The sequence below is a fragment of the Tachypleus tridentatus genome, chromosome 3 (genome assembly GCF_004210375.1).
Source record: "Tachypleus tridentatus isolate NWPU-2018 chromosome 3, ASM421037v1, whole genome shotgun sequence".
Classification (NCBI taxonomy): Eukaryota; Metazoa; Arthropoda; class Merostomata; order Xiphosura; family Limulidae; genus Tachypleus; species Tachypleus tridentatus.
Window position 1 is genome coordinate 70,906,877 of NC_134827.1, and position 53,385 is coordinate 70,960,261.

Here is a 53,385-nt window from a genome sequence, read left to right on the forward strand (position 1 = left end):
TTACCAGCAGAGAAGAAAAGTTGGGTAAGCAAACTGAATATTTTAAGATGTTTTTCACACCGACTTGCAACATAGATGTAGAGAAAATGGAGAAAGAGAGATAAATCCAGATACAAAACAAAACTTAATCTCCATGTACAAAACAATATTGTACAATACGACAGAATGGGAAGATGACTCTATGTGTACTTCAAACAAACAAGAAAAGTGACGAAAGACTCTTAATACACAGTTTGTTAACGCCATATTGTTTCTTCTTACTGTAAAATATACTAGAATGTCAAAAAATCCAGAATGAAAATGTTAAGTTAATTTTATAACAGTAAAGTTAACTCTCATTTAAACTCTGTGAAATCCAAAAGTTTTCAGTATAAAACAACCCTTGCAAACATTTCCTTATCCCATAAAGTAAGTTCTACCCCGTTTGCTTGCAGGGAACATAAATGAAAACAGGCAGTAGCTGAACAAGCACTTTTATAAAAGAAATTAGAGTAAACCTTAATGCCTTGTGAGAATTATGGGAGTTCTCATTATGTCATGTAAAAGAGACTGATTTGTTATGCAAGTATCTAATTTAAAAATCTTTTGAGTTTTCATGGAAAGTTAAAGATAGCTGAAAGAAACTCGTACAAACTCTAAATTTTCTGGTGCAGAAATGAACTTAAATATCCGGTTAGTCTTGACTTCTTAGAATAGTGAAGCCTAAATTCTAGATTAATTACCTCAGTTGACTACACACAGAGGTTATCTGATTTGACAACAGGAATATTTCTGCTTGCTAAAGAGTTTCTTTGCTATTTCTATAAGAGAATAAAAGAAGTAGTGGCCCAGCATGGCCAGGTGGGTAAAGGTGTTCGACTCGTAATATGAGGGTCGCAGGTCCGAATCCCGGTCGCACCAAACATGCTTTCCCTTTCAGTCGTGGGGACGTTATAATATATCAGTCAATTCCACTTTTCTTTGGTAAAAGAGTAGCCCAAGAGTTGGCGGTGGGCGGTGATGACTAGCTGCCTTCCCTGCAGTCTTACAGTGCTAAACTAGGGACGGCTAGCGCAGATAGTCCTCGAGTAGCTTTGCACGAAATTAAAAAAATAAACAAACAAGGAGTAACTTTTCCCTTCACGCAAAATATTGCTTGTAATTCATTTAAGCTCCTCACTGTGTTAGAAAAGAGAAGTATGAAAACCAGTATACTTTTAAGAAATTCTACTTTTTAAATAAGGAATGAAATTTCTATAGTACGCACATCCCTCATACTTAATGGCATACTTAATGAAAAAACAAAGAAACGTGGGTTAACTTGGGGCACCAGAATTATCCAGAACGAGATTCGCAACAATTCACACCCCCAGTTTGGTGTACCATCTGGTAATATATTATTCTACAAACACGAAAATCAGTTCCAAATGCCATCTGTGACTGAAGCAAAGGTATGTAGCACAACATACAGGGTGATTTCATGATATATCTATTCAACTATCAGATATCTGAAGCAGCTGAAGAATTAAGTAGGTTTGTTTGTTTTTGGAATTTCGCACAAAGCTACTTGAGGGCTATCTGTGCTAGCCGTCCATAATTTAGTAGTGTAAGACTAGAGGGAAGACAGCTAGTCATCACCACCCACCGCCAACTCTTGGGCTACTCTTTTACCAACGAATAGTGGGATTGACCGTCACATTATACACCCCCACGGCTGGGAGGGCGAGCATGTTTAGTGCGACGCGGGCGCGAACCCGCGACCCTCGGATTACGAGTCGCACGCCTTACGCGCTTGGCCATGCCAGGCCAAATTAAGTAGGTATTCATGCTATTCCACACAGAGATATTCTGCTCAAGATAATAGACGGTACAGTATTTAGAAATTTCTGTGCAATCAGACTTTTAAAATATGCACTACATAAATTAATAAAGTGTTTATCAATGGAAACTATCCTACAAGGCTATTGTCAAGATGCATAGCATGACTGGTTGTGTGAAAAACTTTAATGACGTGGTGAGGCCTCAAAATATTTTTAATATAGCATACACAACTTTTGGGTGAGATCTGTTAGTTATTCGCATTTTTAAGTATGATGAGTTTGACAGTAATATTCAATAAATAAGGATTTGAGTAACATTAAAGTTAACGAAAAATTTTGTAATGTAATAAGCATTTAAAGAGACAATAAAAATATCACAGGCTTCTAAACTTCCCACCACATTCTTTCAGTTTACTTTGCTTGAGCTAGTTCCTGCCACATTTTCATCAAAAAATATAAATTACTTCCCACACCACTATATGAATCGATATAAATAGTTTATATATAAGTTACTCTCTCCAATAGTGTCTAAACTTTGCCCGTTGCTATTTTAAAAGCAAAGGTGTGTTAAAGATTGTTCTTATCACGTGCTGTCCTTATCACATGTGCTTTCCTTTATTTAGGTATTTAACTTCATAGTACTTTCCCATATGTTGAATTTAGGACATTCCTTACAGTTATATTTATACATTACTTTTGTATAAGTGTCATGATTTTGTAGTCTTTAGATATATACCAGATTTACATAGGTGTCATTTTATTTTAAACTGACCTAGTTTCAAAATCTTTTTTTTTAGTTAGATAATCCAGCAGTACGTGATAAAGGGCAAAATGTAATGTATTGACTTTATAGTGCATTTACTTTACTGAATAAATGTTGTTTTGATTGTGTGAGCCCCCAAATCAAAACTGGAATACTTGTTGCATATCCTATGAGCATCATTTAAGAAAGAATATACTATACAAATCTATAACTTTTATGGCCGAATTCGTGATTGAAGTATACTTTAATATAAATTGTTTTGTGGTTTGTATGTTAAGATTGTCAGCAGTTTTGCATGTGTCAGCTTTATGTTCTCGCTGTGGTTAGTTATCTTACATCTTAGGCTAGCTCTTCTGTCTACTTTTGGCTATTTTCTTCCTGCTAAGGAACAAGTGTCTTTTTTCTGTTTGTAACACCCGATCCCTGAATATATGTTATTTTATTTATCCCTGTAAATCACAATGATTTTTTTTTTAAATTCGTGAGCTCCTCATGTTCTAACTTCATGTTGTTCCTCATCTTTCTTGTTCTACTCGTCTTTGTGGCTCTTTTACTATGGCTTTAGGTCATGTTCCATTTATATTTCTTGAATCCCAATCTCTCATGTCTTTGATATCCGCTTTGGATGCTCTCCTTTTTGGCCTTTTTTCTTTCGAGCGATCTGCTCATCTTCGTCTTTTTTTACTCTACTCTTTAGTTTTATCTCTACATTTCACGTCCTCAGTGCAATTCTTCATTGCAATCCCGATGTATTTGATGAGGACATCTACTTTTTCATTGTTTGCTAGTTTGGTATGAACCTCTTTCTATACTGTCTCTGCTTTAAATCATTCTCCTTGTTTTATGGATCTCTTCTGTCACTTTACTTTTATTGTGGGTGCCTAGATCAGTTTCTCTTATATCTGTGACCTTTATCTTGCCCCTTTACTCACATAACAGGTGTTTTGGAGTATTCCAGGCTCCTTGAAAACCTGAGCTAATGCTGCTCTTCTGTAGTTTTAACATTTTTATTTGATTTCCTAACTCATTGTTCTACAAGAAGCACTGTCTGATATCCATAATCGGGAGTTGCATTGGGCTAATCGCTCTTACCTTCCTCATATAATCCTTTTTGTTTGCTTCCATTGTTCACTCGACTGGCCACTTGGACCATCTTAACGGAATTTAGCATTTCTTACTCCTTTTCCTTTAGGAGGCATTTTACCTGAATTGGCTGGTAGAACCTTCTATTCTGTTTTACCTCTCACTCAGTAGTTTGTCTGTTAGGAAGTTTTATCATTTTTGGGGGAGGGGGACTGAAAATCTTCTTTGTGTCATCATGCCATGGTAATCTTTCTGTTCAAAGTACTTCTCTGTCTTTTTCTACTTATGCAATAGGTTATTTTGGTTTTGGAGACTCTTGTTTCTTGAATAGCCCTTATACCTATTGGTATCCATATACTTCAATTGGCTCTGGAGATCCCCTTTTCCACTCTTGAGTCTCTTACATTTCTCTCAGTCACGGTAGCTCGATTTCTCCATCACATTTTGAGGCATTCCAATCATTCACAGCCTAACTTGCATCTTTACAATAATGCCTCTGTTTCTGGTTGGGAACATTTCTCGATACCTCCACTGTCTCTCCAGAGAAGCATTATCTGCATGTCATATTTTGCAACGCAAACGAGGCTCATTAAACTTCCAAACGTCTTTAGTAACAGTTGTTAGGACATATCATGTCCATCTACACAAATAATTTCAGAGTAATTTCTTAAGTAAACTATCAGAAAAGCACACACTCTCTCTCTCTGAACATATGCTTTCTCAATCTGGAAATTTTTATTGGTCCCATGATCGCCACATCTCCCTTGCAACACACCATGTCTGAGATATTTTGAATCTGGTAATGAATCACTTCTGTTGACTATACAGGACTTTTTCCATGGAGCAACTCTTGTACCATTTGTTCTTCCAATGTATTTCTTCTCATTTTGGCTTCACTCTGTTCAATTCTTTTGTAACTCCCCTCAATTTGAAGATTACTCTCTTTGGGTCATTAACCCCAGACTCAATCTCTCTGAGCCTGGATTGGTTCAATTTCTTTCTCTATTTCTATCCTACTTCAATTGTCATAGATCTATTTAAAGTTTTGTATTCATTTTACAATCCCTCTAACAGGCAAAGACCTTTTTGTAGTTATTTAAACTCTTAAATGCCACCGTTTAGTCATTAGCCTTATGTTTTTATTTTATTTCTCTTAAGACATGTTTTTTACTTCTTTGTAATTGTATTTGTTCAGATATTTACGATTTAAATGCCTTCTGTTCCCTATCTTATGGAGTAGTTGATGTTGTTTCCAGACTGTTCCTTTTTGGCAAAGACTTTGTTTTTTTGAAGGGAAATCTGATGTTTTATCTTATCTCATTTTCCTCTGTTAACTCGTTATATAATGGTACACATTCTAATTGTCGTTTGTATTCTGTATGGGCTGTTCATTTCTATCTTCTTCGCACTGCCTCTTTCCATAGAAACTGCCATTGCCTATATTTATTTTGGTAGACCTTTTCCTATCGGTACTTGTCATTTTTCACTTTCTCTTATTGGGTGTACCATCTATCCATCTTGCATATTCTTTAGTTAAGTCTGAGTGTATATACGCTTGCATTTTGTTTCCAGCCATTAAGAAAATCTTATGAGCTGGCACATGAACTATACCAAAAACATTCATCTACTAGTTTTATGTATCTCTGTTTTATTCTCCCTTCCATAGCATTCACTAGTCCACCTTAAGGTTCTCATTTGGTGAGCTTAGTCTGTTGAGTTTTCTATTATATCCTTGTCATTCGTACATGTATACCATTATTTTGTATTCATTCTAACACATTACATAATTATCACAAAAAGAAGCAAAGAAAAAAGAAATTCTCGAAACCAAGAATATACAATATTTCTTATTCGAAAACGCTAGCGTGTTTTCGAACATTATTGACCGCTGGAGAAACGTGCCTTAAACTATATATACCAACTCGGCAAGAGCTAATTATTACTGCTCAGCTACAGTCAGTATATTATAAGCCTCAGAAGCTGTATTAACGTTTATTAATTGAAAAAAAAACTTCATAATTTTACCAGAAACGTTAATGTATACAGATTTCGAACATGGTAAACAGCTAATCTTCAGTGAATTAACGTTGGGCGTTAGTATTTCTATGAGAACATTAAATATCGTCATCGGTAAAAAGCCAGTGACGTAAGGCGAACCAAGCTAGCTGGCTTAAACGAGGTGTAACAGTGTTAACTCAGAATTAATTTGTTCGTCGTGGACCTGCATAGTAGATAAAATGCGTGTAAGTTTGTAAAACTGCTGTGCATAAATTATTATTTGTAATAACCGTTATTAAAAAATTGTGTTGTTTTTTGTCTATTAAAGTATATTCGTGTTAAGAAAGAAAATAGTGTGCATCAAGTTTGTTGGCAAATATCATAAATTTAATACTTAGCCATAGTTAATTAACTTCTAAATTACAATAAAAATTTACGGCTGTTTGAAATCATGCTACGTAACGTGTGTAACAATAAATCGAAGACCTATCTGAGATAAATTATAATACGCAATATTATATATTTGGACTAAGTAACTGAGTCAAACAAAGTTGAAATTCGATTAGAAAAAAAATCAATGTTATCTTTAAAGTGAAATTCACATTTAAACCTGGTTGACATATTTCAAGCACGTATTTAAAACGTGTTGTTTGTTTGTTTGTTTTGAATTTCGCTCAAAGCTTCACGAGTACTATCTGCGATAGCCGTCCCTAATTTAGTAGTGTAAGACTAGAGGGAAAGCAGCTAGTCATCACCACCCACCGCCAACTCTTAAGCTCCTCTTTTACCAATGAATAGTTGGATTGACCTTCACATTATAACGCCCCCACGACTGAAAGGGTGAGCAAGTGTGGTGTGACGGGGATTCTAACGCAGGACCCTCTTATTACGAGTCGAGTGCTTTAACTGTTTGGCCATGCCGGGCGTCATTGGTTTCTAAGTCGTTATTATTATACATTTACGAATATAATAATAATAATAATACTTGTATATTATATAGAATAGTATTATCTCACACTGTGCTTTGTGGAAGTTTTAATTTTCACGTTTATAAAGCGTTTTGTTTTTATTCCTATTCTCAAAGTTCAGTTTAAACAAAATATGTAATATGTCCTTATCGGTGGTCATCATTTTAAAAAGAAGAGAATATGGAAATTTTCTTTTACTGCTTTTCTGAAGATAACACTATTAAACAAAAATAATGGTCAGTGAGAAATAATAAGCCAACGCATCCAGCACACAATATATATATACTCTCATTCACAAATCTATGTACGTTGCTTATGGAAGCCATATAATAAACAACTAGCAAGAAGAAGAACAACTACTGTCTGAGTTGAGACTTAATTTTTCTCGCTTTGTCATCACAGTTGGAAACAAAGACGTAACTATTGTTTAAACAAACAAGGATAATTTTAAAACATTTATATCTTTAAAAGAGAATATTTATTTAACAACATAGACGAATAAACAACGGCAGTAAAAAGAACCATCTTATTCGACGTATTGGAGACAAAATTTCCCCTATTGTTTTGATCAAAATTGTTTTGTTTTTTTTGGTTCTTTAAGCAGCGACTACATTTTTGCAACTTTTTCAAATTTTATTTTTAAATATAAGATAGCTGTAGATTTTTCTTTTTTATGAGTAAAAACTGTATGATAATATTAAAATAATAGGATTTTTAAAACATTCTTTAAAGCCATATGAATCTGGTGTGATCCAAAAATGGCATATCACACCGAAGTAGCTAGCATGTTCTTTTAAATTTGCTGATAATTAATTCTGGTGTTTCGTTATCCTGAATGAGTAATTAGGTTGAAGGCGCCAAAAAAATTACTGTAAACGGATTGTGGATCAACATACCAATAACTCTACCCGTGCCACTGATGTTTTACTCCACATCATCTAATGCAAAATCAGGTTACTCGAAAGTAATGTAACTATATAAAACTAGTTCTAACTTTAATTGCTACTCCCGACGATGGCGGCGTCGAATGCCATTGAAACATAGTCTTTTTTTGTGGCTGTACTATGTTTTAATAAATCTTACTTATTGTGCAACTTGATAAGCAATTGTATATATTTTCAATACCTTTTTAAAAACGAAAATTTCATTTTGAACTATAAAGAAGCAAAACTGTTGTTTTACGTAAAGAAAAGGAAATTAAAAATGTATATTGCACCAAAACTTAGTATTTTAAGGATGAATGAAGCTCAGAGAACATTAACTATTGCAACTGGTTAACTAAAGAAAGTGATGCAAATAACAAACAACAACAACAAACAAACAAAAAGAGACGCCGAGCTATCTTATCAAATATGAAGACCCTTGGACTCGGACTAATTCTGAGGTCCCATACATGTCTACAAACTACTATGTACGGCGTATTTTATTATTAGTGACAATATGGTTCATATCTGCGTTTGTTTATAAGGTCCTTTACAGATGAATGTAATATTATTTAAAGAACATTAGCATCTGATTAATACAAAAATCGACTTGTAATAATGGGGTTGCGGGTTTGAATCCCTGCCATACCAAACATGCTCGCCCTGTCAGCCTTGGGGTTGTTATAATATTACGGTCACTCCTACTATTCATTGGTTAAAAGAGTAGCTCGAGAGTTGGCAGTGGATGGTAATGACTAACTGTCTTCTCTCTAGTCTTACACTGTTAAATTAGGGACGGCAAGCGCAGATAACCCTCGCGTAGCTTTGAGCGAAATTAGAAAAACCAAAACAAACAAACATTCAAAAATTCTTAGAAACAACTGTCAGCAATACAACTCTTCGAAGACAGTTGGAAGAAAATATTTTATTGAAATGTTACAATCACAAAAGCCTAATATTTTTGTGTAAATGTTCAGTTTCACCAAAGATCCCAAACGCTGGAAAAACAAATGGTTTAATATGCGATAGATTGACAAAATAGAATTTGAGTTTGTTTGGAAACTAAAAGTGTGCGGTAAAAGTGTGCGGTAAAGAAGTGAAACATGATGGTGAACCATGTTTTTCTTTTGTAATTACCGGAATTATTGTCAAAACTTATTGTTTTAGGAAGAAGAAACAGTAACACAACATTCTGGTTTGTCAGATTAGAGTGAATTTTACAACTTTTTACAAAATCTTCAAACTTTTACTTCATACTACCGACCCAGCGGTAAAAACTCCATTAACGAGAGATAGGAGATTATTATAAAAATGTTCAAGTTAAACAAAAAAAAATATTTGAATGTTATAAATTTAACAGACCAGCTAATTATAAACATTATAATGTAAGCCAAATTGGCCACGCCCAGCATCGCTGTAATAGAAATGTAAAGATGACGATAGTTTATCAGAAGCACTGTAAAATGCTACTACATTTAGTATTATGAAGAATAAAAGTGGAATAGGGGAGCTAGTTTGATCAAATACGACAATATCACCACCGTTTCTTGTAACATTTGACTTTGTATTAGTATTTCATGCTTAAACTTTCAACCGGTACAGTATACATGATTTAGTTTACATGTTCAAGACCAAGCAAAACAAGATGTCAGATTACATTTTATTATAATAATGATGACTCAAAATGTCCCCCGCTAGTATAGCGGTAAGTCTACGGATTTACACACCAAAATTAAAGGTTCGATTTCCCTCAGTGGATTCTGCAGATAGCCCGATGTGGCTTTGCTATAAGAAAAACATAAATACAAGACTCAACTTGTATAAATAGTCTTATTTTATAACCGTTTACAGAAAAGATTCTGAACTGGTTTTAAAACAGATGTGTTGAAACTTATTAAAAACACATTTCACTGAGCTACAATATGAGATCAGTTCAAGAGACTTTTGAAATGGCACGTAGGTATCGATGCACGTGTTCATAGGTGTAGTTATGTGGTTTCCTTTAGCTAAGTTCAGAGGTTTCCAAAAAACCTGATGACTAAGTTGTAAGTAGCCGAAGCCGTTTAATTTCTTGATCTTGTATTATAATTATATTTTAATCTTACTAAACAAGACAGGCATAACTTTAACGGTACATTTTGTTACCTGTGGACTTAGAAGTGTGTCTGTATAGTCAGTCTGTCAATCGGAAACTGTATCATCAACATGACTGTCATTGAAGTAAGTAAAGGATGTGTCATATTTCGGTCTTTTTAACGATAATAGACTGAGAAAGTTAACTTTCTTCAAAGTACACTTGCATATTTTTTGACATTGATTATGAGAACAAAATCGGTTGTAAAAAACTTCAGAAAATGGCATTAATTAATGATACTAAAATTAATTAAAACAAAAAATGTAACATTTTTAAAATTAATTTTAAACTGTGTGCTTTTTGTTATTGGTTTAGTTTAAAAATCTAAATCCTTGAAAATTTAACTTTACGAAAAGGAGACGACCTTTCTAGCTTCTTGTAGCAATCTGATTATCTTCAAAACATTGTTTTGTAAGTTGTAATATGAACCTTTATATCGTACGTTAAATAACTAAACATAGAATAGTTGATAAAGAAGTAATGACTGAAACCATGAAAGGCCCAAAGTCGTAGATCAGTTAAATGTTATCATGGACAAAAACCATTCATGAAGATTACTCCAACGGCAGCAATTTTTTGACTTAGAGACAATCGTTTTCTGGTGGTTGAACAAAACTAAGTTGTTAATTATTAGGTTTTCGTCAACGTTTTGGTCCTCTACTCATTATGAAATTTGGGTTTTACCAAAGTAGTTTCAAATTTAAACTTATTTTCGTTTCTTTGTCCGAAACCCAATTTATCAATTTTAACAATTTTTTCTTCATGTAAATCTCAACGTTATCAAACGTACTCTGTACATAAAACAAAGTAAACCTATTTTCATCAGCGTAGTTGTATAATGTAGACTTGTTTATACATAATGCGAGGGTCGCGGGTTCGAATCCCCGCCACATCAAACATGCTCACCCTTTCAGCAGTGGGGGCGTTATAATGTATCGGTCAATCCCATTATTCGTTGGTAAAAAGAGTAGCCCAAGGGTTGACGGTAGGTGGCGATGACTACCTGCCTTCCCTCTACTCTTACATTGCTAAATTAGGGACGGCTAGCGCAGGTGGCTCTCGTGTAGCTTTTTGCAAAATTAAAACCCAACCAACCAACCATCTTGTTTATAAAATATTAAAGTCCTTTTGAAATGTATTAAGTAGGAGAAGACTTAAAATAGATATCTGTATATACCTCTCAAGGGCTTGACGTCTTGTTTTTACTAAATAAATAACTAGAAAAATTCCTTAAGGAGTTGTTTATTGGGTCGTATACTAGAAGCGTATTCAGTTGAAGAATTTTATGCGTGTAGGCGAAGGCTTTGAACAAGTTTCTAAGCATATAACAATATCATACTTGACACCTCTGCATTATAATATTAAGCAACTAAAAAGGGAGAAAATATTTTCAAAATTCCCTTTAAGTGAATATTCAGAATTCTTTCAAATATTTTAGAAGTAATCGTTAGTACCTAGGTTATCCTATAACTTATTTTATTAACTAATAAATGATTTAAGAAATTTATGCACTGCAGGTTTAAAATGCCCTAACATTTTGGCGAAAATGTCATCAACCGTAACGGTCTCCGTTTACCAATCTGACGGTGTACTATTCTCAAGTAAAACTGAATAACAGAAGGTTCGAAACAGAAAGATATATTGCTAAGTAATTCTGAATTATTTGAACCTGGTCGAGTTTGTGAACGGGAAAGAGCGGGAAGCATTGAAACAATCCCCAATTCGAAGCCAGTGGTCTATAGTAAATTCAAGTACGAAATTTTTTCTAGACTGATAAAACAGAGCATTATATATACGAAATAGTAGTGTCAAATTCCCTGAAGCTTCTTTCGCCACCTATCTCATTAAAACATAAGGAAGACTATAGTACTGAACATAATATGACCTTCAATGGGAAAATTGGCTGTCCACTTTCACATATAATATATGCAAGTTTGGATAAATATTTCCTACGTGAAGGTGAAAGTGATATCTTATGTGAAAAACACGGAATAATAAGAAGCAAGAGTGAAATGAACTCTCTTCTAAAGTAAATGAATTGATTTCTATATTAACACAAGGGAGGTATCAAACACGTTGTATATCTACATACCGTAACAGAGCATAGAATTATAAGAAAGAAAAGATTACTCCAACGGCAGCAATTTTTTGACTTAGAGACAATCGTTTTCTGGTGGTTGAACAAAACTAAAATTATTTTTACTATATGCCAAGTGTATAGCTATTTATTATGTACTCTTCTATTAGCTGAGACAAAATCTGATCAACCGAACTGCACACATTAGTATTTTGTAAATACTGGAAGCTAATTAAATGAACTTATATTTTGCACAAAAATGCAAAAATTGCTTAACATGTATAAGGAAATAACCTCTAAGTGGTGAAAATCTCCGTGGTAGATCTACCTGGAAGTTGGTCTGTTAAATATATGTTTAAAAAAATAGTTATATTGAAAGCATTTAATAGTTCTATGCTACCGAGCGATGATTTCTGATTTTTTTTAATATTCAATATTTGGTTTGTAGGAATCCACAGAGAAGGAAGATTTAACGCAGCTGAAGGAAGAATTAAATGGACTCGTGGATAAGATAAAGGTACAAGCTAATTTACTATATGAAGTGTATAGGCGTCCGCAGGAAGGGGCAAGAGAGGACATTTACGTTTAAAAAGATTGCACGTACTTACGATGTAAGCTTAACATCGTACTTAAACTAAATACTTTCTGTTATTTTCATTAAAACCGTACATTTTTGTTTGCATTTAAGCTCGCTCAACATACATTATTTTAGTAAATTGACTTACGCTGTAAAAGCTGATTCTATACAGCCATGTTTTAACATAAAATAACGTGTGTTTTTTAACAACACGGGACATATTGGCACATCATGGCTGTTTCATGTTCTAAGCTCAACTAAAACTATTAATAAGTAAGTTTCAAAATATCTTAAGGCCAGTCCTTGTTATTCATATACTTATCAAGCTTTCTCTTAAACTCGTTTAAATTTAGTGCTTTCACAATATCCGATGACAGAAAATACCAAAGACAAACCACCCTTTTAGAAAAATAAAACTGTCTTAGTTGAAGATGACTTCTTCATTGCCAAAAGTTATATTTGTGTTCCCTGAACTCAATGTTGTCACTGTTAAGCATAAAAAAGATGATGCGTTTATCACTGTTAACTCCTTTTATGATGTTAAACACCTCAATCACAACAAGCCCAAGACCGAACACAATATTCCAAATGTAGGCCAACCAGTGACCTATACAATGAAATTATAACCTCTTTAGACTTGCATTCAATATTTCTGTAGATACAGCCTAAATTCCTATTTGCCCTACCACTAACAACAGCATACTGCTTGGATGGCTTTAGAGACTAACCGACTATTACACCAAGATCCTTTTTCTTCATAAAACTCTTAAGGTTATTCCCATCGAAATCACACTTGTTACTCGTATTGTGATAAATCACATGTACCACTCTGCATTTATTATAACTAAAATCTATCTGTTACTTATTTGTTCAACTCAATAAATGATCTAAGTCATTTTTCAAAGCAGCAGCATCCTCTTCACAGATAGCAACACCCCAAGACCTTCATATCATCTGTAAATTTAAGTAATTTTTGAATATTCCTTCATCTATGTCATTGATGTCAATCAAAAGGCGTTAAGGGCCTAAGACTGATTCCTGAGGTACTCCACTCGTGAAATTAATCATATATGATTGAAATTAATTTCTAACAGCCCTATGATATTTTCCAACCAGCCACACTTTTATCCTATTTGCTAACCATAATGATTTTTACAAGCCTTTCATGTGACACCCTGTCAAATACATTATAAAAACACAGACACATCAAATCTACTCCCTTACACTCATCTGCATAAGCAGTAATCTTTTTAAAGCATATCAAAAGATTTGTAAGTAAAGATTTTCCATTAGTAAAACCATTTTGACTATCAAATAAAATTATAAACTTTGTTAAATTATTTTGCAAAGCATCTTTTACCAGACTTTTCAAAACGTTTCCTACAACTCATGTAGGATTAATAGATCTATAATTATTAGGACAGTTTTTATCAACTCCCTTGAAAAGATGAGTCACATAAGCTAATTTTCATTTCTTTGGTATCTGCCCACTATTCAAGGAATAACAAAGATAGTAGTGAGTTGCTCACATACCTAATCTTTAACCTCCATCAAAACCATTGGGGAAATGTCTGGCCAAGGAGCCTTATAATGGTTTAATCTTCATAATTTATTTATGAACTTAAAATTAATTCAATTTTATTGTCCAGTTTTATCGCCGGCTATGAATTTTTTCAAGATAAGAAATACCGCTTAAACCTTTTTAAGTAAAAACTGAAGAAAAAGCCGAATTTGAAACCTAGCCATCTCATGATTATCAGATACAAGCCTTCATTTATCATCCCTCAAAGGTCCTATCCTGCTCTAACATTTTGTTTACCCTTAATGTATTTTAAAAAAAAGTCCTTACTCTTAGTCTTTACACATTTTCAGCCAACCTTTTCTCACATATTCTGTTTCATGTCCTAATTTTCTGTTTCACATTTTCTATAAGGACTATGTTTACTTTGAATATTTAAAACTTTTACACATCTGATCAGTATCTCCAAAAATTCAGCTACCCACTTCACAACAGATAATTCTTGTCATATCCCTTCCTAATCTGCTTTTTGAAATTTTAATTAATGTATCATTATTCCTTAGCTTCATAAGCAGCAAAATGCCAAACCTAATAGAGAAAAGGTCACTTGTACCCATATGTTCCCAGTTTGTTTTATCTCGATCATTTTTCTATTTGAAGTTAACAATAAATCTAAAACAGCATTGTTTCTAGTAAGTTCCTTGACTAATTGGTAATGAAAGCCATTTTGAACAGTTTTCAAAATCATTTCTCTCTCATGGTTTGATTTGAGCATTTCCAATCTGTATGCCTGAAATCAAATTCACCCACAACTATGACTTGATTAACAGCTGAAATCGTAATCTCGTTGTTAAGTTTCTCATTTGTTCCACCAGTATCATTTGATGGTCCCATTAAAAGCCTTTTACCTTGATATCCTCTAACAGAAACCTAAATGGATTCAACCTTTTGCTATAATTATAGCAAAATTATAGGATATCTTTGATATCCTCAACTTCAACAGGATGTAACTCATATTTTACATATAAAACCACTTCACTCCCTTCTTTACTACTCTATTCCTATTAGGTAATCTAACTAAAATAACTTACATATAACCATGTTTCAGTTATTTCCATTTTATCAAAATCCTCCTTTCCTACCAGTGCCTTAGTATCTTCTATTTTATTTCTTATATTTCTATAGCATTACAGTAGTAACAATTAAGCCTATTCTTATACCTACTTCTATACTCATTTCCTAAGGAAAACTTTTCTCTGTTTCTTATTTATCCTGCACTTACTTTTTCTTGGCCTTCACTTTTGTCTAGTTCTAGTTTAAAACATCTAATACAGTTGAGTTAATTTATACCCTTGAAAATATTTCTGTGGGTGCCAATGTACATAGAACTAAAACTTTAATGGTCTCAAACATTCTTAAAGCTTAGTTACAACCAACCAATTTAAATTTATTATAGCACAGTACTTTGTTAGTTATGAGTATTGGGAGCGAGATAAGCTTATGGTATAGTCTTTGCTTCTGCCTTCCTCATCCTAACGTATTAACTTTCTTCAATTTATTCTGCGTATATATATTAAGTCTCTTATAAATCATCTAAACATGAAAATAAGAGTCCTGTTTAGGACAAATCATCTGATATATAGCAGCATTGAATTTAGTTCTTCGCTCTCTTCTTCGTAAAAAGTCGACATACCATCAGCTGTGAAACAATAAGTGTGAAATGTAATTTGAATATTGTATGTGTTGATTTTTCTATCATTTTCTTTCAATGTTAATGACATCAGTTAAAGCATGGTGGCTTTAAGTACTTATGTAATTTCAGTTACATGTCTAATCTAGAAGAAAGTTCAATTATATCTGTTCTCAAATACTTACAAAAATTTGTAAATGTTGCTATTCTATAAGAATTTTTAAACACAGTTATTATGTAGCAAAATTATTTAATACAAAGTTTATTAACTGGATGTTAAAATTAAAGATAGCCAAACATATGTTATATATGTATAGTAAGTTTGTATGTTACAAAAGTTTCCTTTACAGGATGTAGCAATAAAATGTAAAAAAAAAATATATAACAAATGTTGTAAACTGTATGTTATATCATCATATTGTTCAAAACATTATAAAAACATTAGATGTGACAAAATTTCACAGCAGTAGATTAAATTGATAGCAACACTATCTAGCTCTAGGCACAGCAAAAATACGCATATCGTGCAAGTTAAGTGCACTGATTTTTAGATATTACGATAACATCATTTCAAAATATATTTTGGTTTTGAAAAACATAACACGAGAAAATTTAAATAAAACTAAATTGTCTGTTATGAACTAGATTGCTACCATTCGTTGTATAATTAAATCTCATATATTTAACATTTTGAAAAATTGTTAAGCTGATTTTTGTAAAGTATGGCTACAAGCTAAGTTGGAGTTAACATAATTTGTATGAATTCTAATCTAGTAAATTGATAAACTATGATGCTTATCGTGTATTAATGTACCTGAAGTTTTGTATGTACGTACAGTATAATGTTTCAGTGAAAAGATAATTAATGTAATGAAAATTCTTTGTTCAATGTCATACTAATATTGGTTTAATGATAAAGTTATCATGCTCATAAATTAGAGATCCCAGTGAAAACCATAATTTGAAAAAAATAATCGGTAGCTGCTAAAGCCTTGAATTTTGAACACTTATTAGCATTACAGTCTTCTGTAGTTTAAAATTTTCTTAATCTAAAATTCGTTACCAGCTGTCCTATTATGTGTTTAATTACTACTAATAAAGGAATTAATTAAAATTCAGTGGCTCGTTACCGTTATAAAACGTTGAAAAACTTAATTCATGTTATAAGGATGTTTACAAAGAGCATGTTTATCGATTTTCACATTTTTTATCATTTCTAGGTAAAGCTATAGTGTTAAGTAAAGCTATAGTGTTAAAATAGTTTATGTTTACTAATTCCTGTCGCGTTTATTATGAAAATGATATACATATCAAGTGTACTCGCAGAAAGTGCGACATACTTTTGTTTTGTGCTCAACTAGAAGACATGTTTAACAGTTTAACCTTGCACGTAAAGTTGTCCAGTTTTAAAGGCTCAGTGTTACCTTAAATCCAATTCGGGAACATTCAGGAACTATATTATTTACTAATCCATTATATTTACTACCAAGCAACTGCTAGCTGCCCCCAGTTATGTGCTGGCTGTGAATTGTTCACAATAAAAGTGTTCATTTCCCATAAAACCTTCTGAATAGAAAACGGAATAAACAGTATAAACCACAAAATAATGTTTCTACTATCAGCACAGATGACATCAGCCCGACCTTACTAATGCTCTTGTGGCTGAATAGGAACAAATCCCCGTAGCCATATTCTAAAATCTAGTGAAAAGTCTTCTCAGAAAAGTGGAGGCTGTTGTAGCAGCAAAGGGGGGGCCAACTCCATATTAATGCCCATGGTATTGGAATGAGATGTTCAACAAGTACGTATGGGTGTGATGGTCGGGTGTCCACACACTTTTGGCCATGTAGTTTATATGTGTTATCTAAAAAATTCGTAGATAGACATTTAAAACATTTTTATTATATGAAGGGATATGTTTTATTTATATGCTTCAGAATTTATAAATTTATAAAGAAAAAATAAATCTTTAATCTATTTTGAAAGGGAAGCTGGAGACATATTTTAAATATCTAGTTATAAGTTTTATAGGGCAGCACAATGAACAGATGGTTAGTTATTCCTATCTAATAATTATTATTATTTGTTTAAAAATAAGTCTGGAATTTTGTTTTTCTTACTGCTTTTACCACCATACTCTTAAATTATTTGCTTTCGTTGGTTTGTTAATTTAAGACACTTAAACCTTAAGACTAGTGCTGTATTTGTTAATATTTGATGCTTATGTTTTGTTTGAAAATAATGGACATAAACTCGGAAATAAGATTATTTTTATACCCACCCAGGAAGCTCAAAAGGCAGGAGCCGACAAAACTCTTTCTGACTTGTGTGGTAATGTCAGCAGCATTCCCAAGGTTCAACTAAGAACCAAAAAACTCCTTAAAGGCCATCTATCGAAGGTGAACTCCATACACTTTAGCGGTGACAGTCGGTAGGTATTTGAAAGTTGTAGTTCATCACATATTACATTATACAGTTTTGCGTTGGAAAGCCTTTACAATATTGCACCAAATGGCTCTTTCTATTACAAAAAGCAAATATAACTGCCTATAATTTTATCAATAATTTAGTGGTGTCTCGAAATATGTTATATGTGAGGTTAATATAAAAACTGACAATAATATCGAATTGTTTTTTTATGTTAAAATATAACGCCTAGCAAAACTGCGGCATTTGTCAGATCCAACACTAATAGGGTTAATTTATGCACAACCTTAATTACTATAAAACTCTAACGTTATAAAGCTGAACTCCAAAAGAAAAAAGGAAATTATGACTTTAACAAAAGTAGCAAAAGGTGGTAAATGACTTTATCAAGTAATATTCTTGCTATTTCATATTGTTAGTGTTGTTCTACGCTTCATTTTTGAGTTCCTGTTTTAGGTTTAAAAACTGGTTTTTAATTTGCTGATCTGCAAATTTGCTAATCTGCTTATTAGCTTTGTGCGAAATTCAAAAACAACAACATTTTTGTCAGTAACTTGCTAAGTTTTACTATAATAGTGTCCTACCTTTGCAAATTATATGTATTAGGACACTTTCCTTTCTGGAACTCCAATATGGTAGCAAAGTGTAACGTGTCTGAGGATTCACGTGTAAATAATCTGAACCATTTTGACAAAATAAACTGGTTCATTTCCACAGTGGATACCCCTTTTCACGTCAATACATTTAGAACAATTTCTGTCGCTGACGAATTAGATTTCTATTTTGGTTTGAAGATTTTAATCGCCAGAGATGATTTTATTCTGATATTTTGTTCGTTGATATAATTACATATTGTAAAGAAACTGTGTGTATGGAGAGAGGTTTAGAATGAATGATAAAATTCTAATAAAAATTAAATCTATCTAAAGAATAATTGAACCAACTGGTTATTTACAACAAAATAAAAAAAAGTTTTATATAAACCAGACATAAGATATGTAATAGTTGTCCTTGATAGAGACAAATGTACAACTAATGTATTCACAGTAATATCTAATGAAACTAGGTTTAGACTGTTTGTTTGTTGTTAAGTGCAAAGCTACCGAATAAACTGTTTGTATTGTGACCACACGGGTGTATAAATTTAGAAAATTAGAACTGTTATAAATACATTTGTTAAAATGAATTGAAAACAATACTATTATCGGTAAAGTAAAGACATTAGGCCATTAGTTTCTTACTGTGATATATTACGGTTTAACAAAAAAATAAAAAAAATCGGAAGGATATTTGTTCCATTACACCAATATTTTCAAATATAAATGCCTATAACAAATTGTCAGGTTTAAAATTATTTTTATAAAATATTTGAAAGAAAATGAGAACACAGTTAGTAGTTTCGAGATCTCTAAACATCCAGCAGACTTAAAACTTGATGAATAAGTTTATTGTGCTATTTTTTACATTGATTCTCTGCACACTAAGATGAACTCACAAGAGACAATTCAGTTACTAGCATATTTTTTTCGAAAGTATGCTATTATGCAAATTCATTTTTTATTGAACTTGTTTCTGTTTGTTTGTTTTATGAATTTCGCGCAAAGCTACTCGAGGGTTATCTGGGATAGCCATCCCTAATTTAGCAGTGTAAGACTAAAGGGAAGGCATCTACTCATCACCACCCATCGTCAACTCTTTTACCAACGAACAGTCACATTATAACACCCCCACGGCTGAAAGGGCAAACATGTTTGGTGTGGTGGCGATTCGAACCCGCGACCCTCGGATTACGAGCCGAACGCCTTATCCACCTGGCCGTGCTGGGCCTACATTATTGAACTTATTGTGTAGCTAACATACATCATTTTTTTAGAAGTTTAATAATAGTATTCATCATCAAATAGGTGGTGCTGCTGTAGACTCAAAATTGGAGCCTAATGTACAAAACCGGTTTTTTATGTCATTTTGAACAACAATTGTTGAGAAACTTTCAGAGAATTAAAAACCTGTCAGATATTAGAGGTATGAGAACGCTATGTTTAATATTTGTTTTGAAATCTGCGCAAGCTACACGAGGAAGATCTGTGCTAGCTATCCTTAATTTAGCAGTGAAAGGCAGCTAGTCATCACCGCAGGCTGTTAACTCTTGGGCTACTCTTTTACAAACGATTAATAGAATTAATCGACACATTAAAACACCCACACGGCTGATAGAGCGAGCATGTTTGGTGGGGAATTGAAACCACAACGAAGAAAAACAAGTGATTTTTTTCTTAGAATATCTAAATAACTAAAATTTTTGTACAGTTTATAGTTATAAAAGAAAACAATTCGAAATTTACTCGTTTTAGATCTAAATATTAATAAATTACAATTATTTAGAAAGAAAAAATGTATAATAAAGTATGCAATGTTATATTTATTTAGTAAAGTTGACACTTTTATACTTATTAAACATAAGGATAATTTGGCAAATATTATAAAATATAAAATTTAAATACTATTTGTGTAAAAAAGTGGTTTTTATCTATTATTGCTTGGAAATGTTTTAAATAAGCCGATATAACAGCCAAACCAGCAAAAATTTAAACAGAAATTAGGACAAAGTGATTAAAGCTTAGTTTGATATGTTTGTTGTGCCCAAACTGTCATTTTGTGTCACTTTCCTATTGGTGGGTAAAGACAATTACATGCCTAAAAATAACGTAAAAAATATTACAGTGTGTACAACAATAAAATCAGTATTATGAATTAGACTTCTTTTACATAAAGATTTACATTGATGTTCTTTACATATTTGTTCTCGTTGGGAGGGAGATTATGTGGGACCGGCCACTTGTCGAAAAGGTCGCTTCTCAACCTTTTCCAATACCATTCATCCTTGTAACTTTTTCGCAACATTTCATTCATCCCAGTTCGAAAAAAAGATAAAATTTACTACACTAAAATGCAACTTTCTTTATTATGACTTAAAAAATATTTTTGTACTATTTGAATTTCTTGTATAATTGATAATACTCATTCACTTCCATCATTCTGATTCTGGGTGAAACAATCACCCAGTTGAAAAGCACTGGCTTAGAGCAATGTATGAAAGAACAATTCAATCTTAGTGTTGATAGTTCTTCAAATTACAGAGTAACTTGATCATCAATTTTATGAAAGTGCTTACGAAAAGCGCGTTGCTACAATATGCATTTAAAACAACAAACAAAATGCCCGAAAGAAACTTTAACGATTAAGATACTCAAACTAAAAGAATAAGAAAGCAGATATTTTATGCTTTATGAGCTGCATTTTTTGTTTTCTTTCTTTTTAGAAATCATACATTGTTTTACTTTTTTTGCAGTCAAATGTAACACAATGACCACAATAACATTTTAAAGGTAGAGCAGAGTAGGATATTTTCCATATGTGAGAACCTATAATTAGGTTTAGGTAAGTCAACTTTAGTGATTCTAAAGTAAATTGATCAACTTTAGTAGTTTTATGGTAAAAAAAAGTCGTGCTCTTTCTGGATTTTCTGGAGTAGAAACTGCCACAACGCGTTGCTTGTTAGACGGGTAAGAGATCTGAGTACAGCGACTTTTAGTCGAAGTGTTAAATTCCGGAACTTTAGCTCCTCGCGTATTAATACGTATATCTACTTATTTTTTCTTACAAACATTTGCGGTTAAGACACATTGGTAATAAAATTTTATTATATATATATATATGTATGTATTTATAAATTGTCCAGAACTAAGATATCAATTAACGACTCCTGAAAGTCCTACATTTATTGTATATATGCCTTTTTTTTTTTCAGGCACCTCGTGTCGGGTTCTTTAGATGGCAAATTAATCATATGGGATAGCTGGACAGGAAACAAGGTATCTATAAAGTATATGTTATGAACATAGCTTCAGAAAAAATAATTAAAGTAGCCCTGAATGGAGAACTTATGCAGTAATGTTCGTCATTGAATTTATGTGTTATTCAAGATACTTGCAATGCTATATAACAAAGACTAAGGTATTTGTGATTTTACACATTTACAATAAACGTTTTAATAAAAAAACAGATGTTTTGAAATGTACTATCTAAAGAGGCCTTATTGCACGTTACCTAAGTAAGTTGTGTGCAGTAATTTAAATGGGTGTGAAATGGGTAACTTATTTAGAATGAACACACACATATGTTTATGTGTGTCTGTGTGTATACGTATATATGTATTGATATTTTGAATTTACAATTATTTGATAGTGCATTACCGCTATAACTAAACTTATGACTGAAATAATAAAAAAATGCCTTGCTAAAGAGAACTATTCATGCAATGAAATTACACATGATATTTAAATGAAATGAAATCGCTTTTGTGTCCTTCATTCAAGTATGAAAACCCGCACACAGAGCTTTCAGCACGGTTTTATATTCTAATATCACAAATCACTAAATGAAAGCTATGACTACAAAAGAAAACATCGTTATCCATAAAGTCTTAGCAAAAAGAATTTGTATATCTTCTGGTATAGTTGTTGCAAACGTATCTGCATAACATCACCATCTTATAGCCAATTTATGCATAAAAGTGTTTTAGAAACATCGAGAGGAACGTGAAAAGTATTTTAACCTTTAACTTAATCTCCACTAGTAAAGGTGTTTTAAATTGTGTTTTTTGTCACAAAGCCATTCAACCTGTATGTATGTCTCATGTTTACTTTGGTTTAAAGTACTAAGAAAAAAAACTTAAAACTTCAGACGTACGCACACAATGTGCTATTAACAGAAACCAACGAATTGGGATTTTCAGCTATTCGTAACATGACATCTTTTAAATTTTTCACCTATATTGCTTATCAGTTTTATTACCTAGCATTCCAAGTTTAATAAAAAATTAATTCTGTCAAAACACAGATACGTGATGCCAGAGTTCATCTGCTTCTATTTCGTGGTCTTCTTCTTTGAACAGAGTTTTAAGAATTTTTGTTTAAAATTTCAAAGAAAAACACCCAAAATTTGGATTTTTATGGAATTTGGTACATATTTAACATATCATTTACCTACGTTTGTACAACATTTCGCGTAAAAATGCTCAAAGTTTGGCTATTACGGTAAAAAGAACTTCGACATCTGAAGTGTAATTTTTGCTCAAAACAAATAGTAAATAAAACAGTTAACATTATTTGCTTGAATTTGTATGGCCTCAGCTTAAAAACGACTGTTATTCGATATTTTATGGAACCTCAGTTGACTCTGCTGTCAAGGCCTACAACAGTAAAGAATATATACACCTTATTACTGCCTCGGTCATGCTGTCTCTTCAACATGTGATAGTTTGCATGTATATATAAGTAACAATATAATATTGCTACTTTAAAGTTATTATTTACATTTTACAGTTTTCCTGCGCGGTGGACATTCAACTAATACGTAGGTTAAAGGCCGTTTGGCGTGATAAATCTATATACGTTAGTGTGTATGAAACCCTTGTATTTACGGCTCACACTGTATGTACATGTATTTTTAGGTTTTGTTAATAATAACAAGGTATGACGATATCCCTATAACTACTTGTATATTCTGTATTTGTTAAAGCGATAATGGGCATTATGCTTAATTACAAATAAATAATAAAAAATACCAAAACAGCCCAACTTTTTTAAAAAAAGTTGCAGCCAAGTAAAAAAAAGAAAAAACAAGGCGACTAAAAGATGTGAAGTCAAATTGCCGACCACGCCAGTGGTGTAATGTTATTGATATTAATGAAACTTTTAATAATAACTGTTCAGATAAATATTGTGTTATAGACTCCTAAGTGAAATGCCCCCCAGTGGCTCAGCAGTATGTCTGCGGACTTGTAACGCTAAAAACCGAGTTTCGATACCCGTGGTGGGCAGAGCACAGGTAGCCCGTTGTGCAGCTTTGTGCTTAATTCAAAACAACAACAACCTAAGTGAAATATAGAGGATGATAATGCAATGCTTACCTGAATTATCACGGTCATCAACAGTATACTGCACTGTCTTCGCTGCTAATTTTAATTTCACATCTTTCAGTCGCCGTCTTTTTTGTTCTTTGCTGCTGCTTGTAGTTCAGGGCCTGGCATGGCCAAGCGCGTAAGGCGTGCGACTGTAATCCGAGGATCGCGGGTTCGCGCCCGCGTCGCGCTAAACATGCTCGCCCTCCAAGCCGTGGAGGTGTATAATGTGACGATCAATCCCACTATTCGTTGGTAAAAGAGTAGCCCAAGAGTTGGCGGTGGGTGGTGATGACTAGCTGCCTTCCCTCTAGTCTTACACTACTAAATTAGGGACGGCTAGCACAGATAGCCCTCAAGTAGCTTTGTGCGAACTTCCAAAACAAACAAATTGTAGTTCAGATGTATACCAGAGGAGTTTTCACACCCATAGGCTGATTGGCTGCGTCGGGCGAGGAGGGAGGAGCAAAAACTATGACGTTATAGTTTCTTGAAGAGGAATTCGAGAGTGCATTGCTAGACCGCCATGATTTTGACGACGGATGTTTTCTGTTGCCAAAGTGTGCGTTGCTAAGAAATGTTATCGACATAGTAGTTTAAGTAGTATTCAACGGTTAGCATGTTACTAGAAGTAATAGTTCCATGACATAACACCAGATATAGCAATCTTGGGGAAGGATGATATTATTCATCGACAGCAGATAGTCCGTTACAATAGGTAACTAAGGTTCTATGTAGTTCATATATGTGGATGGATTTAGTAGGTATATTATGTGTGATTCACAAAGACAGATAGATGGTGTTAGAAGGAGAAGCGTTACTATACTTCCAAAGGATTACATACAGATTTCGACTTGTGTCTATAATTTCACTTTCATAAATGTTAACAAGACATTTTGTATAGTTGATTGTATTTTTAGGATTTAGTGCACATTTAATGTACTGTGGCATAGTTTATGCTTCTGTATTTAATTTGCAAAACACACTTTACAATTATCGTCCCGATAAAAAGATTTACTTAAGTCTAAATCAGTGCTTCTTATGCTGGATAGATGGTTCACCCTGAGGTTAATGAGGGTAAGTGAGAATGATAGAGTGAATAAGTATTATCAATTATACAGCAAATTCAAGAGTAAGTTATTAGTTGTTATTATCTATTCCAGTTGTAATTTGATAAATACATTTATTTCCTCTTTATTTTACATTGTTTTTATTCTATTTGTAGTTTGGTATATCTTTGAGTAGAACTAAAGAATTTTATTTTTAATTTAATACTTTCTGGTATTTTTTCGAAATGGGTGAGTGAATTATTGAGAAAAAATAGGGATGAATGATAATGGAAAAGGTTTAGAAGCACTTCTCTAAATAATATACAATAATTTTATGTTTACCACTATAAGTTGATTTGATTTACATAACTAGTAATGTTTAACTATTATTAATCTTAACATGGTGAAAGATTTTACTGTAAGATGCTGTGAAAGTCACCAAAGGTACATTAAATAAATATCAGCATGTTTTATTACAACTCCATCAGACTGAGAAGGCGTATTGTTATGATTTATCAAGAGCAAGTTTTAGTCACGAGCTTTCCAAGATGACAGTATGATGTGATCAGAAAGTGTGAATTCACATAATGTCATCACGATGGCAAAAATAATCCCATATCATATGCTGGGTTATCTTATTGAAGTATACATTTTATTGGACATGAGCGTCTCCAAACTGCAAGACGAAGGTGAAATTCGAAAACTTCCTGGTTGGATTTTGGTAGGAAAGCTGGTGATTGGAAACTATGTGCATCATTTTGTGGTAGAGTAAAACAGTTAACTTCGCTAGCATTAAATAAAACAGCAAAGTAGTCTGTCTTATTTAATCGCATGTTTCAAGCATGTTGTTTCTTAAAAGGAACGGATGCAACGACTGGCAGCACAATACCTAATAATGAATTTAGAAAAATCCAGTACTCGATGTCCTAGAGCATTTGGATTGAGGCTTGACTTAATGACTGTGACACAGTTATAGTCATTTAGAGAGACGAGCAGGCTACACAGGCAAGGACCGCACGAAAATATGGCTGCATATGTGAACAACTAATATTATTTATTAGGTGCTGATTGATATGTTCATTGAGGATTTACCAAGTAAACCCATGTGGTTACGTGGTTTGAGAAAGTCACATGCCAGAGAAAAATAAAAGCCATCAGAAGTGACAACTAGCACAACTAGTGGACTAGCACATTTTCCTCGACCCATACACATGAATTCACTACCAACCGAGTTACACTATGACAAGTTTCATTGGCTTGAGTAAAGGAATATCTCATACAACTGTAGCATGTTTGATCACTGGTTTAGTATATGCCCATATCTTGTTGTCAGACAGGACATTGGATGCATGCACTTTTCAGGTTAACGTCTCCCACAAATGAGGAATGATCAGTGATGGGTAACAGCTACAACACTACTTGTGTAGAACTTGAACTGGATCAGGTCATCACCTCAAACAAGACAGACAGTTTGCACCTAAGGTAATGGTGACTGTTTAAGAAAACCATGGACTAGATGTCATATGGTATATGGCAATAATGATAAAGAGGCATCACGAGGTTAACTTTTTTCGTGGACACTAGAGCGTCCAAAACCTTAATTGATGCTGTGTATCTGTAGTTCATTGCAAAAAAAAAAAAATCACTTTTATAAATCACTGCAAACTTCATTCTGGGAAATGACGAGATGAATATTTAGCTTTATCTTGGTGATGTTGCATGACAAGTAAAGGTAATTATATCTAATCTGGATTCATACAGTAATATCTTAGGAATTGGCCTAGTACAGATTTATCAGCTACTTTTGCTTGGGCAGCATGCAAACTGCAGTTTTGTAATGAAACTATTCAATGCTGATAATTTTGGACACCAATATAGTGAATATTATGTGCATATAATGCAAAGTATGTTGTATTTAGCCATTATGGGTAAGTGACATTTCGTGGTGTACTATTGAGGCAGTATAGTTCGTTGTCACAACCTGCTGTGTTAATAGAGCCAACAATTAAACACACTATTAAGGAAAACATGGATCACTAGCTCTGATGGTGATGTGTCTAAGTATTACTGGTGTATTAATTTAATAGTTCAGTAGCAATAGCAGAGGTGGAGGGGATGCTAACTGGCTGTAATGCTGGTGTTGTAGCAATAGTGGCACATCTGAGAATAAATGCACAGCTTCCAAAACACTCGAAGTTTCTATATTAGGATTGTGCAAACAATGTGAACCAAGCATAGAAACATGAATTCAAGAAGTTTGCTGATGAGTTTGTAAGACCACATAGTTGGTTAAGTTGGACAGCAGTCACACATTATTACATAGATGCAGGTAAGATATATACACTTTTACTGATAAGTAAGAGTAAGATATGTACAATAAAACAACCGCTGCACAGGCTTTCTTCGAGCACCAGGAGTATTTGATGTTGAAGGATGCAGTTATATAGTCATCAGACTGATTGTGAAAGAAAAAGAAGAAAAATAGATCAATGTTCTGTGTGTACTTAAAAATGTGACAACACATGTTGATGTATCTTCATAGACGTTACATTTCTAGATGAATTAGAAGGTGAATGTTGATTCAGCACATTATACCAGAATTTTGGATATTGGCTAATGGTAGTACCAGTCTACCTTTAGCATTCGTAAAAAAAATGTATAAATATGGCATCATGTCATGTTATTTAATTTTTTTTATAATTATAGAATGTACAGAGGGAGAAGAGCAATGGGAAAAAAATGCTTCATCTTTGTAGCTGGCATTTTTTTCTTTGTATGTTTTAAGCCATAACTGAGAACCTGAGAATGGTATTCAAATTTAGGGATGCAGGGTTAAAACTAAAACAAGGAAAATACGTGTTGTCTGTGTTTACTAAAGTTGGTACAAGCGTTGCATGAGCCCACTAAGATGAATATTCATTCCATCCAGTTCTCGAAGCATCGCTTAATCAAAGCACCAGTATTGGCTTATCTTCATCAGAACTGTCCATTCATATGAGGTACAAATGACACATATAATGGAACTAACACAGTTTTGTTACGTATACAGAAAGTCCTGAATGCTGATACTGTACAACAACGAAATAAATGTTTTCAATTGTGGTATTTGTTAACTGTTAAATTTTATTATTGGAAATTCAACATTTGAGTGGAATATAAATCACTGAAATGGCTTGTGGACTTTAAAAAACCCAGAAGATATGACTGTAGGATGAACAACCATATTGGAAGAGTACAACACAAACCAGATTAGCAGCATGTAACTGTTAAATTAGCAAAAACAATATATATGAAACTAGTTTGTTCATGTGTTACATGAACGAAAACAATACACATGAAATTTGTGTGTGTGTGTTACTTTAAGTAACGCAATACATATCAGATCAGTTTGTATATGGGTTACAATCATTACATTAACGTATGCAATATCATATTATACCAATTTGTATATGACTTTCATTAACGAATACAATACATATAATACCAGTTTGTGTATGGTTTACATTAACGTATGAAGTACATATGATATTAGTTTGTCAATGATTTTCCTTAAATAATATAATACATATAAAACCGATTTGGGTAAGTGTTTCGTTAACAAATATAACACACACACAAAAAACAACTAATTTGTGTGTAGGTTAAGTCAACGAATGAAATAGACGTTGAACTAATTTTTGTATCTGTTTTCTTAATGAATGTAACACACATGAAACCACTAACATTAACGAATTCAATTCATATGAAATCAGTTTGTGTCTTTTAAAGTCACAATTATAATACCTATGAAACAAGTTTGTTTATGAGTTACTTTAATGTATGCAATACATATGAAAGAAGTTTTTTGTGCGAGTTATTTTAACTAATACAGTGCATATGAAACGAGTTTGTATGAGATTTACATTAATGAATGCAATACATATGAAACCAACTTGTTATGGGTCACATTAATGAGTACGTTAAATTCAAAACCACTTTGTGTATGGATTAAGTCAATATATAGATACGAAATCAGTTTCTACATGGGTTACATTAAGGAATATGACATGTATGAAACCACTCTATGTATGAATTACTTTAAAAAATAATACATAAGAAGCTGTTTTGTGTATAGGGTACATTAACTAAGGTTAATATAAATAGACGAGTTTGTAGGCTAGTTACATTAAAGAAAATAATACATATGAAACTACCTTCTGTATGGGTTACACTGACGAATGTAATATAAATATATAAACCAGTCTGTGTATCTGTTACATTAACGAATACAATACACATGGAAGGAGCTTATTATTGTAGATTACATTAACAAATAAAGTATATATGAAATAAGTTTGTGTAACTTTTACACTGATGATTGTAATAAAGATTAAGTCTGTTTTAGTGTTTGTAACATTAGCAAACGCAAAATATATCAAACCAGTTTGTATAGGTTTTGGACCATCAAAAGGAATACACATGAAACTGTTGTGTACATAATACAACAAAACCAACTTGTATATGGCTTTCATAAACGAATATAATACATATATATGAAACCAAACTGTTTATCTGTTACTTTAATTACTATGATACATATGAAAAAGTTTCTGTATGGATGTTATTAAATTAATACGATAGATATGAAACTAGGTTGTGTGGGGATTACGATAACAAATAATATATGTACATATCAAACCATTTTGTTTAACGGTTATATCAGCTAATACAATATCTAAGGGTTATATTAACTAATGCAATGCATATAAAACCATTTAGTGCATGGGTTACATTAAATAAAATGACGTATACGAAATAAGCTTGTGTATGGTTTATGGTAACGAATGTAACGCATATAAAACCAGTTTGTGTACGAGTTACGTTACCGAATATAATACATATGAAATAAGTTTGTGTTTCTGCTACAGTAACGTATTAATTAGGTATGAAACCATATTGTGTACTTATTACAATGATGTAATCAGTGCACATTAAACCAGTTTGTGTGCAGCTGTGTTAATTAATACAATATCCATGAAACTAATTTTGTTGACGAGTTACATTATCAACTGTAATATAAATGATACCAGTTTGCATGACTACATTAGCGAATATAACATCTTTTTTTAAAATCAGTTTGCGTATGGGTTACATTAACGAATACAATACACATGAAACCAGTTTGTATTATCAAATACAATACGTTCAAGAGTGTGGCTTATTTGGCAAAGATGAAATTGTGCTTGAAATTTTGAGATGAGATAGGTTTGATAGATAAACAAAGTAAGTGGCTTTGACTCTACTGATATAAAAATATGTTGTAATATGCGTATTTAATGCCACAAACTTAGTCTCTAACATTGGTTTTTATTTAATAAAGGACAGATTTAGAGCTATTACAGAATCTACAACATATCAACTGGAAAATATGATGGACCATTGATGTTGGTCAGAGAAAATCTTATAGTTTTGATAAGTAAGTTACTCTTGGAAAATAACAAAAGAAAATCTCTATTTGGTCACAGAATAATTTAAAGTGAAAGAAAACGTAATGCACATATTGTTTTTTGGTAGGTTTTATTCAGAAATAGGTTTGGTTGGTGTACACCAATCTGTTTTCGGTTATCTCCGAACGTTATTTCTAAACAAGAAAGTTATTGCATAAATTACGTTCAGTATGTTTTGTTATAGTGTTAAACATATTTTTATTTGCACTACAAGAATTTAATTTTAAATTTATATCTTAAATTATGCAAAAATGTAATCATTTAACGAGATTAAACTTAACTTGTACCAGAAGGTAAATTGAAGTTATGAACACACATGTTACGAAACTTTCAAGATTAGGATCGTTGATCACTGGTTGTAAAGTAACTCGTGTAATTTCAGTTTCAGGTGTAAGGTATTTCCTTAGAGTTTACACCCATTACTCCTTTTTTCCTCATTGGACCAGGTATGACAGTCAGATAAAGATGGAAGAAATCAAGTGTATGTAAGAGGGCTGAATTTGGGCTAGTGGTTATTGCCAAGAACCAGAATGTACAGGAGGTTGGCAATGTAACTACATGGGCTTTGTTGCATAGCAACTGGTAGATTGTTAGTTCAATGATGAATGGAACAAATGTTTCCTAATAATATAGTGGCAAGGACATTCGCTGTGAATGGTGTCATATAGACATACGTGATGTAGATGGTTCTAAGTGACCTGTTCATAGCACCGTTAATTGTGATGTGGCATCTTAACCTTACTCTACTGACTGAACATTTTATCTTTCATGAGCTGGGCTGACGTGAAGTATATAGTCCTGGCTGTGAACTGTCTGATAGTCTATTGCAATCTCCAGAGAACCGTGGGAGATCGCTCAACAGATGATCATCGGGAAACGCACACGCAACTTCAAGAGTACTGATCCATTTATATGTCTGCCTTATCAACTGGTGAACATAAATATGCTGACATGGATTATGGCTTACCCAAGTTTTAATTTCCTGAAAAGGCTCCTAAAAAACTTCTATGAAACCTAAGACGAAGATCAGCAGAATATAATTACTCTTCAGTGTGTTTACAAACTGTTTCTTGTAATATATGTTCAGATATAATAGCGGGATAGATCCACTTAATAATATGAAGTTCAACAAATGTACATTATGAAGTAGCACTGATTAACTGACTGTGAGTGAGTTTGAGAAAGAAGATGGTCCGATGAAAGCACAAAGATAAATTGAAACAACTTTTGTTCAAACTCACAAACGCAATCAAGAATTATGAAGTAGGACCGTGTATTTACAGTATAATTTTCTATCTTAAAACGCAAAGATATTCAATAATATGTAGTTAACGTTTCAAGTTAAACTTTTAGCGAGTATTACTATTTACAATGATGAGACTTAAACTTCACTTATCCAACAGAGTACTTCACTTCCAAAAAATGAGGTGTTTTTGTGTGTGTGTGTATGTGAGCGAGAGCTAACCACGATATTGTATTATTATTATTACAATCTCAGGACCCATGAACCACTTATATTAATCTGAAACAGCTCAATCTGATAGACGCAGGTTCGAATCCTTTACCACCAAAACCAAGCCCCTTTCAGCCGTGGGATCGTTATAAAGTGATGGTCAGCCTCATTATTCTGGGGTGAAAGAGTAGCCCTAGAGTTGGTGGCGAGTGGTAATGACTAATTGCTTTCATTCCAGTCTTTCACTGCAAAATTAGGGACAGCTAGCGTAGATAACCCTCCTTTAGCTTTGAGTGAAATTCAAAACAAACTAACATGGTTCTTGCAATATACTGATCAGTGCATGATGAGATGTAGTATATTTTCAGTGTCCCGGGATGATTAATAAAGCTATACTGTAGTATTTACTGTAATATTGTTCTTTTCTTTTGGTTCATTTCTTGTTTGGATCTCCATCAATGAATATATTGTACGTAGTGTTACTGAATACTAAAGCAAATTAACCATTATCCGAGTTTTAATGTTTACTTTTTTCCACCGTTATCAATCATTTATTTACTTTAATTTGGTATTTTGTCCTAACTTACTTTCTCACTGTTATCGCTACGCGTGCTTGATTTTCTCTTTTTGTTCTGCAAAAGCTCAGTACGTTATATTAAAACAGTTTTTGAGCCTAGATACATTGTTACAATCCAAGTTGCTCTGTTTGGCCGTGCTTTGTCAAATAGCCATAAATCTTGTCAGTAGTTTTACAAGGACTCGATGGGGAAGAGTCACACTTGTCAAAAACTTACTCTTGTAATCTCATCACATCTATCGCTAACTGCTATGCGTTTCTGAATGGAATGTTCGTACAAAGGCACTCGGTTTTAAAAAAGTCATAGTATACACTTATGTCAGATCTTAGGTTCTATACTTATGGGTAAGCTGAAAAAAAACTTACAGTAAAGCGCTTACCAATTCATGATTACAAGTTTAACACTAATGGTCTGACCAGGAAACCTTCTTTATGAAACTTGGGACTACCGAATGATAGATACTGATAACATCCAGAAGGTCTTACCTTAAAATATTCATCTTGTATCAGTAAATTATCTTTTTTAAAAATTAAAACAAAACGTATATTTCCTGGTCTTAACATAGTCGAGTGTGTTTTTGCTTGAAGTTAAGCAGAAAGCTTAACAATGGGCTGTCTGCGCTCTGCCTACCACAGATATCGAAACCCGGATTCTGTCGTTGTAAGACCGCAGATATACGGCTATGCCACTGGGGGACTAGTAAGGTCAAATTCCATTTTTTTTTTTAATTTACTACTATCATACAAAATATCTTTCATGTTTGGAAAGTAATCAGATTTTCTTTATCAAGTTCATTAACACCATGTTATCATTTTCACTTAACTTTTTAACAACATACAACTCCTATTTTTAATACTATAATTATAGTCATTTGAATCCAATAAGATTATAACACTAATCTGAAATCCGATTCATTACTACTATCCCATATTCGTTTCTTAGAAATATGGTTAAATATAAATTCAAAGGGTTGGAATAAATGATTAGATTACAGAATTTTGGCAAGCTGTATGAAAATAATATACCTATCAAAGAAACAATAATAATTATGCGGCTAAAAACTCTAAAGTAAGATAATAGGCCATCAAACTACTACTGAGATATTTTTTATTATGCCGGTTATTATTGCCTGAGACATGTGGACGGCTGTTGCCACTGACCTTTGTAGTGGTGGATTCTCACCTGTTATGAAATGCTGCGCTTTGCTTAGCACGTCTTGAGTGAGATTTGTTGCAGGTTTCTTTCTGGATAACTCTAGTTCCTCAAATGTCTTTTATTTCTCAAGTCATTAAGTAAAACGTCTATCCTCGTCTTGGAAATATTAAATCCACGATCTGTACTGTCTTTTATGATCCAGGTGTACAAATATCTTGCGCCAGAAGAGACTGTTACACACCTTTCCCCACAGCAATCAGGATTTAATGACATCACTCTACCTGCATGATGTCAAACAATGTAGTTCTACTTTTGATACACTACTTTCTATCACGATTTTATATATGTTTTAATATGCTGATTTGGATGTTCAAAACTATTCTAACAAAACGTTTTCAAACCTCTGTATATATAACAAATGTGTTTGTTTATCTATGGCAAGTATAATTTAACTTCTTCACTTAAACCTTGCAGTTTGTTTTTTCCAACTAAGTTCACAAACTTTCTATTATTTAAAAATTTTAGTACCTGTTATCTGATTAATCTTAATCAAATTACCATATTCTTAGCAAGATTAAGAAATGTATAAAAAAGTCAAAAGTTCACAAGCTTCCAGCTATACTCAACAATCAATGGCTGTAAAAAAAAGTTAAACTAAAATTGTAGCAATTTTATTTTACCCCATTGCAAGTTCAATGTACTCTTATACCTTTAATCTAGTTAAATTTGCTTGTTTGTTTTGAATTTCGCGCAAAGCTCTACGAGGGCTGTCTGCATTAGCTGTCCCGAATTTAGCATTTTAAGAGTATAGGGAAGGCAGCTAGTCACCACCAACTCTTTTACCAATAAATAGTGGGATTCACCGTCACATTATATTGCTCCACTATTGAAAGGACGAACATGTTTGGTGTGACATGGATTCGAACCCGCGACCTTTGTATTATAAGCCGATGTTCACATACAGTGAAGTTTGTTGAAAGTTGGTCAAAATGCTAAGCCCATTATTGAACTACCATCCTTCACAGAATTTCGTTACAATAGAATTAGATGTTGCAGGTATACCATAAACTTAAGTCCATCACAGTGAGCTTCATCGACATGGAAGAGGTGGTTTTACGCAGGGGCTCTATTACCTTGTTTTTATAAAGTGTGATTAGTTTCAGGATGACTATTCACAAAACACAGTAAGTATGTTTCTCTTGAAAACGTTTTTTTTCTTTGCAAACCAAAGACTTTAAAGCTGAGAAGTTAAGGCAAAAAACAGTTCAAGTTTAATGCTATACCAATTTTAGACAACAATTTTTTTCTGTATTTTAATTGGATTCCATCATTACAGATTGCTTGTAATTCGTATGTCAGATAGATCTATTGATGGTTTAGCAAACACAGTTTCTTTGAGGTACATTCTTTGTTCGTTGAAACTTTCACACTGTAGTTAAACAAACCACACAACTAAACTTATGTAAAATATCTTCCCATAAGAACTTTAACTCGACTGATTAATACAGAAAACGTTCCATTACTTTCTAACAATGTTCAGTTGTAAAGTATAGTGACATTTTAGGCTTGTATTAATAGTTTAGTTGTTATGAACTTTTTATAAAATCGCCATGCGATTAGTTATATATCAATACGTGATGAACAGTAGAGAAAAAGTTTTCAAAAAAAGGAAGTAAATATAGGAATGGTTAATATCATCCTCCGAAAACAAAACACATGGTATTAGGGACAGCACAGCACACAGTATGTGTTAAAAGAAAAAAGGGATAAATTAAATTCAACTGTGATTAAATAATTATATGTATTATTTATTATCTGTTAATTATTTCCTGTGCTAGGGCAGATGCAAGTGTCATCCCTAGTACCTTGTTTGTATTGTTTATGAAGAACTGATACTATCCATCCCTACTACTTTGTTTGTATTGTTTATGAAGGACTAATACTATCCATCCCTACTACCTTGTTTGTATTGTTTATGAAGAACTGATAATATCCATCCATACTACCTTGTTTGTATTGTTTATGAAGAACTGAACTATCCATCCATACTACCTTGTTTGTATTGTTTATGAAGAACTGATACTATCCATCCATACTACCTTGTTTGTATTGTTTATGAAGAACTGATACTATCCATCCATACTACCTTGTTTGTATTGTTTATGAAGAACTGATACTATCCATCCATACTACCTTGTTTGTATTGTTTATGAAGAACTGATACTATCCATCCATACTACCTTGTTTGTATTGTTTATGAAGAACTGATACTATCCATCAATACTACCTTGTTTGTATTGTTTATGAAGAACTGATACTATCCATCCATACTACCTTGTTTGTATTGTTTATGAAGAACTGATACTATCCATCCATACTACCTTGTTTGTATTGTTTATGAAGAACTGATACTATCCATCCATACTACCTTGTTTGTATTGTTTATGAAGAACTGATACTATCCATCCATACTACCTTGTTTGTATTGTTTATGAAGAACTGATACTATCCATCCATACTACCTTGTTTGTATTGTTTATGAAGAACTGATACTATCCATCCATCTTGTTTGTATTGTTTATGAAGAACTGATACTATCCATACTACCTTGTTTGTATTGTTTATGAAGAACTGATACTATCCATCCACACTACCTTGTTTGTATTGTTTATGAAGAACTGATACTATCCATCCATACTACCTTGTTTGTATTGTTTATGAAGAACTGATACTATCCATCCATACTACCTTGTTTGTGATACTATCCATCCATACTACCTTGTTTGTATTGTTTATGAAGAACTGATACTATCCATCCATACTACCTTGTTTGTATTGTTTATGAAGAACTGATACCTATCCATCCATACTACCTTGTTTGTATTGTTTATGAAGAACTGATACCTTGTTTGTATTGTTTATGAAGAACCTATCCATCATACTACCTTGTTTGTATTGTTTATGAAGAACTGATACTATCCATCCCATACTACCTTGTTTGTATTGTTTATGAAGAACTGATACTATCCATCCATACTACCTTGTTTGTATTGTTTATGAAGAACTGATACTATCCATCCATACTACCTTGTTTGTATTGTTTATGAAGAACTGATACTATCCATCCTACTACCTTGTTTGTATTGTTTATGAAGAACTGATACTATCCATCCATACTACCTTGTTTGTATTGTTTATGAAGAACTGATACTATCCATCCATACTACCTTGTTTGTATTGTTTATGAAGAACTGATATCCATACTACCTTGTTTGTATTGTTTATGAAGAACTGATACTATCTACCTTGTTTGTATTGTTTATGAAGAACTGATACTATCCATCCATACTACCTTGTTTGTATTGTTTATGAAGAACTGATACTATCCATCCATACTACCTTGTTTGTATTGTTTATGAAGAACTGATACTATCCATCCATACTACCTTGTTTGTATTGTTTATGAAGAACTGATACTATACATACTACCTTGTTTGTATTGTTTATGAAGAACTGATACTATCCATCCATACTACCTTGTTTGTATTGTTTATGAAGAACTGACTACCTTGTTTGTATTGTTTATCTGATACTATCCATACTACCTTGTTTGTATTGTTTATGAAGAACTGATACTATCCATCCATACTACCTTGTTTGTATTGTTTATGAAGAACTGATACTATCCATCCATACTACCTTGTTTGTATTGTTTATGAAGAACTGATACTATCCATCCATACTACCTTGTTTGTATTGTTTATGAAGAACTGATACTATCCATCCATACTACCTTGTTTGTATTGTTTATGAAGAACTGATACTTGTTTGTATTGTTTATATCCACTACCTTGTTTGTATTGTTTATGAAGAACTGATACTATCCATCCATACTACCTTGTTTGTATTGTTTATGAAGAACTGATACTATCCATACCTCCATACTACCTTGTTTGTATTGTTTATGAAGAACTGATACTATCCATCCATACTACCTTGTTTGTATTGTTTATGAAGAACTGATACTATCCATCCATACTACCTTGTTTGTATTGTTTATGAAGAACTGATACTATCCATCCATACTACCTTGTTTGTATTGTTTATGAAGAACTGATACTATCCATCCATACTACCTTGTTTGTATTGTTTATGAAGAACTGATACTATCCATCCATACTACCTTGTTTGTATTGTTTATGAAGAACTGATACTATCCATCCATACTACCTTGTTTGTATTGTTTATGAAGAACTGATACTATCCATCCATACTACCTTGTTTGTATTGTTTATGAAGAACTGATACTATCCATCCATACTACCTTGTTTGTATTGTTTATGAAGAACTGATACTATCCATCCATACTACCTTGTTTGTATTGTTTATGAAGAACTGATACTATCCATCCATACTACCTTGTTTGTATTGTTTATGAAGAACTGATACTATCCATCCATACTACCTTGTTTGTATTGTTTATGAAGAACTGATACTATCCATCCATACTACCTTGTTTGTATTGTTTATGAAGAACTGATACTATCCATCCATACTACCTTGTTTGTATTGTTTATGAAGAACTGATACTATCCATCCATACTACCTTGTTTGTATTGTTTATGAAGAACTGATACTATCCATCCATACTACCTTGTTTGTATTGTTTATGAAGAACTGATACTATCCATCCATACTACCTTGTTTGTATTGTTTATGAAGAACTGATACTATCCATCCATACTACCTTGTTTGTATTGTTTATGAAGAACTGATACTATCCATCCATACTACCTTGTTTGTATTGTTTATGAAGAACTGATACTATCCATCCATACTACCTTGTTTATGAAGAACTGATACTATCCATCCATACTACCTTGTTTGTATTGTTTATGAAGAACTGATACTATCCATCCATACTACCTTGTTTGTATTGTTTATGAAGAACTGATACTATCCATCCATACTACCTTGTTTGTATTGTTTATGAAGAACTGATACTATCCATCCATACTACCTTGTTTGTATTGTTTATGAAGAACTGATACTATCCATCCATACTACCTTGTTTGTATTGTTTATGAAGAACTGATACTATCCATCCATACTACCTTGTTTGTATTGTTTATGAAGAACTGATACTATCCATCCATACTACCTTGTTTGTATTGTTTATGAAGAACTGATACTATCCATCCATACTACCTTGTTTGTATTGTTTATGAAGAACTGATACTATCCATCCATACTACCTTGTTTGTATTGTTTATGAAGAACTGATACTATCCATCCATACTACCTTGTTTGTATTGTTTATGAAGAACTGATACTATCCATCCATACTACCTTGTTTGTATTGTTTATGAAGAACTGATACTATCCATCCATACTACCTTGTTTGTATTGTTTATGAAGAACTGATACTATCCATCCATACTACCTTGTTTGTATTGTTTATGAAGAACTGATACTATCCATCCATACTACCTTGTTTGTATTGTTTATGAAGAACTGATACTATCCATCCATACTACCTTGTTTGTATTGTTTATGAAGAACTGATACTATCCATCCATACTACCTTGTTTGTATTGTTTATGAAGAACTGATACTATCCATCCATACTACCTTGTTTGTATTGTTTATGAAGAACTGATACTATCCATCCATACTACCTTGTTTGTATTGTTTATGAAGAACTGATACTATCCATCCATACTACCTTGTTTGTATTGTTTATGAAGAACTGATACTATCCATCCATACTACCTTGTTTGTATTGTTTATGAAGAACTGATACTATCCATCCATACTACCTTGTTTATGAAGAACTGATACTATCCATCCATACTACCTTGTTTGTATTGTTTATGAAGAACTGATACTATCCATCCATACTACCTTGTTTGTATTGTTTATGAAGAACTGATACTATCCATCCATACTACCTTGTTTGTATTGTTTATGAAGAACTGACTACCTTGTTTGTATTGTTTATGAAGAACTGATACTATCCATCCATACTACCTTGTTTGTATTGTTTATGAAGAACTGATACTATCCATCCATACTACCTTGTTTGTATTGTTTATGAAGAACTGATACTATCCATCCATACTACCTTGTTTGTATTGTTTATGAAGAACTGATACTATCCATCCATACTACCTTGTTTGTATTGTTTATGAAGAACTGATACTATCCATCCATACTACCTTGTTTGTATTGTTTATGAAGAACTGATACTATCCATCCATACTACCTTGTTTGTATTGTTTATGAAGAACTGATACTATCCATCCATACTACCTTGTTTGTATTGTTTATGAAGAACTGATACTATCCATCCATACTACCTTGTTTGTATTGTTTATGAAGAACTGATACTATCCATCCATACTACCTTGTTTGTATTGTTTATGAAGAACTGATACTATCCATCCATACTACCTTGTTTGTATTGTTTATGAAGAACTGATACTATCCATCCATACTACCTTGTTTGTATTGTTTATGAAGAACTGATACTATCCATCCATACTACCTTGTTTGTATTGTTTATGAAGAACTGATACTATCCATCCATACTACCTTGTTTGTATTGTTTATGAAGAACTGATACTATCCATCCATACTACCTTGTTTGTATTGTTTATGAAGAACTGATACTATCCATCCATACTACCTTGTTTGTATTGTTTATGAAGAACTGATACTATCCATCCATACTACCTTGTTTGTATTGTTTATGAAGAACTGATACTATCCATCCATACTACCTTGTTTGTATTGTTTATGAAGAACTGATACTATCCATCCATACTACCTTGTTTGTATTGTTTATGAAGAACTGATACTATCCATCCATACTACCTTGTTTGTATTGTTTATGAAGAACTGATACTATCCATCCATACTACCTTGTTTGTATTGTTTATGAAGAACTGATACTATCCATCCATACTACCTTGTTTGTATTGTTTATGAAGAACTGATACTATCCATCCATACTACCTTGTTTGTATTGTTTATGAAGAACTGATACTATCCATCCATACTACCTTGTTTGTATTGTTTATGAAGAACTGATACTATCCATCCATCATACTACCTTGTTTGTATTGTTTATGAAGAACTGATACTATCCATCCATACTACCTTGTTTGTATTGTTTATGAAGAACTGATACTATCCATCCATACTACCTTGTTTGTATTGTTTATGAAGAACTGATACTATCCATCCATACTACCTTGTTTGTATTGTTTATGAAGAACTGATACTATCCATCCATACTACCTTGTTTGTATTGTTTATGAAGAACTGATACTATCCATCCATACTACCTTGTTTGTATTGTTTATGAAGAACTGATACTATCCATCCATACTACCTTGTTTGTATTGTTTATGAAGAACTGATACTATCCATCCATACTACCTTGTTTGTATTGTTTATGAAGAACTGATACTATCCATCCATACTACCTTGTTTGTATTGTTTATGAAGAACTGATACTATCCATCCATACTACCTTGTTTGTATTGTTTATGAAGAACTGATACTATCCATCCATACTACCTTGTTTGTATTGTTTATGAAGAACTGATACTATCCATCCATACTACCTTGTTTGTATTGTTTATGAAGAACTGATACTATCCATCCTACATTTACTTCGTTTTTTGAAAAGTTTTTCTTTAGTAGTTTGCTTTAGTAGTTTGCTTGTTTTTTAAATCAGTGTTTCAATATACATAGGATGATTGTATTTATAAAGATAACATCGTTTACACTAGAATTATGATTTTTTATTACTATTAATTAATAATATTTATGAAACCGGATTCACCTTTCGAAACTATGTCTCCTCAGTAAAACTGTTTGACACCATTGTTTTGGTTTTTCAGTTATATAATAAAAACGAAGCAGAAGAAAGAAGAAAAATTCAGACTTTTCGGTACGATATTTACAGACATTTACAAAACTTGTGACTCGATCATTACACAGATATTTTTATAAGAGAAAACACTGTATAGTATTGTAAAGTTATGATAACCTTTTGATGAGATATTTAAATATAATTTAAATGAAGAATCTGAACCATCCCTAAATAGGAAATACTACCGTCTGTCTGATAAAATACAACTAGTATACATAAATTCGTAAAACAGGTGGTTATTCACAATTTATAAAGATAAATATTTGTAAATAATTCACTTACATGTCGCTACTTAATCCAGCTGTGTCACCGTGGGTGATATATTTAGCACTTATATTATTAGCTACTTACTATGTTCACAACAAGAACTCGAAGTTCAGAGAGAATTAAAACTAATAATTCATAAGCTTTTAGCTATACCTTGAAACAAATGACTATTATCTTAAGACAGGTATTTAAAAAACTGCAGTCATCACATAATTATCTGCCAAGTCTGTCAGTACTGATGAATAAAATTTTGTGGTTTTCATATGCTTAAACAAGGTTTTCGGAACAATGTCCAATAGAAACGAGACTTATGAAAAGTTTGTCGGAATATGTAATTCAAGCTTTGTTTTTACAGAAGTCTGTTATATTGGGAATTACGGTGTTGGGCAATAACATTTAAGTCCGCTCATAAGAAAGAGTACGATAAATGATAGGTCCAAGAACAAGTTTCTTATAAATTACAGCTATCCTAATACAACTTTGCTACAATCTGTTATAATTTATAAATGAAAATTACGACTTTTTGTTTGATAGTTGGGATATTTCCAACGCTTTTGGGTATTATCACAACAGACTATTTCTGTTATTATGACTGGAAATGAAGCTGGAGTTCACAAAATAATATTAAGACTTAATTGGACTCATTATTGTTTATAGTGCTGACTTTAATCGCCTATAGAAAATTAATTTAAGTAAAAGATAGTTTTGAAGCTGTTTTTTTTTATAAAATATATATATAAGGTCTATATCCATTCACACACAAATTTTAATAGTGTATAATTTTATCCAACTGTTATTTATTAGTTAGTAAATGAAGCTAAAAAGTAAAGTAATATGAGATACATAAAGGCTTATTTTTGTCTTTCATAGACACAGATTATTCCTCTCAGATCCAGCTGGGTTATGGCCACATGCTTTGCTCACTCCGGGAACTTTGTGGCTGTAGGAGGCATGGACAACATGTGCACAGTCTATGACGTGAACAACAGAGACAGTACAGGTGTGGCTAAATTGAAAAGGGAGATAGCAGGTTATGAAGGATTTCTTTCTTGTTGCCGTTTTCTTGATGACAGAAAACTCATTACAGGCTCAGCAGATATGAAAATGTAATGATTACATGAAAACTTACTTTTATTCTAACGAATGAAAATAATATACATACCGAAGAGTTTTATAAACAGATGTCATGAGGCACAAAGTAAAAATTACCTTAAAAATAGATCATTTTGACCCAAAAATGAGCTCATCAACAACACCTTTCTAATAACTCAACGAGTGATCTAAAATACAAATTATGAGATATTCGGCTTAAATTCATACGTAAACACAAGGTATAAGTGGTTTTATAACATTACAGTTCATGATATTTCACTTCAATATGCAGAATAGTGACAATAAACAAAAGAGCATATCAGCACTGATATTGCATATTTGAAATAAGTGTTGATAAGGTCTCGAGGTATTCTCGACTGATCATAAAAAAAATACCTGATTTTAGGACATTTTTAGCGTCTGGAGTAATTTAACAGTATATGTGTCTCCCCAAAAACATCTCATAAATGTTCAGTGAGACTCAAATCTGGCCAATGTGTGCAAATCATTTGGTTTGTCTCTTTTTTTTTTTCAAGAAACGTGTAGATCATTTTAGCACAGGCAACAAAAGTTTCATCATTAATTAGAATGAAGTAAAGAAATACTTAACCAGGATATTGGATGTGGTCCCTGTAAAATTTAACCTTAATGATATTACTTTATGATACATAGGAACCCATACGTTCACCAATGCTTATATATGGTTGTGCCATATTTTACCATCTCCACATTGTGTCATGGTTCCAGATTTTCCTTAAACACATTTACAAAACTCCTATGGAAGGAAGACGGAGCGTTAGACATCTTGTTAGTCTATCTATCGTGTTGGAGAAATATTTTGTGTCTTGCTGTTAGCGAAATACATCTTAAAGGGAATTTGATATTCACAGCATTAACGTATTTACATTTAACTAATTCTCAATCTTACAACTGTGGCAAGCTAAAATAGTTATATAACGTTCCGAATGTTAGTCGACTCGTCAAAGTGTTTGAGAGACATTACCATTGGTTTGTAAGCGATATTACATTGTGCGATATTTTTTAGACACTAGTAATCAATTCGCACTAAACTGTTTTGAATACTTAATTAGTAATACTGTGATTAACTTCAAAGTATCATACGAAACAAGACTATGTCAGACTACAATATGTTTGAATTTCAGATCATATGAACAACCATCAGATATATCATGTGAATAACAATGAACTGAGAGAGTTACGTAACCATATTTTATAATAGCTTTTTTTTTGTCTTTCTTGATTGAGACTATATGTATGAACAGTTTAATATATAACAACATTTTGCAAAACGTAAACAGAATATAAATTTACGCATACTTATGTTTGAGAAACAAAATTACCTTAGTAACAAACTTAATCTGTTGATCAATTTTTATATGCGATTTGTTTTATCTTGTTAAGTAATAAAATGTAACAACCTTAATTCTGAAGTAGGAAAAATATGAAGCAACACCTTTCGTCACATCGTTTCACACTTATATATTACATACTATATATTATATACAAATTATAACCATAAATTTGTAAGAGCCAAAACAAAACACATTAAAATTAAAAAGGTTAAACAAAATAGGCTGCATTTTTTAAAAAAGATCCTAAGGTACAAGCTACGGTGTGGGGCTATAAAATGTATCCTAGGCTTTGGAGGTGACTGAGAAGTAGAACCCACATTGCGGTGGGGATACCTCGTCTGTCAGCCTTAACCTCCAATTCGCTAGTCTCACATAATAAATAGACACAATTAGACTAGAAATTTGGAGAGCGAGATGTGGGTGCTGAGGCCCACAGCGTTCCATATCTATATCATCTTTCACTGCCTGCAGACACTTGTGGGAAAGTGACTGCTCTCCCAAATTAAAATAAGAATAGGAAAAAGATAAACAAAAATAAAGAAATAAAGTACTACCATTTAGGGATAAGTACGATGAAACTTACCTCTTCATGTTAGCATTCCTGAACCCAATATGGCAGAAGCACTAATTAACACGACATTGAACCATATTAGTATAATAAGTTTACTGTGACTGTCGTGCTTTTATATGCGGCTAAAACTAATGCCAAATTCTTAAATGACCTTATTTTTAATTAAAAATAATTATTAGTAATTTTTAATAAAATTTCTTTGGCCCTTTATTTCTTTGTATTTATTTAATACATTTTTGTATTTATTACAGAATAGTTTAATAATTTTATCTAAAATTTCTTTATTAAATCCATTAACTATTCATTTTTGTATCAGTATTTCAACATTATCTGAATAACTGCGAAGTTATAATGTTTATAACAGATGGGTATGGCACATTACTATTTAAGGAAGATTTGGTTTGTTTTAAATTTCGCGCAAAGCTACACGAGGGCTATCTGCGCTAGTCATCCCTAATTTAGCAAAGTAAAACTAGAGGGAAGGCAACTAGTCATCACCACCCATCGCGAACTCTTGGGCTACTCTTTAACGCCCCCACGGCTGAAAGGGTGAGCATGTTTGTTGTGACGGGGATTCAAACCTACGACCATCAGATTATGAGCCGATTGCCATAATCACCTGGCCATTTAAGGAGAGTAAACCACAAATTGGAAAGTCAAAGTCGTATCTTTTGTCAAAAAATATTTATATTGATCTCGTGTTTATTAATTACTTTAATTTCTAAATCTAAATAATGTGTATTTGTATTAGAAATTGAAGTATTTTCAATTTATAATTCTGCTAGATAAATGGTGTTAATAACATTATTTCAGAATTATTTATGCTAATTAAATCATTTATATATCTGTAAGTTAAAATAAAAATATCTGGATTTATGTAGTCAATAAATATATTTTCATAATATTACAAATATAAATTCGCAATATAAGTTGAAGACTTAGCTCCCGTTGGAACTCCTATCACTTGTTTAAAAGCCTGTTTATTGAAAAAATATACAATTATTATAAATATGGATACTTAATATATCGTTTATGTTTTTGGAACTACATTTTCTTTTTTTCAGTTCTGTAAAAGAATAACAATATTGTTATATTAAGGAACTTAAAACAAAGATTAAATCTTTTAATGGTATTGTGGTATATAATGTTGCAAAATCAAATGTTTGAATAATACTCATACTTTCTTAGACACTCTAAGAAACGTATTTAACTTCATTTAAATATACTTATTTAATTTTACTAAAATGATGTACACATTATATATAGATATATTGTAGAAATGGAATATTTCACAGATCATGCTAGATTTTAGACTTTATCTACTCTTACAGCCTTTTAAGTTTTATTTTTGCAAATTTTGAAAAACATTGGATTTTTCCTATTAATTATGGATAAAAAGGTTGTTACCTAAATTTAGCTAATAATAGAATCTGTTTATACTACCGCTTGCATTTATGTTGATGTTTACTAGTTTAATCTGGGATCTGGAGAAAGGAGTAAAAGAAAAAGAATTTTTCGGTCATCAGGGGGACGTGATGACCATGTCTCTTCATCCAGATAAGAACACCTTTGTTACTGGTTCTGTGGACAGATCTGCTAAGGTCGGTTTCAAATAAGTGAATCATGAAAACACATTTAGTTTAATTAAAAGCTTCTAGGAGAGGATTGAATATTGTAAATTAACAAAAATTTAAGTCACAAAATGAAGAGCTTTCGATTTTTTGTTATAAAACCAAATTTGTTATTTTATTTTAATGTAAATTTTCAACAAATACAACTACTGTAGAATGTTTCATCCTTAAAAAACAAACATTAAAAATCAAACTGAGAAATATCATATTTAAGACGCTACGATGAATTGGACGAGCAGAGAATAGATTTGAATCTCACTTGGCCTGAAGTGATCTAGGTCAGTGATTCATGTCTTGTTTGATTTGACTGTAATATCAACACGCATTTCATATACTTTACAAACACTTGTAGTGCATGTCGTTTTGCCTAGTTTTATTTTCTATTCATGAGAGAAGTATCTTAAAACATTGATGAGCTCTGAGTTTGGGGAAATTTCAGTATCCATATGGAAAAAATAGTAGCACTTTTTAAAGGGGAAATCAGTAAGGTCTATGTTAAAATTAGTTTTTTCGGGAACAATAGGGTAAATGTAGATTAAAAAAGAAAAATGCACGGGAATAGATACATTTAAGTGCATCTCAGTGGTTACAGGTTTCCATTACCTTTGTTATAAAGTTTTCAGAGTGGTTAAAAATCATTATAATATACATTTATTTAAATACACTAAAGCTAGTGTTTAAAACATATTATTTTTAAGGATTTTTGATAAAAACTGGTATGTGTATCTGTAATGAGCAACTGAGTTTATGTTTATAGCTATGGGACGTACGAGACTGTCAGTGTAAACAAACATTCTGGGGCCACGAGTCTGACGTCAACTCTGTCTGTGTAAGTAAAACTTTGAAACAACGATATTATAGTTCCTTGTTATCACAAATACTAGAAATATAATATTATCAAAAATTATGCAAGAAACAATGTTCCTTTACTGCCTCTGAATACCACTGTTATGTGTGTGTGCGACTTCTTAAAGAAAACCACATCGAACTGTCTGCTGTGTAAACAGAATGGAATCGAACCCTTGATTTTAGCGTTATAAATCCGAAGACTTACAACTGTCCAACCGGGAGATTCCACTACTATGCGTTTCGCGATATGAATTTCAATGTATCCGTAAATGATCTCTTCAATTGGTAAAATGCAAGAAACTCGATAGCCGTAGAAGATTGATCTTCCTCGAGATTACCAAATAATTATCTTCCAAGTCCGCTCGATTTGCGAGTTTCTGTAATTGTTATTTATGTTTTCCTTGATATATGTATAACGTAATTTACCACATTTGATTCTCACAGTTTCACAGGAGTGGATTTGCTTTCGGAACTGGGTCAGACGACAAAACAGCTCGGATGTTCGATATTCGAGGGGACCAACAAGTTGGAATATACAAACCACCGACTTCAAAAAGTGGTTTCACGTCCTGCGTTCTGTCCAACAGCGGCCGCCTAATAATATGCGGCTCCGACGACTATTCAATTCATATCTGGGATACGCTTCGTTCAGATCATAATAGTAAGTAAACTTAAGGATATGCCTTTAACAGTTTGTTAAATTTGACTCTATTTTTGTAAAGATCATTCATCTATAACACATTTACTTGAAATCACATATAAACAGCACGTCAATAATAATGTATTTACACCAGGTAAGTTGAACTACACTTGTAGCACAAACAAACCACAAGACGAGGTAAGAATGTATTGTAAGTTGAAATAAGCAAGTCCTGGCAACACAAGGTAAGATTGTGTTCAAGAAAGAGATCAAAAAACAAACCCCAAGATAAGGTAAAAATGTGTTATATAAGGTCAACAAACAGTCCTTAACAGAGATAGAAATGCGCTGCAAATCATGTACTAACAAATAAACGTCGGGACAATTATCTTAAGATGTCTTGGTATCTCTCGTTATAAATCTAAAATATTTCTTCTGTTGCTTAGAATTCAAACAGAAACTACGTCGTTTTCTCCTTTTTTACATATCACAACTACATTTTAAAATATGTATTTTTGTTAGATGAGCTCCTTCAGAACTTGAATTTCAATCGGGTATCCATAAAACTTTTGTTTATTTCAAGGCAATATCAGGTTGTTTTATCAAATGTAAGTAAGCCACAGAGCAATACCAAAAGAGGATTAAAACTTCAAAAGATTATTATGTTTCACTAAAAACTGGAAACCATGTTGGATACTTGTAAAATTCTTTAATTTGTTTTTGCATTTCTTAAAAATTTGACCAATAATGGCAATGTTATTGGATGTTGCTTCCTGCAGCAATATAATAACTTTGAATTACTCAACTTCCATAAACACAACAATAGAATCAAAATCTCTCCAGAGAACAAACGTAACTATGAATAATTTACCCATATTATGAAACCTTTTTTAAGGTAACAGTGCCATATATTTTTATATATTAGATTCTTCTTACTATGGGTGAAACAGAAATATTTTCATGAGATATCATAAATAAATAGCTTGAGATTATGTATTTACTGCGATATTTATTACACTGTATTAACTCTGCTCTTTCCATATTCCACTTTCATGAATTTATAATCGAGAAAAAATATTTATCTTTTTCATATGTTTGTGAAACAAATCTCTTCTACGTTCAGGTAATATTCTAGGACATGAAAATCGTGTTACATCCATAAGTCTTCCTGACAACGGAATGGCACTAGCGTCCTGCTCATGGGATACAGTAGTCCGTATCTGGAATTGAAGTTATACCAAATGGCAAGACTTTCAATATATGCCAAAAAAAGAACAAAATAACATCAAAGTTATAATGAAACCAACTGTTTGTTACTCTTTAAATCTGCTTCCTCTTAGTTTGAGCTACCAAACAAGAAAATATATGTTTATATACTCTTCTAATTCTTCAGTAAAGTTATATGAATATCGACTTCGATTTTAGCATTTCATAATGCCTTCAAGTTAAATTACTGTCAGAATCCCAAATTTCAGAAATTTTTTTTTGCTCCTGTACATTTGTAGAACCTCATGGCGGTTGAAAACCGAGATTTTGACATAAATAGAAGCATTAAAGAAAAAATAGCAATATTGGCTTTGTACTGGTTCTTATTTTTTCTTAATGTTCGCGATTGATCATTTACGTGTAACTTATGACAATTGACATACTGAGATATAAAATTGATAAATAACTTCAAATAATTGTACAAAGGTGTTAAGACAAAGTCAAAAATTAGAGTTCAGGCTACTTTCATAGAACAGCGGATGGTAAATCACGAGTAAAACATAAAAAATGTATTTATTCTCATATTTAGTGCAACAAAAACTTAGTGGAAGTGTCTGAGTTCAGCAAACCGTTAATATTTTATGTGTGTGTCCCCTTTTTTTAACAACTGTATACAGTTTTCAGGCATTGTTGCGACATATTTCATTAAAGCGTCCTTTGAGATTTTACTCTAAAAGTCTTATTCTCTCACAAAGTTTGTTTGGAAGTAACTTTTGATTTGTCAAGTTTTTGATCTATCAAACCTAGATCTGCTCAAGTTGGTTCAGATCGGGGCTATGTGGGAGTAGGACATTGCATCTTTTGCAAGACTCCGGTAGCTTTTTCTCAGGTAAATAATTTCTGCATAGGTTGAAGGAGCATTTGTGGTCATTATCTTTTAACAACAATACACAAACCACTGCATATACCATGATGGATCAGTATCTGATGGTACTTACGTTGGTCCATCATTCCACCTATTTTGCAAATATTTCCTGTCGGATCAGAAGAAACACTCTCCCAAATAATCATAATGCCTCCCCATGCTTTATGGTAGGTGTTATTCATTGAGATAAGTAGGTAGCGCCTATCTTCTGCTGGATATACAACCTGCACTTTGAATCATATATTTCAAACTTGGTCTTATTTGTCAATAATGCCCTTTTATAATCACCAACAGTTCAGTTTTTGCACGTTTTAGTAAGTTTCAGTCTCTTTAAAATATTGAAGTTAAGGTTTTATAATTGTACATGACCAAATATTTCATTATCATTGAGTTCTCCTAATACTGTAGATATCGACACTTTTCTATCATTTGGTGCATGGTTGTTTACCTTATGTTTAACATCAGTGGCAGTTTTTCTTCTGTCTCAAAGGATTTATTAACGAAAATACTTAACATCAGTATCTTTGAGTTTAGTGTTCTACCTCTTACTTTCTTATTTTTAAATTTACCTGTCTTTGTTTTATGACCTAAGGTGTACTTGATAGTGTTTGCAGAGCATTTTAAGTCTGCAGCGATTTGTTGGAGAGTCCAACAAGCATCATGCAATGCATTTCTTAAAATTATTTGTCATAATGACAATTCTCTACGCTTTTTGTACCGTGGCGTGACAACAAAACTTAATATATTGTGTTAAACATATTTTCTATTAACGTTTATTGATGAAGTGCTATTAAATTGATCTCTTCTAGCATATACTGTACCATATACTACCTCCTTGCTGGTTTCTTTCTACATATAAGGTGCCATGACATTTATTTCAGGACTTAAATTTGATTACTGTGTTCATTCAAACAGAACACTTATGACATGCCCTTGGTACAAGTATATGAGAATTATAAAGAATGATAAGTATTCTCACCCTGGTTCATTCAGTTGTCAACATGGATCAGTGAAATATTACCACAGTGTTAAAACTGATATTCTGTATTGATATGGAACAATTAGCCCTATAAATAAATGGAATGACAAAATATTCTGTTATCCTAGCATTTTTGTACAGTAGTGTAACTATAGTATGAAGACTAGATAAATATATAAAATAATTATTTTGACCTGTATTCACTTACCTATTCTATTACAGTGCATCAAATCAGTAATTACAATCAGAAGAAATGTTGCCGTCAGCGCCAAAAGAATTATGTCATTACATTAGACACAGACTTTTTTTTCATCACATTTAATAAAACAGGGAGTTATGTGTACTGTTTACACTAGAGATACTTAAACTTGATTTTTAGCATTATAAGCTTTTAGACTTACCGCTGAGCCACTGAGGACCAAAATAAAGAGCCAAGACGCGAAAATATTCAGTATTTCTCTTTCTTAGTTCATGTCCTACCATTTAATAAATATTGCTTTTTTTCGTTAAAGACTGCTTGTGTAACAGGCAGGCCGTTTGGGCTAGTCGTTGGAGTTTCAACTTCACAGTCATTCACAACTAATTTATATTAAATTTAAATATGAAGTTGCGAGTAGAATACACAAACCTCTAACTCGAGAACGTTTATGATTAGAATAAAAAAATGAGGCTGAGATTCAAAATACATTTCAATGTTCAATACAACAATTTCTGAATAAACGTACAATATTTTAAAATATCTTACTTACTTCAGTAACTCTCTGTTCAAATGTTACTAATCTAGACTCAATGAGTAATACTATATATATTTCACACAAAATTCGAGTTACGTTCTTCGATTAACGATAGGTAGCATTGATTACTTACATGAAGCTCGAGCAAGTCATATTTTCTAGACGTTGGTACGTCTATTCTGTACATCATAGCTTAAGGTTGGTAACTTCTCTCAGGAGACTGGCAGGGTAAATATTTTTGGTTGGACCGGAATTCGAACCTGCAATCCTAACCACCTAGCTACATCGGACCAGTTAGAATAATCAAATATTGGTAATTCGATTAAGATGTGAATTATGATTTTCCATAATTGATCATAAACGATTAAATGTTTATTTTTCGGAGTTATTGTTTATATTCTTAATTCTTAACCGTATCGTAAGAAAAGCGAATGTTTATGTAATAAATCAAACATAATACTGGTTAACAGTAAAAGCCTGATTCGGTTAGATAAAGGATCAAATCATTTCTTGAAATTTATTCTGCCTGAAAAGAAAGTAATACAAGCTTGTTGCTAGCAATCCACTCAGTGTAAAATAAAAGCCAGTGGTTTTTATAACATGTCTGTGCGCCAAGCTGTTTCTTACACTTGCTACAAATGTATTCTGTACAGTAACATATATTGATTACAAAATATTCCAAAGAAACGCAAATAATGTGCAGTTTTTTATTTAGACTTAATGAAAAATTAAAAAATCTCGCTAACCGATCATAACTGACGATCGACCAGCTCTAATCATTGATTTTAATATTTCAAGTAATCTCCAACGTTAAGTGGTATTAACAAATCCTAATAAACAAAGACTGAGGAATGCTGCATACACCTTCAATCAGAATAGATATGTTGTTTATAAAACTGATTTCGGTTTAGAGAAAGGTGACTTTATATACAACAAGTGGGAACCTTGCAGTGGCTATCCACCATTTGTTTGTCAACATTTAGGATTTAAGAAAAAAATACATTTTGAGTTTTGTGTAAAGTTAAATCTTATCAGACAGAATAGTAAGGAAGGTATGAAGTTCTAAATGAATAGATTTACTTCTTATTAATTTTATTGTTTCTGACCCAGTAAGTCAGATTCGGTTTCCATTAATGTACAGAGTGCATATCTCATTGTCCAGCTTTGCGTAATGCAAACAAACAAACAAGTAAAGTGAACAATTTATATGTTCAGGACTTCATTAGTCCAAACCATATTCTCAACATTTTTGAGGCACTGACCCATTTTGTGAGGTGAACACTCACTTGATCATATAACTAAACATTAACAAAGAATGGTTTATATTGCGGAAAATAGAATACTAGTATGGTTATATAGTTTAATTTAAAATTATTTATTGACTTCAAAATTCTCAATAAAAATGTCTGTAGGGGATAAATAATAACAATAACGGAAAACACATTCAATGTTGCACGGCCAGAGAGCCAAGAGACTAAATAGTTAAACAATTATCTTTGTAGTATTATTTGTATTGAAATAACAAGTGAAAGTTC

General features: G+C 32.4%; 1 protein-coding gene across 1 annotated transcript; it reads left to right on the plus strand.

Moving 5' to 3' along the window:
* Window positions 1-9,629: 9,629 nt before the first annotated feature.
* Window positions 9,630-49,577, plus strand: LOC143247125 (guanine nucleotide-binding protein subunit beta-2-like). Its single transcript, XM_076494677.1, has 9 exons — window positions 9,630-9,754; window positions 12,194-12,262; window positions 17,817-17,962; window positions 21,767-21,830; window positions 42,721-42,956; window positions 46,358-46,487; window positions 47,275-47,346; window positions 47,811-48,027; window positions 49,130-49,577. Exons 1-9 carry the CDS (start codon window positions 9,740-9,742, stop codon window positions 49,234-49,236), a joined length of 1,056 nt encoding a protein of 351 aa, XP_076350792.1. The 5' UTR covers window positions 9,630-9,739; the 3' UTR covers window positions 49,237-49,577.
* Window positions 49,578-53,385: the final 3,808 nt, after the last annotated feature.

Bases quoted from the DNA above. Each gene is read 5' to 3' on its own strand.
- LOC143247125 (XM_076494677.1), top strand. The intron at 42,957-46,357 runs GTAATGATTACA...GATGTTTACTAG, and splicing joins GGCTCAGCAGATATGAAAAT to TTTAATCTGGGATCTGGAGA. The intron at 48,028-49,129 runs GTAAGTAAACTT...TTCTACGTTCAG, and splicing joins GCTTCGTTCAGATCATAATA to GTAATATTCTAGGACATGAA.